Raw genomic sequence first — 54,418 nt, 5'->3', positions numbered from 1 at the left:
CAACCCAAATGCCCATCGACGATAGACTGGATAGGGAAAATGTGGCACATATACACCATGGAATATTATGCAGCCATCAAAAACGATGAGTTTGGGTCCTTTGTGGGGACGTGGATGAACCTGGAAACCATCATTCTCAGCAAACTGACAGAGGAGCAGAAGATCAAACACCGCATGTTCTCACTCATAGGCGGGTGTTGAACGATGAGAGCAGATGGACACAGGGAGGGGAGCACTACACACTGGAGTCAGTTGGGGGGAAATAGGGGAGGGAGGTGGGGGTGGGGAGCTGGGGAGGGATAGCAGGGGGAGAAATGCCAGATGTAGGTGATGGGGAGGAAGGAAGCAAATCACACTGCCACGTGTGTTCCTATGCAACAATTTTGCATGTTCTTCACATGTACCCCAAAACCTAAAATGCAATAAAATAAATAAATGGGAAAAAAAATAAGTGTTTTTATTTTGGATTTCCCTTTAGGCCTTAGTGTTTGTCCAGAATAAGGTGAAACCCTGTCTCTACTAAAAATACAAAAATTAGCCAGGCATGGTGGTAGGTGCCTGTAGTCCCAGGTACTCAGGAGGCTGAGGCAGGAGAATCACTTGAACCTGGGAGGCGGAGATTGCTGTGAGCTGAGATTACGCCACTGCACTCCAGCCTGGGTGACAGGGAGACTCCATCCCCCTGCCCAAAAAATATTATAGAAGAGAGATAACTAGTTTAATTTAAGGAATGAATCTAGGAGCTTACAGTTGGAGGCTTTTCTACATATGACTCTTCAAAAAAAAAAAAAAAAAAAAACTACTGGCACCACCTTTATGGTACATTCCTATAAGACTTAGAGTTTATTGCTCTTCAGTTTAGCTCTCCCACAACGCATGACAATAAACTCTTGGAGGAGGAAAGAAGCTATCATCTCAGTGACGTGATTTAAATAACAAGTCCTTTATTTCAGTACAACCTGCTGACTTGAAGGCCAATCTTAGGGTGAAACTGGGACATGCCTGGAAGAAAATCTCCTCTTTCCAGTCACTTTATCTGTCTTACCTTGGTATTTTAAATCAGTTTTCCTTCACTGTCCAAGAATGAATTAGAATTATCTCCCAGGACTTCCCACGTTGAACTCTTCTGAGAATGAATGATGCTGTTCAATTCTTTGCCATTTCAAATAATTATTTCCTTTAGATCAGTTCTCCTAACTCCACGGCTATTATCAACACTTTCTAGTTCTTGCTTCTTCTTATTGGTACTATAAAATGATTTGGCAATTGACATTTATATGTGATCAATGCTACTCAGAATGATGAGTATTTATAGAATGAGAGTGAAAAATCAACAAGGAAGATTTTACCTCACTCAGCCAGTCTAGTGTTTAATAGACCTCATGGCCAGAGCTTTAACCTACTCATAAAATTTCTTCGATTTGTTTTCATTAAAACTGGAAATTAACTGGTCAGTATTCCACATTCATGATTAGCCCTTCCAAACATCAAGGGCTGCTTACCGTTACACTTGGGCCTTTTCTTCACACAATAATTTGTATTTAGACACACACACACATTTATTCATTCCTTCCAAATTTTACTTTTTTTAGTCATCTTTTTTGATTAAACTTATTATTCCTTCTTCAAAAGGCGATATCTGTAATGCTTGGCTCACCGTTGCAAGGACAACCCCTCCCTCATACACATGGACTTCTGAAGCATCTCCACACATGCAATCATGTTGCCCACCCAGTGCTATCATTCATGGGTCAGAAAATGTAGCTGCAAGAGTCGCGTGTGCTTCAGTGTTTTTCCCTTTGTTTTCATCCTTCTCTTTAGAAACAGAACTGAACTTTGAAAAGGATTCAGTAGGTGACATCTAATGACATTAATATGAAATTTTATTTCTTTGGGTCCCTTGACTTAGGGATAATTTCTCTTTTATATGTTTCTGATGTGGCAGGCTAAGGTATCATTTTGTTCTTTTATTCCATAAACCCAGCAAATTCTAAGACTAGGCCTGAGCAACTGAGTCTTTCTAAATCACACACAAAGTGTGAATGTTGATGTGATTTACTGTAATTTCTTTTCGTGTATGCTGTACTGGTTTATGAGTGGCATTTACCCATACCTCATGACGTAAAACCAGTGGGGAACAAATAAGCACAGATACAGTAAGTATAAATATAAATTTCCATATGATTTATTGTTGTTCCTTGTACATAAGAAACGGTAATATACAACTTACACTGCTTTAGAATGTAAAATGGATAAAAATGTGTACAAAAAAAGCACATTCCTAGAAAAAGGTATTGGCAAATAAAAAAAATGGGGGGGCAAAAAAAAAAAAAAAAAAAAAAAAAAAAAAACAAATCAAAACAAAACAAAAAAAGAAAAAAAACCAACAATTCTTCAATTCAGTGTGCAAACATTATATAAAAATAGAAATACTAACTCTACAGGCAGTATTTCCTGATAAATTATTTAAATAGCGTATCTACACAATCTGAGATATCTATTTCAATGGCAATGAGAAAATAATTTATAAAAATAAAGCAATGGTATACAAGATGATAGGAAAAAAACGTAACTTTCAGAAACTGTATTTAACATTCCAATGCTATTTCCTTACTGGGAATACTTCTCTGCAGAACTTTCATACTATGTACAACATTGACTTTTTAGGTCCTACAGTAGCTTTAAGTTTGTTAGACACTTAAACTCTTTCTTCTTGATCCAAAAATTCTTTACTCAGTCACACAACAAATGAGGTAATATTTGTATGTAAGTTTCACCTTTGTCATTTTTTTTCTCTTTTGGAAAAATGAAAGAAAGAAGTGTATATGCTTTCCTTCTCCCTGGAAATAGGCACATGGGATGGGGTAAAACAGTATCGAAGACCTCATGGCTTGCAATGCAGAACATTTGCAAATGGATAACGAATAATTCCCCTTGAAAAGACAAAACAAAGAAAAAAGAATCCCATAGCATCCACTCTGAGCATAAGGGGAAGAGCAGCTCGTTAGGCTGATTTTCCTTGTGTCTTTCTTGCAAGAGATTTGCTGATAAATCTCAGCTACTTGCTCTCAAACCCTTTCCATATGAAGCCTAAATTCCAGGCAGAACAGAGTTAATAAATAATCTGTATTTACAATCTTACAGTCACGAAGACTCTCAACAAAGATGACATGGATAGTCCTTACGCTTCTTCCTGTTCCATGAATAATCCTTCAGCCAGATCTTCCAGAATAAGTAAAAAATAAATATTTTACATCATTAAAGCATTTGGAAAAAAAAAAAAAATCTACACTCCAAAAGAGAGAATTGGAAAACTCCATGATAATTCAGAAGAGAAAAGGAATGTTTTAGTTAGGTTGATAATAATTTTGTGCCTTTGTAACCATAAAAATATAAGCATGGCTACCCCTCCTTTGGGAGGCAGCTGGTGCTCACTGAGATGGTAGGTTTTCCTATTTTCCTGCTATATCTACACAAGCTACAACCGGAATTAAACCACTAATTTCAATGTGACCAGGCAATGGCAGCCAGCACTGTCTTACACTGGTCTCATTCTCATTTCCTAATTCTGGCCACTGCAGGTGATATGTAAGGGGTGGGGATCAGGGAGGAAGTCCAGAAGCCAGTCTTTCTCTCCCCTTCCTGCTTCTATATAAGTGCCTATTTACATGGGTTAATCAGCTAACACCAGTCAGCATCATGAAATCCAGCAATAGTCTTTCAATCCCCTGAAAATGACTTAGTACCAAATATGTAACAGTTCCTCCATATTTTCTTCATACAATCGTCTTGGGTATGCGCCTTCCCCTTAGTGCTTTGGCCTCTGCTCCCCGTGTTCCTGAAGGAGGATGTCAGGGTGGCTTTGTTTGCTAATTCTAGTGAGTCCTCCCTTCTCTGACATGCCTGAAGATGCTTTTGAGTCCACTGCTCAGAGATGGCCCCACAGTAGCACCCTGCTGTGTGACAAAGGCAAAGTGGAATGGGCACCTTCCCAACTGAAGCAAGCAGATGCTTTTTCAAAGGAAACCAAAACAATTGTTTATATGCTTGGAAGATGTCTTCTCATTCTTTGGAGGCTGAATGCTGAGACTGTTTTTGAAAACTGCATTTTCTTGAGGCAGGTCGCATGTTCTAGGAGTCCACACTGATGCAAGCAGAGAAAAAAGGAAGGCAAGGAGAAGTGATCCTGGGGTTTCTCAAGCCCATGGTTCCAGAAGGTGCAATACCAGCATTGGTTTATGATCAGTCTTTCAATCAACAATTGGATGATTAGGAATCTGTTAAATAAATAAACACATATAAATATACAAATGAAAACTAATTCATAAAGGCATAGACATCTTAGTATCAGTTAATAAATTAAGCACCTAGACTAGCTCTACTCTTCTAATGTCAAAAGCCTAATTTAAGATTGTTCAAACACATTAGCATTTAATTTTATTAGCTGGCACCAATGCCAGGAGACTGACACAGTGTGACCTTCCAGAACGTATATCATGCTTTCCAAGGCTTTCAATGTGAAAAGGTTAGGGAATCTTATTTTAAAAAATCAGACTCAAAAATTATATTAATAATTGAGATATTTTTTGAGTAAAACCAACCATCTTTCTCTACTCTAAGTGATCTTTTAGGTATCTGGCCTTGGCCCAGTAAATGTACATTACGTACTTAATCACTGAATAAAAAAGATTGGAGAAAATAAAGCTAAGTTTAATAGTGAACATTAATTTAACATGCTAATATGAAAGCAACATTCCTCTCCCTTCTTTTTATGCAGGGAAAAGTTGTGAAAGATAACTCATGCTGTGATGGCATGAATAAAACGCTAAGCAGTGTGTAAGATCTATAAATACATAGCTGTAAAGAACAGTATTATTGATGAAGTCCAAATTGTATAGGAGCTTTTCTGCAGCTAACGTCTGCACTGTGTATGGGGAGCGCAGAGATTGCTAAGCAAACTAATATTGTTACTAAGGCCTCAGGAACTCATAAGCCCCAGTGCTTACGCATTATTCCGATTTTGTCCTTGTGTCCTCAAAAGTAAAATAGAAATAACCCTGTCTCCAAAATAGTCTTTAATGTGATCTCCCCCATAATTGTCATCCTTGATATTAGTGTGAATTAGAGATGTTCAGTGTACATTCATGGTAATGTTCCTCCTACCTCTACATTCATATTTCAGGTCGGAGAAGAACACCATTTCTTGAGAGAAGACAAACAACCCTAGTCTACCACCAGCATAGGTTTTATCATAGATGGGTCCCGAGTCAGCCATGATTTTCTTCCCTTCATACATCACCACTCTGCAGGGGAAAAAAAAAAATCTTGTTTAGTGACACTAAACAAGAATTGAATACTTTTTGTCTGTTTGTCCATCAGTATGACTGTAAGTGGAATTTAATTAGTGCGATCTTACCTAATGAAACCCGTCTTTGGCCTGTGGCTGAGACGCCATCTGTAGGCGGTGAAATCTTTCCAGCCTATGTGACGAGGGTCATGCCACAGGGTGCGCACCTGAAGGAAAAGGAAAGGGTGAAACAGTTCCTTCAGGAAAAGATTTCTATTTCATTCTGTAAGAAACAGTGCTTGAAAGGTACCCAGTTGATCTAAATGAGAGGGCTGCAATGTAGAATTTTTCCAAGTCCTCTCGTATTTGTCGTGTGCCACTGAGTGCACACATAAAGCAGACAGAGAGGAGTGAAGCAGTTTTTTGTTTGAAAAGGCTGAAGGCACCTTAGGATTAGAACTTTGACCAAACTCTTGGTCAAGCTCCCTTTTCAACACGGTTATGTTTTCACAAAGCAGAGCTTAATGCTGAACCTGGTGAAGCTGGGAACTCTCGAAGACTCCCTGGTCAGAGTCTTGGTCAAAGCACAGCTTTGCTCGTCAAGCACCCATCAACTCTCCCTCTTTTGCAGGGTGTGGCTTCTTACCTGGCCAGGGGTGTTTCCTGTGTGCCAGAGGGCATTCCGCAGGTGCTCGCCAGGCCCTGTCGTGGAGTTCACAACTTTCACAGAAAGTCCCGAGTATCCCTGAGCCCTCGTGGGGTTGGTGTCCCAGTAGGACTGGGTGACTTGCTTCCACATCACAACATAGAAGCGGCTGCTGGACTGGTAGCCAAAGACAAAACCAGCATAGTCATCATCCCTTTCCGTGTTGATGAAGAAGGTGCCGCTGAAGTCCACAGCATTAAACTCGTCGTAACCTGGAAGATGAGGCCAGAGCCAGGTTAAAACCTGCAGCTTTCAGAAGATTCTCCATCATGTTCCCACACAGCCTCAGCACCCACAGGGATGGGTACAATTGCCAGGTTTTATATTCGTTTTCTTTCCATGTATGCATCAGCCTCTTGACCTAAGAACTCACTACTCACCTATAGCGAGTCCAGGATCACAGTTGACAGTCTGGACGAGTTCTTTACCCTGATGGCGTACAACCCAGTTAGGGTCATTCTGGGATGTTCCTTTGGGATCCAGAGGAATCATCTGGAATCGGCGGAAATCGGTCTCACTGATGTCAACATTCTCAGGACAGATGTCATCGATGTCTGGCACACTGTCATGGTCAAAATCATCTTTGCAAGCATCACCTCGACCATCACCTAAGGTCAAAAAAGCAAGAGCTCAGCAAAATTCTTAAGTGCTGTTATTTTACTGGTGTCAGAAATGTCACTATCTTGTCAAAGTTGGCATTTGGTCCCTTCATCCTCTCAAATGCTTTGAGCCTTGCTTTCACTTCCTCCATCTAGACAGCCATGCCAGCAGTCACTCTCTTGGAAAGTGGCTCCCCTGACTCACCGTCAGAGTCCTTCTGGTCAGGATTGGGCACGAGTCTGCAGTTGTCCCTGTCATCAGGAATGCCATCGTTGTCATCGTCGTGGTCACAGGCATCTCCCTTGCCATCTTTATCGTGGTCAGCCTGGTTGGCATTGGGCACATAGGGACAGTTGTCCAGATTGTTCTGGTGGCCATCTTCATCAATATCCTGATTGTTGTCACAGGTATCTCCAATGCGGTCTGAGTCAGAGTCCAGCTGAAAGACAGAAGTAAATGGAGGGTAAATCACCGTATAAACCATTCATGTTTATACTGTAACTTGTGCCCTCACAACAGGGAAAATTCTCCATTGCTTGATATGGCCAGTGGGGTTTCATGCCTATTTATATACGCCTGTAGAAAAATAGCTATATTAGCAATTACATTTTAAAAGTTTTTTTTCCCCCCTTTATCCTTGTTTTCTTATAAAAATCTGAGAAGGGATAATGTAAAAAATTTTTAAATACAAAACTTTCTAAATAAATAGAGTTATTTAATTGCTAAGGATGAGGTAAGATGTTAACTGTTTACATCTTAATGTTAAATGAAATTTTCCGGATACTTTGCCAGAGGATTTCCTTAGAAGGTTTGAGTTGTAAAACTGTTGACATGTCAACTTGTCAAAGTTGTGAAAAGATGGAAACAGACCACTGCTCTCTGTTGTATAATGTCTAGGTAACATGTATGACAGGGATCGATGATTTTGGCTTTTTCTTTTAGGCATTTGATTTCATATAGCTAATCTATAAGGACTGTCAACTGTAGGTTCAGGTAAAGTTAAATTATAAATTTTTCCAAAACAGTTTTTCTCAGAGTACTTTATTCAGTATGCGTGGGATGCTTAGGGACTGTTTATATACAAACTGGAATTTTTCTTGCCAGTATTTATGGTCCTTGCTTATGCGATTTTTACATCATGCTTGAGTTTTGTTGTAAAATTTATTTAATCTGAGGAACCAAAAACTCATCCAATGAGGTTACATGATATTGAAGTTTAATTTATGGTAAGTTTCGAACTCAAAATGATTCTCAAACCATTTGATCAGCAGAGCTAATCCAGATCATTCAGGCCTTTCCCTGATGGCCCCAGAGCCATTCATCCTATTGATTTTTGCTTGACAAGACTTCACAGGAGCAAATCTTAAGAGGGAGAAGCTGGTTTTCCTCATTTCTTTAATCTTATAAAAATTTACCATTTAAACAAAGCTGGTTTCTAAGCTTCCAGAACAATTCATTTTAGGGGGAAAAAGGCCTTAACTTTTATCCCTAGAAAATGATGGGCAATTACATACAAAAAAGAAATACTTTCAGACAGAGAGCCTGTTCTGGGTAATGCTGATATGTAGCACTCCTTAGCATGGGTAAAGAATGTTGGTAATGGCAGAAACTTCTGAAGAATGACAAAGAAATGGGGTTTCTTCAGGTTTTGGACATATCGTTAGTTTGATGATTTTCTTATAGCTAGATTACATCATTAACCATGAAGATGGTTATTTTGCTTATGCATAATTTATTTTCCCATCTCTTATGGATTAATACTGTTGAACAGTTGTCAGTGACAGAATTCCACTTCGTATAATTTATCATAACAATGGTAGACCATGCTGAGCAAGTCAAGTAGTGCTTCTTGGAGAAGACAAGAATGAAGTTATAAAGATCTGTGAGACTCTGGGCAGGGAGCTCACTTCAGGCAATTTACACGAATATACTGCAGTTGGCTATGAGAACCCAGAGGGCCATGGTAATGAAAGTGTCTGAACTCTATCAAGCTCATTTTTCAAAGTCCATGAAAGGGATATTCCACCTCTTTACTGAAAGACTCTGACAGGAGTCCACCTACCTGATCTGGATTGTGTTCCAAGGGGCAGTTGTCACACTGATCTCCAACCCCATCCATGTCAGTGTCCCTCTGGTCCACATTGTAGACATACTGGCAGTTGTCCCGTTCATTGAGGATGCCTGAAGAGAACAAGGGACAAATAAGAGGTGGGCTCTCCAGCCTTGGATGTTCCTACCCAAATGCGTATTAATGACCAGGACTCGGCAGAAGTCAGAAAGCTGTGCGTGTCCTCGTCTCCCACGGGCCCGCTGATCAGGCAGCTCCTTACCGTCCCCATCAATGTCCGCAGCACAGGCATCTCCTTCCCCGTTGTTGTCTGTGTCTGCCTGATCTGGGTTGTGGTTGTAAGGGCAGTTGTCACAGCGGTCTCCCACGTCATCTCTGTCATAGTCATACTGGGCTGGGTTGTAATGGAATGGACAGTTGTCCTGCAAAGAGAAGAAACGGCACACTTAATAATGTTGGCCTTGAAAACAGCTCAAGCCTCAAGCCATGTGCATAGTATGTCTACAACTGCAAAACTCTGCAATAATTACTTTCTGCTTAGTGGACAGGCTAATTGAGTATTCACTGTAACATGATCACTACAAAAGTTAAAAGGACATAATAAAAAAAATGGATCCCTGTGGGTTAGGAGTTTGTGAGATGTAGAATATAATCCCATCATCTCAGTTCTTAGCATGCCCAAAGTCAATTTTTTACTGTGATTTTGGTATGACATTTGCAATGAATCTAGGGAACAAAGTGTCATTTATTTATGCATTGTAATTCCTGAGGTGCAGAGAAAAAAGGGTCTGATGAAAAACAAAACCCTTGTTTAAAAATTCTCTTGGCAACATCTACAGCCTTAAACTACTGAAATACAAGGAATATTTCTAATTATCCTGTGTATTGATTTGGTATATTTTTTGCTATAGCCGAGTCATTTCCTTGAATCCTAAAGTGTTTCTGGCTGTTGCTGAATTGAAAAGACGAAAGAGGGATGGAAAATTGTTTTTACCCTGTCATCTGGAATTTTATCATTGTCATCGTCATCATCACAGGCATCACCAATTCCATCCTTGTCATAGTCTTCCTGCCCTGAGTTGGGGAGGTTGGGGCAGTTATCCTAGGAAAGAGAAGACGTATGTCAGTGCTGCAGTTGCGTTCCCCTTGCTCAGTTCATGCATGAGGGTGTGTACCTGGAATTCCAAATAGAAGAAGAACAGCATTCGGCTCAGTAACAGCATATGTTTTTTATGGGAGGACAAAAAAATAAAACTTTTCTTGGGAGATACACATACAGAATTTGTGTCAGTGCTCTAGGATTTAGAGATGCTGTGAACACAAGTCATGCTCCGCTGGTATCTGGATAGAGTACTGAACTTGTTTCTGGACAGAAGAGTCTACTGTGGAACACAGCTGCCCAGGGAGCTAGTTCTGTTCATGTTTTTGGCACCAAGTGACTTAATTTTAATAGGAATTAGTGCCCCTCTACCTTTGGGAGATTTAATCTTTAAGTTTCATGTCCAAACGTTAAGTATCTAAAATTCCTTAGCCTGTGTTTCGATAAGGTGATGGGCCGTCTTTCCGGAGGCACACAAGGGACCTGGCTCCTACCTTTTTGCAGTGGTAAGTCGCATTGGCCACGCACACCAGGTTCTCATTGGGCCAGCCGTCCAGGTCTGTGTCCTCCCCACAGATGATGCCATTGCCAGCGTACCCAGGCTTGCACTCGCAGCGGTACATGGGGTCACTATAGTGGCCCAGGTAGTTGCACTTGGCATTCTTGTTGCAGTCATGGGTTCCATCCGTGCAGGGGTTACGAGGCTTGCACACCTGAGGGTACACCATCCTGCTGTTACACAGAGCTTTCGGGAATCCCCAGACCTCATGGAAACAAGAGTCTAGATTCCTGTCATCTCTGAGTAGACAGAGGCTACTATTTGGAAGAGTACGGGTTACCTCTGCCCCTCCCCATTCTCCCTGAGGCTATAAGCAAACTTGCTTGATGTTTACTTTTCTTGAATTTGCTCAGCACCTAGGCATTTAAAAGCCCATCTTCTCAGGGCAGCATTTTTAAATATGGTAGACTATTTTTCCCCAGCAGGATTTACCATGGATTTTCTAGTCACATTTCTAAAACTAGACCGTATATTCCTCTCCTCGCCCTATTATTTGGTGAAGCGTGTGAAATTCTACTCCTCTCTGTCCTGGGTGTTTCAGTCAAGGAGAGCTCTCCTCTCCTCTGGTCTGCCAGTCTAGCTGACTGTACCTGCTTGTTGGCTGTGGCATGTTCGACGCCCTGGCCGAAGGGCTGTGAGCCGGTGAAGCGTGGGGGGCAGGGCAGGCAGTTGTAGCCGGGGTCCGTGTTCTTACACCTGTGCTCCCCATTGTGGTTGAAGCAGGCATCGGGCACTTCTTTGCACTATGGAGGAAATAAGAGCGTGCTTCATGTTTAGAAGTCACCGCCATAAGGAAGTGACTACACAGGTCAGCTGCTTTTCTAGATCCAGAAACTCAGAGCCCCATCAGTTCCTCACCTCATCAACATCTCTGCACTGGATGCCATTTCCACTGTAACCAGGGGGACAAGCACCACATTTCCAGCTGCCATCAGGGTAGCTGGTACACTTCACACCGGCAAAGCAGGGATTGGACAGGCATCCATCTGAGACAAGGAGAGAGGAGACAGGCACAGTGAATGGTTGGTCTAAGCTGCTGTTACTGCCACACTGACCAGTTAACACGGTGTAAGATATTATAGGGTATAGGTGACCGATAACTTTGTTGGGATTATGTTGTCGACCTGCATCTTAGAGCAATCAAACCACTCAGGACTAACTAAAGCTGGGATTTCCTGGAATGCTGACTGCAGCATTCAGTAAAACAGCAAGCTGCTAGGTGATTTCATCCTGGGCTGCGTGGCTCACCAATTGGACAGTCCTGTGTGTTGCAGATCTGGTTTTCGGTCACATCACCAATGCAGTCCTTGCCTCCAAACTGGGGTGTGGGGTTGTTGCAGAGCCGGCTACGTTTCTGTACCCCTCCTCCACAGGTGACAGAACAGATGTCCCATGGTGACCAAGGACCCCAGCCTCCATTGACTGTAAGAAAATGAAGCACAGGCAACGATTAAGATCCACTTTCAAATGCCTCCCCTGTCATAGACTCTCCTAAGCCCGTTCAAGAAACCTCTGCTCCTCTGGCACATGGAAAGAATGCCTGGGAAGAGGTGAGTTTGTTTTTCATTAAAAGAAGTTGCTGAGCATGCAGGACTTTGCTTCTGTTTGTTTCTCTAGTAGGTAACCTTCCCGCTCTATGACCCACTGAGCTGGAGGCTGCAGATGCCAGGTGGCCAGCTGGGGAGAGCTGCTGCCCATGCTCAGCCTCGCAGTGGAGCTCACACTTACTGGGGCAGGCGTCTTTCTTGCAGGCTTTGGTCTCCCGAGCTTCGCCTTCACAGGGCTTCCCGTTCATCTGGGGGCTGGGAGAGTTGCAGAGCCGGATCCTTGTGATCACACCATCACCACATGTCACAGAACACGATGACCATGGGGACCAGTGGCTCCAGCCACCATCCTGTTTAACTAAAGTAGAAAGCTAATGGTCACAAATGGTTTTGGCTTAGAGATAGCCAAACAGAGGCCCTCATCAGGAGCACACAGAAATATTTCCAGGATATGATCAATGGTGACTAAAACCAGTGTACAGTAGAAATTGGCTCCTGGCCACATGCCCAAATGTCAACATGGAACGTTTTCTACCAGAGAATGGATAAGTTAGCTGCTTGTATGGGTTGCTGTTAATATCCTAACGTTTACAGGGTGCTTACCATGAACCAAACTCAATGCTAACTGATCTATAAGCATTTTTTTTACATGCAGTATCTAAATAAAATGCTTAAGACAAACTTATCAAGAACTATTATTATCTCCAAGTTGCAAATGAGGAAAGAGCCTCAGAGAGGGTAAGTTGTGCTCAAGAGTGCACAGCTAAGCAGGTGGGATTGAGATCCAGAGATCCTAGAACCTGTGTTCTTAATGTCCATGCTGTGGTGCTGCCCTGGGTGATGACAAGAGGACAGATCAGTTCCCCATGCCCCTAAGAGCCTAAGATGCTTACATCTCTTGTCACACTCCTGCATGTGGCAGGTCCGTGTCTGGACTGAGGAGCCCTCACATCGGTTGTTGAGGCTATCGCAGGAGCGGCCACGCTGCTGAATTCCATTGCCACAGGTCGTAGAACAGGAGGTCCACTCCGACCATGGAGACCAGCCATCGTCTGCAGAGTCGCTGGCTGCAGGGGAAACAGAGGTTCATTGGGTGCATGATGATTAGGACCAGCTGTTCTTTAGAGGGCTCTGTTTGGGGCCCTCCACTCACCAGAGGGTGAAAAGCAATATATTTCTTTTTTATAGCTTTACTGTGGTATAATTGACAAACAGTAGGTACATTTAAGGTGTATAATATGATATGTGTGTGTGTATATATAAATATATAGTGATCACCATTGTCAAGCTAGTTAACATCTCTATCATCTTACAGTTACTTTTTTTGGGTGATGTCTTAAGATCTATTCTCTTAGCAAGTTTTAAGCATACAATCCAGTGTTATTGACTGTGGTCACCGTGTTGTACATGAGCTCTCTAGAACATAACATGAGAGGGCACAAAGTTTCAGTTATACAGGGTGAAAAGCAGCGTATTTCCTGGGCCAGCGGCCCAGGGGTTTATCCCCGGTCGTGATGTGTGCAGCAGTGGGGTAATCAGATGCTCTGCCTGGCTCAGTACAGCTGAGGCTTCCCACAGTGTTTGCTCTCCTATTCATTGTTTTTCCTTTCTCCTCTCAGCATTGCAAATGAGTTTTTCTTGACTGACTTGAGAGATCTGGGTAGGCATTTCCAGTCTCACATTTCCAAAAATGCGCAAGTATGAGAAGCTTATAGGAGTCATTTCTGTCAGGGCAGCCGCACACCATGTGTTTGACAGATGAGTTTGAAGGCAGCCGAGCTGTTCTTGGCTCTGGCTCCAACTCGGCCATGAGGTTAGTCAGTTTGTTGTTCCTCTCACCCCAGCATTTGGGGCCTTCTCTGCACATACTGTCATCAGAGGACAACATGTTTGTTTACCATCTGCCCAGGCACCACGGCTACAATCCCATCAGCTATATCAGACAGAAGACAAAGAGCTTATTTTCTTTGGTCATTAGTTGTAAGTTTTCTTAGCAGTCCCTGATTCAGGTTCAGAAATCTGCTACCTGCAGCTATCTTTGCTCCTTTTAACCTACATCTCAGGCGAATGTGGAGCAGAAATAGATGTACAAATGATCATTACAGTGCCAGTATCGCTAATGTGATCCCTGGATGGAATGGGTTATTCTGAGCTGTGACAAGGGTGTGTGTGTGTGTGTGGGTGTGTGTGAAGGGCAAGTGCTGTTTTTGTTTTCATCCTTATCTTAGTTGTGATGAATCACTTTTATAATGTGTACTACTACATTAAATACTGTCTCAGCAGAGTCATTAATTTTACTGGTAACAAAAGCCAGGGATAAGGTGCCATGCAACAATATCGTGCCTTATTTCTTTTAGTGCTCTGGAGCTCAAATTACTGTTACTCTCTTAGGCCCTCTTATCCCTATAGATAAAAGGGGCAAAAAATTCCAGGTCCCATCAGGCCAATGTTCACACAATAAGTCTGTCAATATCTCTGGTGAGCAGATTTTTCTTAACTCTGTGCTACTAAGGTCACATTCTAAAAGCAGCCAACTTAGAGCTGTTGCTGCCACATATTCATCTGTTTTCCTCAAAGCAAAAAATCAGAATTAATGAGCCGTACCAAGATGTTCACTGCCGTTACTGCAATCCAGATGGGTAATTACGACGTACCCATAATGGAGTTTTTGGCTCTGTACAGCAGATAAGCTGTCAGTTAACCAGCTGCTGTGGCAAGAACTGAATGAAAGCATGATGGAGATGGGGGTGGGGTTCAGTGTTGTGCATGGCCGTCTAGGATGTACATAGAACTGACCTAGTCAATGAAGAATAGTTAAGCCATTTGAGGAACTTACGCCAACAGCGAGGGCAGCATTCTCCATCAGGAACTGTGGCATTGGAGCAGGGCATGATGGGGCAGGACACCTTTTTGCAGATGGTAACAGAGTTCTGCAGGGCAAGAGAGCGAGAGGGGAACGGGCTGCTGAGCATGTTGCACACAGAAGTCTACATCCTGTAACATTTCCTTTACAAGCCAAAACACGGTCAGGGCTGTAAATGCTCTGGGGGAATTATTTTCGTGGAATGACTGTCTGTTGTATTTGCAGCCACCACTGTCGTAGACAGTTCTAGTGCTAGTTTACGTTCACTCCATTTGTTGGAAAGTTCTTTCTAATTGCTACTTAGTCAAGGGTGGCAGTTATAGTACGAAGAATTTACACAAGGGGAACCAGCAGACATCCTGGGTCCAATCTATGTCTGAAATCAAACTCAGAAAATTTAGCCAGGACTTTTACATTTTTATATTATGCGTTTGAGGGGAGGAAGGAAGATCTATAAGCATTTTTTCTCATCTGTAGATCTATGATCTGTCTTTATGTTATATTGGAAAAGAATGGGAATTTAATGAAGTTGGTTCCCAAAACCAGTCATCTGTGATTTGTATTTAATACATATGCTTTGCTATTAATAGATAAGCCAGGTGAACCCCCAAACTCACTGGCCACTGGCATGGGGGGATGCTAGAGTGAAACACACACAGCTGGCAGTGCCATTTGAGCTAAGTGGACAGTAACATCCTAACGGTGTCAGGCCAAGTGATTTTAAAAACAATTGGTACTTAACCAGAAGAACCTATGCCAAAGCTGAATATAAATCAGGGTTGCAGGAAAAAAAAGGGAATATTCCAATCAGGTTTTATTTACCTGATGTTCAACACTTACTCTTTGAACTAAGGTAGGTAAATTATTCAGATGTCTTAGTAGATTCGTTCTCTTAGATACTTAGCCTGGGGTATAATTAATACTTTGATAAACCATCTGAGAGTTTAAAGAGGAATTTATGGATGCCATAATTACATCTTAAAGAAAAAAAAAAACACTTTGGTATCAGGCCGTGAAACATGAAAAGAATCTCTGTGGTGATTTGGGTACTTCCCTAGAGATGTGGCTGCAAACAAAAGCTGTCAATTCTTCTCTTGGCTTGTGAAGACCCCTTACCTGGCAGCGACACTCTGTGCAGCTATCAACCGTCCATTCCTCGTTATTTCTGTACTGAACTCCGTTGTGATAGCATAGGGGAGGCCGCCTCAGCTCATTGGCCAACTCTTTGTTCTCTTCAGTCTGAATGGGAGAGAATATCATTAGTACCCACCCCCATTTTCAGTCACCTGGGGACCATCTGTGATAAACCTTCAAGGGTTGATGCTAATGGGCTGGGTGCAGATGCCACTGACCACTTTGCGGATGCTGTCCTGCAGTGTGGTCACAATGGTGCGCAGGCCCCTGAGCTCCAGGACCATGCTGGACAGCTCATCACAGGAGATGCCGCAGATGGCCTGCAGGTCCTTTGTCTTGTGGCCAATGTAGTTTGTGCGGATGGCAGGGCTAGAACCATTCACCACGTTGTTGTCAAGGGTGAGGAGGACATTGGTAGCTGCCAAGAAACGAAACGAAAACTTCAGATACTCTTACCCACCAGCCTCTTGAGTTCTTAGTGGTATGAGGCATTTCATTTGGGGTGAAGGATGAAGGTAGAGGGGTTGTATGTGTGCATGTGTGTATGTGTGTGTGCACAGTACCCCTTGAGGTCACTTTTATATGCTTAATGATCTTACTGGGGGTAACTGACGTATAACCACTATTGCTAAGTTCCTCCGCTTGCTTTTAATGGAATTCCCCCAATCTCCCTTTGTGCCCTAACGATAAAGGAATACTCACAGCTGGAGCAGCCTTTGTTCCGGAGGATGTCTTCTGGTGTGGTTCCAAAGACAAACCTCACGTTCTGCAGCACCCCCTGTGGGCAGAGGACACACATTACATGTAGAATATTGAGAACGTGTGGGGATGGGTTTTGGGGGGACTGTGTCTGTGATAGGAAAAGCACACAACAGACGTTCTAAAAGCTTCAAAGAGCTGGTTTAAGATCACTGTGTCAAAATAACACACCAACATAGATTGCCAAACAACTTCAACATCTTAATTGTGACTTCTGCCAAGTCTTGAGTATTTTATAAAGAATTCAGTTATCAGTCTACTTGGGTGCACAGGAAATGGAATCTGATCTTAAGCCCGGAGGATATAATAACACTTTCCAGTGTCAAAGAGTTAAATGTGGGAGTTCAAAGCCACAGTTGCAAAGATCTAGAAGTTCAGGCACGGAAGAAGCTGTAACAGCAACAACTCACTGCTATTTTAACCTTTTGTGTGAGACTGGCTGCATCCCCATGAGAACTCCAAAAGCAAAGTGGTACTGATTCTGCCCATAGAAAGTATCAATTTCAAACAAGATTAAAATTGGGGGAATGCATTTGAAATACGCTATTTTCTTAAGAGCTTAAGGAGTATCTAACGTTTGAACAGGCTGACTGCTAAAGGAAAACCATTTCTTGTTTCCTTGAGTCGTTTTCAAAGTGTGCTTCCCAGACCACCAGCATCAGCATCACCTGGTACTTATAATCGAGTTGCAGTTTTACAGAATGCCAAACTCTGGGGCTGGGGTGCAGCAGTGTGAGCTTTCACAAGCCCTCCAGGTGATGTTCATGCTGCCTAAAATCTGAGAACTGCTGCTTTAGTTTATGTTCAGGATTTCCTGTAGCCCTCCTGGCAGGTCACCTGTCTAGCAGATGATCCCATGTAGCAGGGCTCAGAGAAGAAGTCTCACCTGGAAATTGTCATTGACGCCCCCCTTTGCGATGCGGAGTCTGGCGATGCTGGCCAGGTCTCTGGTGAAGACGCTTTGGATGGGGACGTCCAGCTCAGCGTTCTCCATCTTCTCACAGTCGATGTACAGCTGGGCCCTGTCTTCCTGCACAAACAGGGTGATGCTCTTCCACTGGCCGGTTGCCAGGAGAGCTTCTTCCACAGACACCACATGCTGCTTTCCTTGAACGGTCAGGCTGAGGTCCAGAGTGCCCGCCTTGCCATTGGAGACGACGCTGAAGACCTGGCCAGAGTGGTCTTTCCGCTCCAGGGCCAGCAGTGTGCCCCGGGTTTTCTTCATCTGCCTCAGGGAGGCCAGAAGGAGGAAACCCTTCTCTGCCCGCACAGCGTCCACCAGGTCTTGGAGCTTGTCATCAGGCACAGGGGGGATCAGGTTGGCATCCTCAATGCGGAAAGCTGGGCTGGAAGGGTCAGGGCCCTTCACCAGTCGGCGCCCAGATCCCTTGCGGGCGGCCCCGGTGAGTTCAAAGATGTCAAACACGCTGTTGTCTCCTCCAGACTCTGTTAGACAGGAGAGAACACATAGTGAGCTTTCTGGGCTGGGACCAGCAGTAGGGGGCTGAGTCCTTAGGGGTGGGGAGAAAGGGCTGGGGTGGAAACTCCTGGCAACCACTGAAAGAGCTGAATAAACACCAGGATCAGAGGGAAGCTGCCTCCTGATGTCCAGTCAGGCTCAAGAGAAAAGGAGCTGGGAGAGGACAGCATGTCAGGGGGCACACCTGGGGTAGCCAGCACCTCATCCTCATTCCCGTTCCCCTAAAGGTGCCACACAAACTCACCTGGAATGCGGTTGGTGCCACACACTTGCAACAGGAACAGGAGGCCTAGTCCCCAGGCCAGCCCCATGGTGGAGCTGTTGGTGCCCAGCAGGGATCCTGCAGCAGGAAGCACAAGAGCCCAGGGTCAGAGATCAGCTAGGCAGGGAGGGTGGGCAGAAAAAGAAACCGGGCTGGGCATGGGACCGGGGCCATCCCTCTTTGATCCCGCGTTTGCTGAAATGAAGGACAACAGGATTACTTTCGAGAGAGAGAGAAAGAGAGGTGGAGGAAAGAGATGCTGGTTTTAAAGTATGGGGGGCGCAAGACCAACAATCTGGGGGCTTCTGGGAAGTCGAAGGTGAACCAGATCAGGAGCTGTAGTGGTTGCAGGGAGGGCACGGGAAAGTACAGACTCTTTCCTGGACTGCCGATACAAAGGTTTAAGGAGGACTAGTAAGGAAATCTTGGGGTGTCCTGATGAGGTGGTCTGTGAACCCCAAGGCTGGAGAGGATGGCTCTGGAGCTTCGTCCTGAAAAGTCCCCCAGCGGGTGAGAGGGGCGGGCTGGGGCAGGTGAGCGGAGAAGTGTGGGATCCGGGGTCCACCAGAAGGACCAAAGCCTCAGCGTTCCAGGTAGGTGGCCCGGGCAGCCTTGGTCCTCGGCGGAGGCGACTTACCTGTGTGGACCAGAGCGCGGCGGCCGGGAGCGGGGTCGAGGGCGGCGAGGGCTGCAGAGGCGGGGGGTGGCCGGTGCGTCCGGAGTGGAGGTAGCGCCGGGAGAGCGGCGGAAGAGCGGCAGGAGCCCTGAACTCGCAGGCCGGCTCGGGCGCAGTGGCTGGCAAGGCGGAGGAGCCGCGCGCCTTTAAAGGGGTTCTGGAATTCCTGGGGATTCCTCTGGCCAATGAGCGGCGGCCGGGCAGGAAGCGGGAGGGGGCCAGTCTGGACTCCTCTCCGCCCCCCGCTGCCTGGCGCGCAGCTTTCCAGCTAGAAAGTGAAGGGGGCGGGGGTCGGGGCTTGGGACCACTGGCACTTCTCAGCAAAGTCGGTGCCCGCCCACGCAGCCTTGGCGCGCACGGGCTCGGCGCTCGCGCTCTTGCGCCACGCGGGCCCGGGACGGTCCGCGAGCATCCCGAGCAGGGACGGGGCTGCGGCGACCACCCAGGGCCCGCGGGGTGGGGCGGGGGCTTTCGGGCGAGCCGGTCTCCCAGACTGCCTGGGCGAGGGCTGAGAGGGGTACATGGGACACGGGGCCCGTTTTGTGAAAAGAAAAATGGGCCGACGGGGCGCAGCGGACCCCGAAAGAGCCATTCGTTCACGCAGCGGCCCCTCGGCCCTCGCTGACCCTCCACCGTCCCGGTGGGGTGAGGACCACGCGTCCCCCAGCCCCCGTCCTGGGCTGGCCGCACGCCCGCCCCGACGGGAGGTGAACGCGGCGTCCGCCGGGCGGGCGGGGTGGTGCGCGGCGCTCGCCTTCGCTGCCTTCGGAAGCTTTCCTGCCGCGGCCGCCCGGGGCCCACGGAGGCGCCTCTCCCGCTGCCGCGGCGCTCCCTCGGCCGGCCACCTGGGGGCGGTGTGCGTGTTCTCATCAAGGGGCCCGGGGAGGACAGCGGCTTTTTACTCGAATTTTAAGGAAACTTACTTGTATCCAGTTTCCTCAAGCCAAATTGAAATTGTGTCTTGGAAAACAGTTTTTGTGCCCACTCGTGCTTCTTAACGTGACTCCTGTTTGGAGAATTTGCAGAACCATCTGGCTCCAGAGTCTTGAACTATTTACAGAACAGACCCATAGAGTAAGAAGTTACCCTCTGCTTATTATTGTATTTCCCTTTTTCCTCCCTAAACGTTCCTTTCATTTTTCGGCTCCTGAAATCGAGGTGTGAGTTACATTTCCGTGGGTGCACACATTGCCATGAGTGCCGCTGCCTAGTGCTTCTGTCATTGAAGTCTGGTCTCCCAGCCACTGTCCCAAGCCAGCATGACTCCAGCTGCCTGGAATTCCATTCATCTCTTCGGGATGGGACGTCAGCAGCCTCGCTCCCTCTGCTTTGGTCCAGCGCTATCTGGCTGGCTCCGAGGCCAGGGCATAGGTAGAAGTTTGACCAAATAAGGATCGCTGCACAGGCAGGGGGAAACCCCTGGGGTTCATTTCCCATCTTAGTGCTTAAAGCTGGCAGGATTCCCGACTGCTGCAAACAGCCACGGGTTTACGTTCATCAAACAGCAATTTCGCTTTTCTTGTGTGGGAGTGTTGTATGACAAGGTCGTGTGTGGTGTGTGTGTGTGTGTGTGTGTGTGTGTGTGTGTGTGTGTGTATTACGGAAAGAGCGTTTTCTAGTTACTCAATATGTATATCAAATGCCTCTAAGATATGACCGGTATGTTCCTAAGGCACATGTTTGTTGGATTTCAGATGTTGGGAGGCAGTAAGAAAAATTTCTGTTGGATGATGAGTAAAATCAGATTCTTGTCCCGCAAATCATAGGTAATGATTCATCCAAGCAGTTCTGAAGATTCTGGAGATGGCACCTATCCCTCTCCCTCCCCTTTCTTCTTCCCCAGCATTCACCTTCCTCTTTGAAAAGTGATTGCGTTTTTTGTTTTTCTTCTTTCCTCTTGCTCCATGATACTAGACACTCAGAGACAGTTCTTGGAGGGATGGGCAGCTGATGGCTTTGGGCTCCTCTGGCGCACTTGATCATTCTGTACAGATCGGATGAGGGCTTGAGGGCTGCAGGAGGCCCACAAAAGCAGGATGCATCTTGTATGAAAAGATGATCTCCCTGAGATCATCTAGGCTTAGCTGTGCAGAGAGAGTAGAACCCAGCACTCACCACCCCTTCAGGATTCATGCTGCCATGGCTGAGGGATTGTAGAAATACCTCTGGAGATTTCTTGGAACTTGGCTTCTTTCAACAAAACAAGGAAAAGAATTTCCAAGCTACATCATGCTTTACCAATAAGAAGGTGACCTATATGGTGACAGGAAAGAGCTTTCTTATTACAGAAAGCTGACAGGTATAGGAGCTGTTTGTCTCAAACACAGCCTTTCCTCTTTTCATGCTGATCCAGTTGTTCTGGGTGGAAAGGAAAGGTCATAGGTGTCTGTGCACCTTAACAGGAATTCACCCATATTCTTGCCAGCCAACATGTGCTGCAAATATTCCCCAGAAACCTCATATACCTCTGGGGAGCTTTGAGAGAAGCAGGGATGGGAAAAGGGAAAAGAAAACCTACCCTCTTTATTATGAAGGCAATGGTCTGTTTTGAGTATGTCTCTAAACCTGGAAGCACTGTGATTTTAAGCCAATCAATTAACATGGGCCGAAGTGATGGACCTTTCAGGGAGCTGGTCCAGTTCTCTTTTTTTTGCCAAGTTGTCATCCTTGAGGATTAGTTACTGAAAATTTAAAGCATATGGCAATTCACTGTAGGATTTCCTTTTTCTAAGTTTCTCTAATTGGAGGTGGGATTGACCTAAATACATTGCCAGTAAATACGAGGACAGGACTGTCAGTTACAGCTAGTTTTAAAATTGCATGTAATTAAAGAGAGCAACGTAACTGGGAAAAAATATTTTGTTTATTTAGCAAAGAACAGCAAGGTGGGCTGTGATTTTGTGCAGGAATTTTTTAAATGTTGCAAACTTTCAGCAGTGGAACATTTCTTAGAAGTGTGAAGCAACCAAAAATCATTGTGTTCTAGAACAGTCTAAAATCATAGCATCTTCAAAGTGAAGACATCATAAATTCATTTCTCTCTGAATACGTTCCCTAGATCACGGTTCTAAGTTGCTTTACTTTAACTACATCAGAGGTCAGAGCCAGAGGGAAGTTACCAATGGATTTCTCTTGTCCTTCAATCAAACACCAGTGCAAGCTCTCCCTTCTCCGTGAGGTGTTTTCCAGCTGCTTTCTGCTATGTGGTTTCTTCTTTCTGTAAAGTTTTAAAGAATACATTATCTCTATCATGTGACTTATTACCTTACACTCTTTATTATTTAGTTTTTAAAAATCAGCTTTTATTTTTTTACATATAAAGACCAGACTTTTTTTTCTCTTTTTTTGTGACAGAGTCTTGCTCTGTCTCCCAGGTTGGAGTGCAGTGGTGCAGTCTCAGCTCACTGCAACCTCTGCCTTCTGGGTTCAAGCTATTTTCCTGCCTCAGCCACTCAAGTAGCTGGGATTACAGGCAGGTGCCACCACACCTGGCTGAGTTTTGCATTTTGTAGTAGAGATGGGGTTCTACCATGTTGGCCAGGGTGGTCTCAAACTCCTGACCTCAGGTGATCTACCTGCCTTGGCTTCCCAAATTGCTGGGAGTACAGGCAGGAGCCACTGCACCCAGCCAAGGATCAGAGTTTAAGTGCCCAAAGGTTCGGCTTGGGAAGAGAGAGTTCTTAAGTTTAAATTTCCAAATATCTTTTTGCGCAAGTCAATTATGGCACAGAAAGATTGGACTACTCACCATTTCCCTAACCAGCTCTACCATTTTATTCAGTTATCCCCTAGCTCTTGAGGTAAAAGTGGCGAGTGACTCGCAAACATTGCACCCCTCTCCAGAGAACTGAAGCAATACTTTTAGGGAATTGATCTCAGTGGGCAGGGGTAGGCATATTGGTTAAGGGTAAACACCTCCTCCCCTTCTCTTCACTTCCCTGCCAGTAACTGATTTAGGAATTAGCATGTGATCCAATTTGGGCCAATGAGAGGTTTGCTGAAGGCTTCCAGGAAAAGTCTTTTGTTGCTTTTAAGGAAGAGCCACGTGAAATCAGGCTTTCTCCATCTCTTTTGGCTACCAATAAGAATGCCCTTAAAGTGCTGTTTGGTGCTGTTGACCACTGGGGAGCCAAGTTTAGCGTGAAACCAATATTGGAGGAGGGAGAGCAAAAGCATGGACAGAACTTGTACGTCAGGTCACATTTTTGAGCTGCTAAATTTCCCAACCCTTAAGGCCATCCTGCTCCTAGGTTTCTTTGGTTATGTGCTTATCATTTTTTTTTTTTTTTTGAGTTGGAATCTAGCACTGTTGCCTGGGCTGGAGTGCAGTGGGGCAATCTTGGCTCACAGCAACCTTCACTTCCCAGGTTCAAGCAATTCTCCTGCCTCAGCCTCCCAAGTAGCTGGAATTATGGGTGCCTGCCACCATGCACAGCTAATTTTTTGTATTTTTAGTAGAGATGGGGTTTCACTAGGTTGGCCAGGCTGGTCTTGAACTCGTGACCTCGTGATTTGCCCACTTTGGCCTTCCAAAGTCCTGGGATTACAGACATGAGCCACTGTGTAAGGTCTGTGTCCTTATTATTTAAGCCAAGTTGTTTTTAGTTCTTAGAATCATAGACTTCATAAGGTAACAGCCTTTTTTCCTCTGTTTGGATTGTTTTTTGACTCATACTTTGCCTAAATCTCTTTTTATTTCTTCAGAATAAAAGAAGGACAGGTCAAACGATAAACACACTGTAAAGGCTCTTCACCTATATTACTAAGATGCTTTCCAGAAAAGCTGCACCGTTCACCATCCTGACCACAGTGTGAGGCAGCCCTTCTCCCTGTCTCTTTGCCTGCAGCAACCCTAGTTCCACATACTCTTCACTGCAGGCTGGTGAGGGTGGGTGTTATTTCTAATTTTATTGAGTCTTTGTATCCCTCTTTTGGGGAACTTTGAGGTGTGGTCCTGCAGGTTCACAAAGGAAAGCATAACCAGGATGAACAGATCCTAGTAAAGGGGCAGGGAAATCAACCTGCTAGGAAATCAAGGGTATGGGGAAAGAAGATGGGAAAAGGAGATGGTGAGGTCTCACACTGGGCCTAAGGATGGAAGTGGGGAAGATTAGAAAGGTAGGAAAGTGAGGACCTGGAGAACAGGCTCTTAACATGTAATCATGATAAACCCCCAAAGGCCAGCTTTGGCAAAAGTCTTCTTCATACTCTGGATGTTAGGTGCCGGCTGATGCAGTGTTGCTGATGGGGAGGCCTGTATTCCGGAGCAGCCTCTCTGACTCCCCCAACGTTTGTCCTTCATCATCTTAGTGAAAGACGGCACTTTATAGGGCACCCTCAATATGGTCTGGTTTGGGTTTCAGTGTGGAAACTTTTTTAAGTGTTTGCCATCTTGCAAGAAGGCCACGCACCCAAAGGCAGGCTTCCTGGGGTGGGGAGACTGGAAAGTCAGCTGTGATTGAATTTGATGAGTCCAAACCATACCTCTTGCCTCTCAGTTTCTTCTCTCTCTACCAGTGCTTGAAATTTCTCCAGAAACAAAATCACAGACTGTTTAAGCCAGAGAAAGCCATCTAGTTCAACTGCTCCGTTAATAGATGAGGTTGTTTCACAGAGGTGGAGCGACTGAAAACAGGTCACAGAGACTGTCGGTGGTGGAAGTCCCGAAGGCAGCACAGGTGCACAGACTGCGGCTCACAGTCCTTCCCTTCATGTGGTTCTGCTCCTTGAGACTCGTTTCTAAGGTTTCAAGAATGTTTCAGGATTAAAATCTGTAGAAATGTTTACTAGTTTCCCAATTAAGAGCAGGATATGTGTTTCAGATAGGGAGAAAGGTGAGAGCCTCAGGAGTGAGGTAAGGAGGCGGAAGGAGAGACAGAGGCAGCAGAGACTGGCCACAGCCTGTCAACCAAGGCCAACCCGTGTTATCCCACACCCTGTTCTCCCCCTCACATGCAGCCCCGACCACCCTAGTTCCCCAACTCTCTTTTGAGACTTCTCAAACAGTTGCCGCTGCTCCTGGGGATTGTGCTGTGTTTCTGCTTACAGTTGGGATTGTCAGTTGCTTTAGAATTACACTGTTGCTTTACATTTACCCAACCCAGGACATGGAGTGTCTCTTAATTCTCAAGCAGGTTTTATAGAACTGGGAGTAATCTGGCCTCCCAGGTTTCTAGGCACTGTGAAATAATACTTCATTTGGCTGCCACCAACCAGAGTCAGGTGTTTAGTTGTTCTGCCCACATCAGAGGGCCCCAGAGAGCACATTGTTATGTACAGGGTCTACACAGATCATTAAAGGATTGAAAAAAAGGTATAGACAAGTTAGTTTACAGAAGAGAATGTGGGCTGGGCGCAGTGGCTCACACCTGTAATCCCAGCACTTTGGGAGGCCAAGGTAGGTGGATCACTTGAGATCAGGAGTTTGAGACTAGCTTGGCCAACACGGTGAAACCCTGTCTCTACTAAAAATAAAAACAACTAGCCAGGTGTGGTGGTGGACCCTGTAATCCCAGCTACTGGGGAGGCTGAGCATGAGAATCATTTGAACCCTGAAGGCAGAGGCTGCAGAGAGCTGAGATTGCGCCATTGCACTCCAGCCTGGGTGACAGAGTGGGACTCCATCTAAAAAAAAAAAAAAGGAGACAGACAGAGAATGTTCCTTAATTCTTTTTTCTTTTTGTTCTTTTTTGAGATCATATAGATATTGATCTTGTTATTTTCACAAAGGATGTAGAGCAGTAGCAGTATCTTTGAAAGTAATGAAGGGCTTCCGAAAAGCGAGGATTATAACACATTGGAATGTTACTGAGATCGGTTTTGAAATGTTTCCTGGGTATCTTTACCAATAATATGGACTAGGCAGTTCATCTGGAATTTTGGGCTGGGTGTGGTCTCAGCCAGTAACTTGGAGATTCATTGAGTGACCTCCAGATGTTCCTGACAATAGATAAAGAAGTCTATGAGTTTGCAAATCTGTGAAATAATGGAGTTTCCAGGACTTCCATGACAGAGTCTGCTTCTGGTTCTGATTAAAGGAATTCCTCCTAAAGAATTTAATTTTTCTGAGGTTCAATTGGTACTTCAAGCTACTCATTTGTGAATTATAATTTTTCTACTTTTCTGAATATTCTTAACATGTACAGTATAGATTAAGTGATATTTTCAACTTTTCTGCTATTCTTTTTTTCTTGGAAGAAAATTAGGAGTGTCACTTAAAAGACAAACAAAGAAAGAAAAATTCAAGTGTTGCTGGAAAGTGTTGGAATTGTACAAAAGATTTTGAAGATTGGACATGACATGGAGCTTGGCATGTGACTGAAGTCTGGGTGAAAGGCTCACATGCCGCTGGAAAACATGGACGGCGACCAAATGTCTGGCTCACTGGGCATCTGCTTGAAGTGACAGCCATCCTGCGAGGCTGTTTTTTTCCCTTTTTTAATAGTGAGCTTATGACAACTTGCATTTTGCAGAACTGAGCCAAAAGAAATTGTCACTCTTTCTAATTTAAGAGGATGAGTGTATAGTCTGAAAAAAAGCTTTTAATTTTATTATGACACCAAAGATAAACACTGCTGCTTCCTAGGGAAGAGGAGTTCACAGAATAAACTTTCTCATTTTTCTTTTCCCTCTCTCCATCAGCTTACATTTTCTTCTTTGCTCTTTTCCGTCCCCTTCCGTTTTTCTCTGTCGTTTGGTCGATTTCTCTTCTTTTACTTCTTCCTCTGTGTCTGTTCCTCCCCCTTCTTATTCCTCTCCTCCTGCCCTTCTTCCTCTCGTCCTTCTCTTTTACATTCTTCATCTCCATATTCTCCTTCCTCCTCATCTTTTCTCTCACCTTTCTCCTTCCTCTTTTTCTTTCGTTTCTCTTTCCTTCTCTTCTTTTCCTTGGGGTAGTAGTGAGGATGAGAGCAGGAATCCATGTGAAGCACTTAGCTCATGGTTATTCAGTGAGCTGGTGTCCACTTGCTTGAGTTCAAAGTCCTGACTTTGCTCAGAAGCCTAACTTGTCCTTCCATCCCTCTTTGCCATAAGACTTGAAGGCAAAGGACATCTGTGTGATTTACTCTTCCTGTTTCCTTTCCAGTTTGTCCAGCCTGCTCTAAGGCATGGTGCTCAGTGCCTTGAGCCTCATTGCCTTGCTGGACCCAGAAGCTTGGGGACTGGAGTCTGTGGGAGGATGTGTGGGAGGAAGGCAGAGGTGGGATTACTAAGAAGCTGAGGAAGCTTAGGTATCAGGGTCCCTCACATGCCTGGGTTCCTTCCCAGGCTCTAGAGAAGCCCTAGTAATGTATTCATATGGTCACGTTTGGCGACGTTTGCAGAAGTAGGACATGTTAACCACGACTGCTTACGTCCTCTGACTTTTCCATTTTAACCTGCCTCAGTCACACTTCTCTGCTGGAGAGGTAGAGTGACTACAGGCCATTTTTGGATCTGGCTAAGGGGAAAGTGTGTGAAAATATATCTGTGTGGTTCTCAATCACTTGGTGAAGTAATGGCTAGCCCTCCTTGCATTGGAATGGCTTCCATTCGTCTTCCTGCCATCCACCGGCTGCCCTGACCTGAAGGTGTAGTGCTTGAGGCCATATTGCGCTGGGCATGTCAACCTACAGTGGCTGCCCCTGGATACATGTGGGTCATGGAGGAAAGACAGGGTTTGAAATATATGTGGCATAGTCAGAAGGCAGTCCATGGACTGGTGCTACAGAACTATCTAATACATTGAGTTTTTTTTCCCTTGGGTTTTGTGATATTTGTTATTTTGTTTTTCAGTTCGATGAGACTTCTCATTTTAAATAAATATTTATTTCTACCTAATTTTGAATTAATATATATATTTTTTGAGATGAAGTCTTGCTCTGTCGCTCAGGCTGGAGTGCAGTGGTGTGATCTGGGCTCACTACAACCTCTGCCTCCCGGGTTTAAGCAATTCTGCTTTAGCCACCTGGGTAGCTGTGATTACAAGTGTGTGCCACCACACCTGGCTAATTTTTTGTACTTTTAGTAGAGATGAGGTTTTACCATGTTGGTCAAGCTGTTCTCAAACTCCTGACTTTGTGATCTGCCTGCCTGAGACTCCCAAAGTGCTGGGATTACAAGCGTGAGCCACTGTGCCTGGCCAAATTAATACTTTAATATTATTTTTCGAAAATAAGAAACCCTAAATTGTGTATGTTTCAGGTCCATCCATTGTGAATCCTCTGCTGCAGTTTGGGGAAAAGAGAGACAATGAAGAGGCAGAGAGCCTGGGAGTCCTGGGGGGCACCACTCAGGGCCACAGCAGAGGCAGGGGTGTGAAGAGGCAGGCAAAACAGTGGCACAGGATTTTAATCTTTTGCTGCCTGTGCTTACATGTGTGTGTGGTTGGCATTAATAATCCATGGTGTGGGGAACACACTAGCCACAGACACTTGTACACCTATTAGAGAATAAATTAAGCCAGAGGTGGAGAAGGAAAGTAACTTAGTTGTGCTAATTATTAAAATAACCTACATGAATTGCTTACATCTGATACCTTGTTACTATGTAGCAGAATGATAATTATGTACACTAATTCATTTTTCAGACCAACCTGTCTAAGTTTTATTTGACTGCAATCTCAGATGTTCTCTAAGTGTAATAATCTTGCAAAGTTAGGAGGATGCATTCCAACAACTAAAGCTTTAATGAGTTCAAGGTTTCAGCAGCTCAAATTATGTGCCTTTTCTCTCTCTTGGTGTGTGTGTGTGTGTGTGTGTGTGTGTGTGTGTGTGAACATTCTATTCTGAAATGCTCCTCACTGTTATAAATAAATGGACGTCCCCACCTTTAGTGGGTAGAATTGAGAGTTAACTTTAGGCAAAATACTCTCTTTTAGCAATTTGGAAAATGTATGGTGTTACATATACCCTGTGGGATATATATGTGTTTCTCTTCTAGTACAAGACAGTCTTTTTCTGTTTAAATATGTGAAGTTTCTTTTATGTATGATTATTATTTAAATGTACACCATGGGTATTTTTCTTTTATGTTTTCTTTTAAATTCATATTCTGAAAATTACATAAGCTATGTATTACAGTCCTTCAGAAATCATTTATAAAGTGCCTGCAATGTTCCAGAGACACCCCAAGTGCCCACCAGGCTCATGAGGGATGCTGATAATGAGGCTGGTCCATGAGGGGTAATACCTATGTGTGGAAATGCTAAGGAAGATCTGAGGTCTAGCTGGCATGGTTGTGTATGAGGGGTTGGGGGCAGAGAGGTCATGAAAGCTTCCTTGAAAAGGTAGTGTCTGAGCTGAGCCTTGAAAGGCTCCATTCAGAAAGGCTTAGACTTTTGGATACAGAAGAAAGACCAATTAATGTGTTCACATTCACAACCACCATTTTTGTTCCCACTAAGCCCTCTTAGGATCTGGGCAAGAGGATCTGACCAGTCACAAGGGCCCCAGAGAAGAACATCTGCGTTTTTAATTCTCCCAAGTGTATTTTTGAAGGATGGCTCTTTCAGCCCCTTCTTGTCTTCTCTTGCCTTCTGTGTTAAGATAATACCGCACAGCCAGGAATGCAATGCACCAAAGCCAGTAATTAACTTTCTCTTTGGTTGGGCAGAATGTATTGTGATTTCCTGGCTGATGAAATTTTCTGTGGTTGTTCTGCCTGATGTCTTTTTTGTTGGTCATTCTGCCACATAGATGCCAATTTCCTCAGCTTTAATTAGTCCAAATGTCAGAAGCTCAAATCATGTTACCTTCAATGTGTGTGTTGGTCAACATCCTGCTCGTCAGTGCTCCAGGCTTCTTCCTATATATTTGTTTTAGCACAGTGCCTTGAACCTGATAGATACACAGTCTTTTGTGAATGAATGAAAGAGTATAGGAATGAATGAATGAATGTCCATGATGAGCTTTATTTACATTAGTAAATTACATGAGTAAATAAATTATCAAAGCATGAGAATTGTATAAGAAATAGTTAAATGATTTTCTTTTTTTCTTGAGCTGCTTAATTATGCTAAACTTCCTCTCCTCTACTCCCCCCCCACCAAAAAAAAAAACAAAAAACTCCACTCGAAAACACTGGATTCCAAAGAAAGGGAGCTTAAGAAATAGATCTTAATCTATTTTTAAGCTCACATGGGTTTTAAGACTAATTCTCTGTGAAAATGCATCTAATTGAGAAAACGTGCTTGGTTGAGGGATGAGAACAACATGCATTTTCTTTGAACAGTTTAGGTTTTACCACACACAAAACTCAAAGGAAAACAACAATAACAACAGCAAACCTGCAACCGTAGATATGACGGGTGTCAAACACAGAAGAGTGAATAACCAGGATGAGACCCACCACCAAACAGCTGGGAGATCTTGTTTTCCTCTCCATACCCCAACCAGAGAGGCCTCCCCAGCAACCTAAAAGATGCCGACCAAAAGCCTAGCTGAATTGTGGTCTGAAACAGAGAAGAACGTGCCCAAAGGATCCTGTAGAGCCTCATTGCCGAGCCCGGGTGATAGGTCGCTCTGGGAGCCTACCTGGGCTCCAGTGTGTCTCTACTGAAGACCTGGCTGTGCTGGATTTTCCTCACCCTCTCTCCACCACTTGGGGCTATGAGTTTAAACAGAAATGGAATATTGTTCTCTCTTAAATGACAACCCCAACAACTAGGACCACCTATTACAGTCATCTTCCAGGCTGACATTGATAGATTTAGTGGTTAAACCTAAATAAAAATAATCCCCAGGCTGAGAATTGTTACAGGGATTATTTTCAAACAAACAGACTTTTGGGGGTAGGGATAAAAATGGATGTCACCTGGAGTAATCTTTACTCTCTAGGACTATTTCTTCATCTGTATTAGATGACTGCTACAGTCCCTTCTAGTTCAGAAAGGATAGGATTCTCTAACTCTTCCTGCTGTAGGAATGGAGATGTCTATTTTAGGCAGGTCAGCTGGTCAACCTGTGATTCGCTGGTTTTATGAGAGAGGAGATTACTATACCATAACATACATTGTATATGCTTTTTGAAAATCTAGGGATTGGTAACTGTATCAGATGTCTTGGCTGCAAAGAAATGAATTCTGGCTAGTTTAAGCAGAGAAGGGATTTATTACAATAATTATTTGTGAGGTAACACAGAATCTCCAGAAAACAGAGAACCAGTTGAAATAATGACATATGGCCAAACTCCACCCAAGGCTGCTCCTATGAGGATACTACTCCATTTATAGGTATAAACGGAGCTTTTGTTGAAGTCTCCTGAGTGTAGCTACATAAGCAACCCTCTAGTGTACATTCTCTATTAAGGTAATTGGCTGCCATTGGCATGGAAGCTGGCATACAGATAATATCACACTGTCTATGCTGAAATATGCAAACAAATACAGATACTGCAAAAAAGAGCCCAATGATATATATCCTTTCCTCCCAGGATAAAAGCCAAAAGCATACTTCACCAGCCTCCCTTGCTGTTAGGCTCAATCACTCAGATGCCCTTGCACCTGACAGATTATGGAGCTAGTGATGTAAAGAAGTGAGTGAGACAGTAGCAAAGACATGGAGCCAACCTAGGTGCCCATCAATGGTGGATTGGATAAAGAAAATGTGGTACATATATACCATGGAATACTATGCAGCCATAAAAAAGAACAAAATAAAGTCTTTTGCAGCAACATGAATGCAGCTGGAAACTGTTATTCTAAGTGAATTAATGCAGGAACAGAAAACCAAATACCGAATGTTTGTACTTCTAAGTAAGAGCTAAGCATTTGGTACACATGGACATGAAGATGGCAACAATAGGCATTGGGTATTACTAGAGGGGAAAGAAAAGGAGGGGAGTAAGTGCTGAAAAACTACCTGTTGGGTACTATGCTTTCTATCCCAGTGATGGATTCATTCATACCCCAAACCTCAGTGTCACCCATTATACCCCTGTGACAAACCTACACATGAACCCCCAAATCTAAAATAAAAGTTGAAATTATATTTAAAAGAAGAGAAGTATATGAGACTTTGCTAATTAGCATAGTGAATCTCTGAAAGGAGTTTCCATTGTGCAAACTAATGACATTAATTAGCAAAATGAACTTTAGATATGGGATATCATTTTGATTAAAAATCAATATTTAGGATACCAGTATGGGCTGAATTGTGTCCCTGCTACCAATTCATATGTTTAAGCCCTAAGCCCCAGTACCTCAGAATGTGATATTTAGACATAGGCCTATGTCTAAATATAGGTGATTATGTTAAAATGAGGCCATTAGGATGGCCTTAATCCAGTCTGACTGAAGTCTTTATAAGATGAAGGAATTTGGACACTCAGGGACATCAGGGATATGCATGTACAGAGAAAAGGCCATGTGAGGACACAGTGAGAAGATGACCATCTGCAAAAGAAGAAGAGAGGCCTCAGGAGAAACCAAGCCGGCCAACACCTGGATCTTGGCATTCCAGCCTCCAGCACTCTGGGAAAATAAATTTCTATTGCTTAAGTTACCCAGTCTGTGGTTCCTCACAAACTAATACAGCTACCTTGATTGGCTAAAATATTAGAGAGCTTCCCTGTTTTTAATGAAGAGGGTATAAGGCGCAGCAAAACTGCAGACTTGATCCCTAACTGACCAGTGTCCACCTGCTTAGTTGGAGAATTCCTGATTGCCTGGGATGGCCCGGGAACCTTCTAGAATCTTGCCTCAGGTGTGTTGCCATGTCTGCCTTGAGGCAATGTTTCAGTCAAGGTGGCACTGAGAGCCCCTAGAAGGACAGAAAATGGGGCTTCTCTGAGGTTACCAAACATGTTGTATGAATTGTTAATGAGTAATTGTAAAGTAAATGTCTGTGTGTAGGGCAAAAATTGGTTTAAGGCCTGTTTTCCTTATTTGGTAGTGTGATAACGGTGTGCCTCGCCTCATGTGTGGCCACATTGGTTTGGGTCTGTTCACGGCAGGCGTTCACAGGTGCTGAGCAGCCATTACAATGACAAGTCTTTATCTTAGTGACCACATGGGGACATGAACTCCATGAAAAATCTCAGGCCTTAGTTTTCTGTGACCCAAATAATGGCCTTTATGTCAACTTTTAAATGAGATTGTCTTTTCAACTAAGCACTTATTTATGTTTTTCTTTCCTTTGGAATTGAGATTCTCAAAGTATGTGCCACAAAACAGTCTCAAAAATAGGTTTCTGTGATTAAATAAGTTTGTGAAACAGTTAAACGCCCTCTCTTCTTTCTTAGAGACAGAACTATTAGCATCACAGTATAAAAGACATTGCCTTTCATAATCGCCTACATTTTGAAGAGGTGATTATGTTAATATATGTTAAATATAGGTGATTATAAAAGACATTGCCTTTTATAACATTGAATAATAACAAAATGGCCATATATTCAATAAATACCAAATAATTAGTAAATAATTCAGCCTGGTAAATCATTTTCAATTGTATCAAAAGCCAAAGTTATCATTCAATCTTTCCTCATTTGACGTGTATTACATTTTTTAATATGTGATGGTTAATTTTAAATGTCAAACTGACTGGATTAATGGTTACTCAGATGCCTGGTAAAATAAGATTTCTGAGTACATGGCCATTTTGTTATTATTCAATGTTATGAAAGGCAATGTCTTTTCTAGACCATAGATTACCCAAATTTTGTGAAATGAGTAAGATTTGACAATGAATTTTTGACCTCTGAGGAATCATTTACACTTAAATTATTAGCTATGTAGTATATGATTATAAATCTGGATATGGAATTCAGCCACTAGTAATCATAGTAAAATTTAGTTAATTTATGCTTTCTAAGGGGAAGAGAATAAATAATTAAAAGCTCTTAATAACTCATACATTAAAAAATTTTAAGCTTTGAGTTGACTCTGATCTTTATAAAAGATGAATATTATTGGATTAGAGTCCATTTAACAATCATCTAGTTAATTTGTGCAGTTAGTTTAGATCATTCTGTCCCCTCCAAGAATCTAAGACATATTGAAAACCTATCAGCAACAGTGAAGGAATCTCTTCTGTGCATTTGTGGTGTGTATACGAATGTGTATGCTTTAGAGTGATACGGTAACTTATTAGTTCTGTCCCCCCATATTTCCAAGTTGTTATTTAGGCAAATAGTAGGAATGAGTTTCTACTCCCTTTTGCATCATGTCTAAGTGACTTGATTTGTCCAGCAAAATGTGATTAGAAATGATATGCGTCACTTCTGGATGGAAACTTGTAAAAACCAGTGCAGAATTTTCCAGCTTTCCTTCCTCTAGCTTCAGTGACAGTTAATGACAGCCTTTGATTGTATAAGCTCTGGTGGAATGGGCCTGAATCTAGATGACCAGACCTAACCTTTCCATGACCCACGATCAGCTTGTAGCTTAAGTGATAATTAAGTTTTCATTGTCCCAAGCTTTTGAGATTTTAGGGTTGTTTTACTAAAACAACACAGTTTAGCCCATCCTAACTAACATAAATGATAACAGCAATACCAGATGTGGTACCGCCATCCCCTTTAAAAACTAGAAAAGAGAGATACCAATTATGATTTAAAACCATAAATTATAGTGCTAATTATAAATCCATCACAAAGTAAAATGGTGGCTTATTTAGATGCAATAAAATAACTATAATTATACTATTTGGAAGTAGAAGACAAAATTATCACTATAAATCATAAAAATGGTGTAATTATCCATCTAAAAACCCGGGACAATCAACTTAAAAAATTACTAGTTCAACAAGATGAATGTAGTACAAATAAAGGTTCAGAAACTAACAGTTTTCTTTGATATCAGCTGTAAACAATTAGAAAATTTAATGGAAAAACAGCCTTTTCAAAATGCAATACCATGTACCAACTCCAGAAAGACGAACTAGATAATTGTTTTAAAGTTTGCAAAAGATGCGCTCGAAGGATCAGTAAGACACAAAGTTGGTTCCCTACAGGGGATGGGGACAAATGAGGTGTGGACGGTAGGGGTAGAGGCAAGGCCTGTCGATGTATTTCTATCTATATAGATTTGACCTTTTCATCATGTAAGCGCAAAGGAACTAGTGAAATAGTTTCAGTATTTAAAAACATAGGAAGAAACTAAAAGGGAAAAATCATGTAGATTTGACTGTATAAAGCTTAAAATTTTGTGTGTTAACACCATGAACCAAATCAAAATTGAATGATAAACTATGAAAATATTTACAGTACGTAAATAACCAAGGAGGTATTATTTTATATTCACAACATTTTCAACTCAAGAAAACTATAAGTAGTCTAGCAGAAAAGTAGGTAAAACATGCAAAAGGTAATTAATTATAATTATATATGCATAAAATACAAGTGGCCATTAAATTGGAGAAGAGTAAAGACCAATTTCAACAGTAATCAAATAAATAAAAAATTAAGATGAGATATAATTTTTATTTAATCAATTTGGCAAGGATTAAGAAGAAAGCTAATCTACAATGTTGACAAGACTATGATAAAATAGATAATTTGATAACAGAAAAGTGAAAAAGTAGATTACAAAAATATTTGTAAATTACTTTTCAAGTTAAAAATACATGCATATTTATTTAGAATTAAAAAATCTTGGATAGAAATACATATTAACTTTTAATTTTTAGTTTCATATTTAACTTTATTTTTAATATTTGTATTTAAATTTTTAATGGATCTGCCAAAATTTCCACAAAAACATATAGCATTTTTACAAACAGAGATAATTTTTAAAGAATGTGAGATAAGAATCTAAAGTCCTTGGGAGTCCAGATTTCCTCATACTTTCTACTGAAATCTCCTTTCCATTAAATTCTAATTAAACATTATTTCCCAAGGATGCCATCACTAAGGATAACTGCTCAAAAATATTTTTGAGTTATTTTAAATGTAATTATAATAATGTAGGAGAAATGTTTTTCTTGTTTTCATGGCACATGTGGATAATTTTAGCTATATTATGAATTTGTTAGGTTTAGATTATATATCTGATGAGTATTTACAGCACTGTCCCTTTGGAAAATGTGTTCTGACCTCTAAACTATGAATTTAAAAAGAAACGTTTGGAATACAACCCATTTATACGTATCTTATGCTTCCAGATCTTGTAAGTTGAATTTCTCATCATTGATTGTTCTTTAACATTCTGCAGGGGACTTGACGGGCATCTTATGATCTCAAGTGAGACTGGAAACTGCTCTGGAATGGCAGGAATACACACTGCTAGGCAGATAGGATCATTTCTTCACACTTCCAAGCATACACAGTAGGCACTCAGCAAACACCAGTAGAACAAAATAGAAGAGAGTCTTGGTTTGGAAGAAGGCAGGGCATAAGGTTGCTGCAGAGGGTTGAGCCTGAGGCTGCAGACTGCATCCTGCACAGGGGAGGGCGGGGCATTGCCTTCTTGGTTTCTGTGCCAGGATACAGGGCGCAGATCGCATTTAACGTCATTGGCTTTAGGTTGGGAGCTAAGCTTGCTATTAGTAGTTTCTCCCTAGTCCTATGTTTGCTTTCTTCACTCACATACCTGGTTAGATGTTGCACTCCTTGTCCAGAGAGGGGCTGCTTCCTGAACTCAGAGTTTTGTGTATCTTGGACTTGGGCTTCCAAGAACGAACTCCGCTGGGGATCAGTCAGCTTTCCGATGAATGTCTCTCAACTCTGACGTCCCTTCTCTCTCTTTCTGTTGAAGCACGCAGAAAAATTTCCCTTATTATTTTGTTCCTCCTAAAACCCCACCATTAGAATCAAGCCAGTAATAACATAAAATTATTTTTATGATGATTTGCAGCGTACTAAGCTCTCAGTTTACCCATATTTCATAGTAATGGGGGGATTGACCCTGTCTGCTTTCTAAAACTAAGCAAGAAAAACCTCTATGTTTTCCAGGAATGTTCCCTCCAAGGGCACCTGCTCTTACTTCATGTGACGGAAGTTTTAGTGGGGCATGGACTGTGGTTCAGATAATGCTATTCCCCTTTCTTGCCACTGTCCCCACCAGAATCTTCTCTTTCAAATAAGCCCTTCGTTGATGAGTGGGATTGCCTGTCATCTCCTCCAGAACATATTTGCACATAGGTCTTGGAGGCTGCTGGTATCCATTAGTATTTAAGAGGCTAAAGAGTTCGCCTTGGGGGAAAATGTGGCCAGCATGCTGATCATCTTTGAAGCTCAGGGTAAAGCTACCATTCAGTGGGACTTAGAACAGTTGTTTCTTAAAATGTGAACCACAGGCCACCTGGATCAAAATCATCCCAGGAGCTTGTTAGACAAGCAAATGCCTGGGCCCCACCCCAGAGTTTCAGCTCCTGGAGAGGGAAGCCTTAGGATCTGCATTTTTAATTTTTAATTTTATTTTTTTGAGATGGAGTTTCACTCTTTTTGCCCAAGATGGAGTGCCATGTCGCCATCTCAGGTTACTGCAGGCTTTGCTCATCCCACCCCCACTCCCCCCGGTGTTCAAGTGATTCTCCTGCCTCAGCCTCCTGAGTAGCTGGGATTACAGGCATGCACCACCATGCCCGGCTAATTTTGTGTTTTTAGTAGAGATGGGTTTTCACCATGTTGGCCAGGCTGGTCTCAAACTCCTGACCTCAGGTGATCCACCTGCCTCGGCCTCCCAAAGTGCTGGGATTACAGGCGTGAGCCACCACGTCCGACCAGGATGTGCATTTTTAACAAGCGCCTTGGAAAATTCTTTTACATATTTGTTTAGAGGCTGGATGCCTAGTCTGGGTGTCCTACCATGTGGGTTACCTCTCATCACTGTGTGCCTTTGTAAAATGCATTTTCCCTGTCTTCTTTGGGGTGGACTACAGTGACCCAGCCACTTTACATGCAGACTTTTATTTTTTCATTCTGCAGATTTTGAGTGAGAATCGACTCTGTTTTACATATTGAAAAATCTCAAGAAATCCAAAGATGGAATCCAAAGCTGCCTTTTGGGCCAGTAGCTATAGTAAAATAGTATATACTATCATTTAGTAAGCTTGTCCAACCCGCCTTATTTTGTTGTTCTGTTTTATTTTGCTTTAGGCTTTTAGCAGCCTGAAGCCATAGTTTTTAGTTTCTGTCTCTAGTGATAAGCAGAAAAGAGGGATGAAGAAGGGGCTTTACTGGCCCAACCAGAAACAGAGACTAAGAACCTGTGACTGTATTCTCTTCCTTCGACACCCCTAAGTGTTCCCTGCCTTTGCCATTTCTCATGCTGGAGCCTGCATGTGCCCGGAAACCCTTCCACATGGAACCCACCCACTGAGTAAGCAGGACCCTCATCCAGTTTCCTCCTTGGTGGCAGAACACTGCTCAGGTCCCACCCACCTTGTGTTTTGGCAGCAGCAGCGGTGGCCGCTGGCCTAAGTAGTAGGTGTTCAATGCACGGCGAGATGCGATGGGTAGCGGGTCCAGCAGGCTTGTTTGGGCTTGTTTTTCTGCTTGGGTTCAGGCATTCGGTGTTTAGATTTAAGTTTTCAACATCTAACAGCTTCTCAGTTTGCCCTGAGGTCTGAATCATAGAAGTCTTATCTAAAGTAAGCAAGAAACATCTGCTATTGCTGGAAATGTTCATATCGAATGCTCTGGAATCCAATTTTATGCTCATTTCTCCTCCTTCCCTGCCCCATAACTCCTTACCTTTTTTTTTTTTCTCCAAAGAAATCCATTGCTTTCAGCCACCCAACTTTAGCGCATGTTTTGCTTGTTTGTTATCCCTCATCTACTTAGGGGAAATGGTTGTAAGAACAGCTTCAGAGGTATATTAGTGTACACAAGACAAGAGAAACAAGGAATAGTCCCTGGAGAAGTGAACAAGGGAGGTTAAGTATATGAAAGGTCTTCATCTAGGGATGTTGAAAGTGCTCCCGAGGCCTCTGGAATCTTTGTCTCTGCTCCGTTTTTGTTTCTCTAGCATCCATTGAGCATTACTAAGTGCTTTACCTTGTTGCTTCTTACAACCTATTTTGCTGATAGGAAAATGAAGGCTGAGAGAGGTTAGGCAGGTTGCCCAAGTGCACGTAGAACAGGCTGAGGCCAGGATTTACACCCTCACACTGTGGCTCCAGCAGGCACACTCCTCGCTGCTTTGCTCTCTGCCCTTCTCAAGCGCTCCTGCATTTTTCTCCATGGCCTTTTAAATGGCTGTTGACCGGGGACAGGTTTGGCTGGCTGTAATCCCAGCACTTTGGGAGGCCGAGGCTGGCGGATCACCTGAGGTTGGGAGTTCGGGACCAGCCTGGCCAATATGGAGAAACCCCAGCTCTACTAAAAATACAAAGTTAGCCAGGCATGGTGGTGCATGCCTGTAATCCCAGCTACTCAGGATGTGGAGGCAGGAGAATCGCTTGAACCCAGGAGGTGGAGGTTGTGGTGAGCCAAGATTGTGCCATTGTGCTCCAGCCTGGGCAACAAGAACAAAACTCTGTCTAAAAAAAAAAAAAAAAAAAAAAAAAAGCCTACTGACCGCAGAGCACCTTTTCAATCCCTTCTACCTGATTCTTAATCCAGTGGGCCAGAGGTTGAGTCACCCCAGCTGTTAGAAACCACAGAATTCTATGTGAAGTATTTCCAAGGAGTAAGATCACTCCCAGAAGAAGGGGATCTTTGCCCACCCTGACTCCACAGGGAGCTAGAGAGAGGGAGCTAAACTGCCACAAACATTTTTGTGTAAAAGAAAAGCTCACTTATTGGCTGGGCTCCAGTGAAAGGGTCTCTGCTGGGTCTGTCAGATGGTACTCTTAAGGCTGTAGAGGCACAGAGGGAGAACAGAGGGCAGTGGGGAGCTGGGGAGAAAACCCTCTTAAACAGGGTGTGACCGAGCAACATAGAAAAAGAGCTTAGATTGAGCAGTCCCAGGGACACAAGTTCAAATCCAGATAATTGCATTTGCTAGATGTGTATGGAAGTTGCTCAACGTCTTCAAGTCATAAGTCTAACAATTGCCTCACAACTCTGCCATTGCAGTTAAAGTGAGCAATATGAATGATGTGTCTTATGTAGGTCTGACCCATACCAGACACTCAGCTCATGGTGGCTGTTATTATCCCAGGGGCAGATGCGGGGGAATGAAAATTCCTTTCTCTCCTTGACCACCAACCCCACCTCCCTTTTTCTTCTTAGATTAGGTGGTTGTAGAGGTATGGATGTATTACTGGTTTTGGCTGCTTGCACATGTGATTAAATTGTGACAGTAGTGTGAACTTAACCTGAAATTAGAAAGAGAAGCCAAATTATAACAGCCGTTGGGCAAAAAGATCTCCAAATGGATTATTTGGTTAATAGACATCTTTGTAGCGTTTCAGTATTTTTCTAGAGAGAAACTCTCGTTAGTGATTAATCAGTATTCTCAATGTGCTTTGCCTTGGCAATGCCCCTGCCGATCCTGATCTGGAGGGTTTGCTGCCTCCTGTACAGCCCTACCTCCTCTCCAGGGTGCTGGCCATTCTTATCCATGTTGTTAGTTGAGACATTTTTGTGGTCTGTGTCCTTTTGTTTCTAAAATGTAAAGGGTTCTAGTGAATTTTCCTCCAATGAACTAGTTTGCCTTTTTATAAGTAGTCTCAGCTATCTGCTGTTTCCACCTATAGACTAAGCCTTGTGAGCTCACTTTTCTCATTTTGCTCTTCTCTCTTGGAGTTGCCAACATCCTCCTGTGCAAGTCTTCTTCTGATATCTTTCAGGGCTCTTTTGTTCTCGCTTCCACTTTGCTAATTAGAATGCAGAATACAATCTAGACTGAGCAAGCACTGACCCCGGGGCACCTTGCTAAGCACTTCTCCTTGCTGGAGATGTGCCACAGAGCCTCACCTTTCCATCATAATCTTTTGTTAGTGTTCAGCCCATATGACTCGCTCTCCCTGCCAATTTGAACCTTTAAATGTTAGCAATTAAAATTTCATGAGCTGTTGTATGAAATGCTGCAACTCAAGCCCAAAACACAGCATCTGCTGTGTTTCTTTTGTCTTCTCTTATGGTTACCCTTTCCAAAGCAAGATGTCGTGTGGTTTTGCATTTTTCTGTCCTTAAGAAAGCCTTTTTGCTTATTGCTTGAGACATTCTACTGTCCTTGATATATTTACAAACTACATTTTTAGCCACAACTATCCTTACTTTGCTAATTACAGATCCACAGGTGTTGGTTAGTTTCAGAGCAAATGTCCAGACATTTTCAGTTTCCACTCCCCTCCACCCATCTGCTCCCCAGTAAATTGTGAGAAATAATGAAACTTTCACTGGTTTCTTACTCAGATCTTTGAACACCCCAAACTACTTATAACCTGGACTCTTTGATTTGTAAATGTTCAGGTTGTCCAACTACTACTTTTTATATTATTTTCCATCAGCTCTATTTATAGAGTCTTTGAAGTCATGCCATAGTATCCAGTTTCCTTTTTATAGAAGAGTTCCTATCTGTGAGCCGTGGGTTTTAGCTAAGGTCGCACATTAGAATCCAGGGTAGAGTCTTTAAAAAATTCAGATGCCAAGTTACCTCTCTTATCCACTAAGGAATATTGATTTAGAAGATTCAGGGTGGGGATATGGGCATTTATATGTTTCTAAAAGGTCCTGAGTTAATTTGAAGGGGGCCCTGGTTGACAGCCACATTATGGACCGAGTCCCAAGTCTATGGTGTCCAGACCACCATCCTGACTGGCCCCAGCAGGCCCCAGGGCCTGGTCTATGGACCCTGATCCTGGATTCTAGTTTCTATGGCCTCTCCCTGATGAAGAGGGTCCATTTCTGCAGGGTCTTGGCTATGTGGAGAAGGTTGATGGGGAAACATGAAAGGAGGGCTTGGTAGGGGGAGAGAAAAGCAGGATGAAGCAGAAGACTGTTGGCAGTTCAGGGAAGACAGGGCTGAGTTACAACTTAGCCTAGAATGTCTGAGAGAGAGTGGTGGGAGTCCAGGTTGGATGTGGGTCAGGGCCTTGAACAACAGACTTTACATGTACTTAGTGTAGGAAGCAGTGGTGGAGGCCAGCCCTAAGGTATTGCCAGGTAATAACAGATGGTGGATCCCTGTAACATCACCTCTGTAAATAAAGCCAAGTTTTGTCTTTCTTCTCTTTACTATTTGCAGGACAGATTATTTAGAACCCAGAGCTCTTTGAAATAAGAATGCACTTTGCTTTTCAGGCTCTTTCTTAGGGGGATTATAAAACTGACGGCTTGTTCCACACGTTTTGCCCAGAGGCCTGGGTCTTGCCCAGGCAATCCCCTGGATTTTTTCACATTGCACCAGGAACTGCCTCACATCTCCCAGCCAAGGCAATCAACTGCAGCAGACTACCGAAGGTACTCCCTATTCGTGATGGGGTTTCTGCCAATGCCTGTAAAGAAATAACTTAAATGTCTTTATTGTATTTTTGCTGAGCTTTATAGGTTCTCCTTACGAGATGAGGAAGGATAGGTTAAGAAATGAAGAACTTGTTTGTATTTAATCTTCCCGAAATATATTTGGGCAGGCACTATTATCTGCATTTTGTGGCCAAGAACATTGAGGCTTAATCAAGGTTAAGTAACTTGCCTGTGGTCACAAAATAGTAAGCAGTGGAACTGGGGTGGAAAACCAGGTCTTTCTGGCCCCAAACCCGTGCTTGCTCCATTACACCACTTCTTTCTGTCTGGGTGGAAGGTCTGCCAGGGGATGTTGAGGCATCCCTGGTAAGGTTAAACCTCATTTACATTTAAAACCAGACAGCGGTCTAGAGACATGTCTAGGCTGATTGAAGGATTTGGGGCAGATTTAAGGTAAGCTATGTGCATGTGATGTCTGGGAGATTGATAATGAGGCTAAAGTTGGGATGATTGCAAGACCAACTTTGCCTGCTTCGCAGTTTTGCCCAGAACTGTAGTCGCACCCAGGGAGTTGGTGCTAACGCTGAGATAGTAGCACCTCTTTGGGGTTATTAACATCTCTGTTCTCCCATTCAATGTTGTTCTCCTGCTTAGCAGAGGAAGAGAAGTAAACAGATGCATCTGGGCAGATTTTCTTGGGTTGTTTCAGGTAATCTCTTCACAGGATGTTTCTGGCTGGTATTTCCCTTTCTTAGCACTCCTAGACACACTTAAGGGATGGATAAGCTCATGGCACTACTGTGGCTGACACTGTTGTGTAGTCTACCCAGTGCTGTGGGACAATCTTCTGATAAATCTGAGCTGCTGGAATATAATTTCCATGAGGGCAGTGTCTAGGTTTACGTATCTTTAGCATCTAGTACAGTGCCTGATACATAGCAAGTGCTTTAAAAATAGTCATTGGATAAATACAAGTGTTTTGGTTTCACATGGGCTTTTCTTCAATCAGTAGATCTACATCAAGATTTTCCCAGTGCCCTAGACAACATGGAGAAGAACTAGGTTCATTATAATGACTTTACTTTTTCACTGTTGAGTTTTTCTTTTAACTATGAAGTCATTTTAGGGGTCCCTTTGTTTGTTTTTCAGTTCTCTAGTCAACTCCTCTTGGGCTAGCACTGCATCTTAATCATGTAACAGAGAAAAATGAGGTGAAAAGGAAAGATAAAGCTATCAGCACACCTTGATGACCTCATGAGAACACAAAATCATGAGCTCCAATTGCTCTGAGGAACTCCACGTCCACGGCCAGGCTAGGACCTCCTTGGTTAGAAGGGGCAGGGTGGGGACAGAATGGGACTGACACTCTTCACTGAAGGAAAAGCCACAAAGAAGGCAAAGACAGGGCTCTTCTCTGCATGGAGCTGAAATGTCATCTCCCCTGTCTATAGCATAGGCCAAGTTTCCATGTGAGTGTGAAGCGGTGGTTGGGCACGGAGTGTCTTTTTTTAATTTCCCTCCTTTGAGCCTTCAAATAATCTATTTCGGGTGTTTGGAGTATCTTGGGTGGGAGTATGAAACTGGGAAAACTGAGTGTTTGGTTTCCATTCAGGTCTAGAAAATGTTAGGCTTGGTGGTGGAAAGGAGTCAGATTCTTTGACCTGTTTTGGTATGGTTGGGCTCTGATGAAATTCAGAAAATGTGCACCTGGGATTATTTAAACATGAGACATTACAGCATCACAATTAGCTTGTCTCAATATCCAATCTGATTTTCTAAGAGCTCTCCTCTTCCCTTAATAGTGGGTCTGGGTTACTCCTTTCTATTGCCTAGAGATACTTGGTGGTATCATCTTACATGAGTTTCTTTGAATTATTTTCCTCTGTGCTTGTGATAAAGGTCTAAAGGTTGTAGGGTTTTGAGGTGGGGATGATCAAACAAATTCCTTCTCACGGAATTGTAAAAGTTAGCCAAAGAAGTCAGATGTCTTCAAGAGTTAAGCTGTTAACTAAGAAAAATCAACCAAGCAAGCTGAGGAAGAGCAGAGGCAAGCTGACCAAAACCACACTGTGTATTTCTAAGATACACACTGTGGAGTCAAATTCCAGAGGGCAAAATGGTGCCTGAAACATTTTAAGTTCATGCTTACTTCCACTCTACAGTAAGCTAAGTGTCATTTATGCTCTTCTTCAAATATCCAGTGCTAGAGAATTTACTATCTTTATTTTACCTAAAAATAGACCTGGCTGTGAGATCAAATTTTACTCAATTAAACAAAATTTGACGTATCCTTAATTTTTTCCTCATATATTTACCACTGGGGTCATTGAATTTCTCTTAAATGTGATAGTTTTTTAAGTAATATGTTTGCAAACCATTTATACTTTTATAGTTCTGTATCCTGTTGTCTCCACTTAAAATTATATTGTGAACATTTTCCTATATCACTGTATTTCTCAAAAATTTGAATTTTAATGGCTGTAAAGAATTCTATTATTTTAGGTATTTCTTTCTTTTTGAACATTTATGTTTTTTATAGTTTCAAAAAATTATGTTACAATAGCAAACTGAAAATTATGACTTAATCTCTCATTTCATTAGACCATCTTAGATGTTAGGCTACTGGGTTAAAGTGGATGAATATTTTCAAAGATTTTGATGTATATTATGTTTTAGATCATGTTCCAAGAAAATATACTCAGAGACAAAGTCTCTGTGTGTAGGAATTTTTTAAAGGAGTGCCCTCAATACCCTTGAGAGAGTGAGCAAAAGCACTGGGCAAAGGAAAAAGATAAACTATGATGTATTGCAACAATGGCCTCAGCTGATCCTGAGGAGCTCCGGAGTTTGGAGGTTTCCCATGAATTGTCCCAAGCTGAGGCAAGGGGGCTGAGCTTTTGTGCACTTGCAATGACCTCTCATTGGATGCAGGTTGTCTCCAGGGAGAGGTCATGACCTTGGGTGAGGCATCTCCATTTGGCCAAGGGCAATTCCAGAAGAAGGACTCAACAACTAGCTGTCAGCAGATAACACATCTGGCAGCTAGGGGAATGAGTCCTCAGAACTGAAGCGGGGAAGCTTGTGGTGCATCAAAGCATCAAAGCATCTGTTACAGTCACCCCTTGCAACTCTTGGACCACATATTTCTTATTTAAAAAAATCACCCTATCTGGGAAGCGCTCCTCTAGAACTCTGGTTTGCTTCTTTTCCTAGGGAAATGTACAAGAGGAAGCTTAATGGGACAAACTGCAACTCTCAACAATGCAACTATTCTCAGGGACACAACTGACATTCATCAAATCCCTTTTTTACAACCCAGTGTGGAGTTCTCTCCCCCTTGGCTGAAAGCTCTGCTCTAGGTGGCTTACCTGGTGGTGACCTGAAACTTCATCCATGAAGGATCTGAGCCTGTAGTTGCCATGCCCTTCTCAAGCCATGACTACTACTTTCATTCATGTACCATTACAGTTGGTTAGGGCATTACCAAGAGATGCCGAAGAGGTCCTCCTGGGAGCCAAATAGTCTTTTCTGTCACCCTTGTGTAATAATAGCTCAACCTTTTCCTCATCAATTACCAATGCCAAAATGGTGGTACCTTTTTTGGCCTGTTGACCTCTTGGCACAAAAAACATAAAATGCCTGGACAACAGCTATAGCTTAAAGTTTAATTGGATTCTCATAGTGTCCCTGGTATAAGTGTTTCTGTTTTTGGAACCAGAATCTCTAGAGCTACAAAGCCCAGAGTTGTGGTGATGGAAGGGATGAATTCCCTGGGTAGGTTATTGAGTGAGATAGTAAGAGGGACTAGCCCTATTTCCATCCTGAACCATGTAATCTATATAGAGAAGGCAGTACCATATAATAGTCACATATTATTAAGCGTGGACACTGCATCCTGGAGGATGCAGGATGCTTAAGCACTCCATCTTTAAGTATTATCTTCAATGTGTTGTTTCAGCAGTACTTTCAAAGGGTGTCCTTTATCATATGAAGTCAGCAGCTTCTGGAAGGTACAGAAAGTGACAGATCAGTGGATCCCATGGTCCTGTGCTCATTGTTGTGCCTCTTTTATTCTAAAGTGAGTTTCTGAGTACAACAGGATGTTCTGTGGGTTCCTGTGTTAGTTAATAAAACATGAAGCAAGTCCTCAGATAATGGTGCCAGCTGAGGGTCTATGGCCAGGAAGGGCAAACCTGTATCCCAAGTATGTGTTGATTTCCTTCAAGATGAATTGCTGACCCTTCCATGGAGAAAGAGGTTTAATGTAATTGTTGGGCCACCACATGGCTGCTTGGACTCTGAAGAATTGTTCTTTGTCAGGGGCTTGTCAGTAATCTCTGTTCCTGATAGTCTGGACATTCAGCAGCAGCAGACACTAGATCAGCTATTTTGTAAGCTGCCTTGCACAGCCTCCATGCCTGCCACCATGGTTACTCTGTTCATATACCTGCTGTGCCAGCACTGGGATAATTAATGAGAAAGGCTGTCTGACATCACCTGGCCAAGTCATTCTGTCTGTTTGACTAGAAAGTGCCTCTTCCACGGTGGGCGTTAACATGATATACAAAGATCTTCATGAAGCTCTTTGTACTTCATGTTCGCTTCCATATTCCTCTTCTCCAGACCTCCTTATTCCTTATCTTTCTTTCTCCTTCCAGGCCACTAAGCAACCAGCAAGCCCATTTACAATTGCCCATGAGTTTAGATATATTTACCTTGAGCCACTTTCCACAAAAAGTGGGTGGCCAGGTGTATCACCTAAAGTCTATTGGGAGGATGTCCCCTCACTGCTGTCTTTCAGGGTTACTCCTGAGTGGTACTGAGAACACTAATGACCTTTTCTGGTTTGTATTTCTACATCAAACTGGCCTATCTGTTTTGAACAAAGCTTGGCTTTTCCCCTCCTCTATCAGCGGAACATAAGTGGTCCACATATAGACATACCTGGTGCAACAGTGGTGAATGATATGAGGACTTGTGTCATTAGGTCATACACTGTCTTTGTTTTTTTTTCCTCCCACTTGTATTGAGGTATAATTGACAAATAAAATTGCATATATTTAAAATGTACAACATGATTATTTGATATATGTATATATTGTGAATGAAGGATTATCACAATTACGTTGGTTAACACATCCCTCACCTCAGATGGTCATCATTTTTGTTTTTGTGGTGAGAACACAAGATCTACTCTCAGCAAATTTCAAATACACAATAGAGTATTATTAAGTATAGCCACCACGCTGTACATTAGATTCTCAGAGTTTATTCAACTTATATTCGAAAGTTTGTATCCTTTGACCAACATACTCTTATTTCCCCTAACCTCCAGCCCCTGGCAACCATCATTCAACTTTCTGTTTCAGTGAGTGTGACTTTTTTAGATTCCATATGTATTTTTTAGATTCTATATGTAAGATGGTACAGTATTTGTCTTCATTTTTCTGGCTTATTTCAGTTGGCACAATGCCCTCCAGTTTCATCCATGTTGCCACAAAAAGCAAGATGTTCTCCAGTTTTATGGCTGAATAATATTCTACTACATGTATGCCACATTTTCTTTTTTCATTTGTTGACAGGCAGTTAAGTTGTTTACACGTCTTACCTATTGTGAATAATGCTGCAATGAACACAGTGCAGATATCTCTTTGAGAGGCTGATATTATTTCCTTTGAATATATAGACACAGAAGTGGGATTGCTGGGTCATATGGTAGTTCTTTTTAAAATTTTTTTGAGGAAACACCATACTGTTTTCCATAATGACTGTGCCAATTTACATTCTACCAAGAGTGCAGAAGTTTTCTCTTTTCTCTACATCCTCACCAACACTTATTTCTTGTCTTACTGACAATAGCCATCCTAACAGGTATATGGTGATACCTTACTGTAGTTTTGATTTGCATTTGCCTGATTGTTAGTGATGTTGAGCACCTGTCCATGAACATGTTGGACATTTTTATGCATTTAGAAAAGTGTCTATTCAGGTCTTTTGACCATTTTAATTGGGTGATTAATTTAATAAATAAAAATTATTGGATTACTAATTTAATAAATCGAAAAATAATTTAATTTAAATTAAATTATTATTTGCTATTGAGCTGTATGAGTTCCTTATATATTTTGGAAATGAACCCCTTAACAGATACATGGTTTGCCAATATTTTCTACCATTCTATATGTTACTTTTCATTTTGCTGATTCTTTTGTCATGCAGAAGCTTCTTAGCTTGATGTAGTCCTATTTATTTATTTTTGCTTTTGTTTACTGCATTTTTTGTGTCATATTAAAAGAGTAATTGTGAAGGCAATGTTAAGGAAGTTTTTTCCATTTTTTTTGTAGGAGTTTTATGGTTTCTGATCTTATATTTATGTTTTTAGTTGATTTTGAGGGTTTTTTTTTGAGTGCTATAAAACAGAGGTCCAGTTTCATTCTTTTGCATGTGTATACCCAGTTTTTCCAACATCATATGTGAAAATGATTATTCTTTCCTCATTGTCCATTTTTGGTATCCATGTCAAATGTTAATTTACCCTATATGTGTGGATTTATTTCTAGGCTCTTTATCCTGTTTCACTGATCTATGTGTCTGTTTTAATGCCAGTACTGTACTGTTTTGATAACTATAGCTTGTAATATTATTAGAAATCAGGACATGTAATGCCTCCAGCTTCATTCTTTTTCAAGAATGCTTTGGCTTTTTAGGGTTGTTTGTGGTTTCATACAAATTTTAGGATTGTTTTTCCTATTTCTTTGAAGAATGCCCTAATAATTTGGGTAGGAATGGCATTGAATCTATAGATTATTTGCAGTAGTATGGACATTTTAATAATATTAATTTTAAAAAGTCCATGAACATGGGATACCTTTCTGTTTATTTATGTCTTCTTCAGTTTGTTTCATCAATTTCTTATAGTTTAGGTGCAGTGTACAGACCTTTTATCTCTCCTTGATTAAATTCCTAAATACTTCATTGTTTTTGATTCTATTGTAAATAAAATTATTTCTTTATTTTTCTGATATTTTGTTGTTGCTGTATAGAAACACACTGATTTTTGTGTGCTGACTTTGTTTTCTGCAATTTTACTGAATTTGCTTATTAGTTCTAATGTTTTTCTGGCTGAATATTTAGGGTTTTCCATGTATAAGATTGCATGATCTGCAAACAGAGTCAATTCTACTTCTTCCTTTCCAATTTAGATGACTTTTATTTCTTTTTCTTGCCTAATTGCTCTGGCTCCAAGTGTCAATAATATTGGTAGTGGTGGGAGTGGGTGCCCTTATCTTGCTCCTGATTATTCATCATTGAGTATAATGTTAACTGTGGGCTTGATATACATAGTTTTATTATCTTGTGGTATATTTCTTCTATACCGAACTTGTTGAAAGTTTTTATTATAAAACAACGTTGAGTTTTGTTAGATGCTTTATTTTTTACATCTATTGAGATGATCATATGATTTTTAATTAATTAATTAATTAATATTTTTATTGCATTTTAGGTTTTGGGGTACATGTGAAGAACATGCAAGATTGTTGCATAGGTACACACGTGGCAGTGTGATTTGCTGCTTTCCTCCTCATCACCTATATCTGGCATTTCTCCCTATGCTATCTCTTCCCACCTCCCCACCCCCCACTGTCCCTCTGCTATTTCCCCCCGATAGACCCCAGTGTGTGATGCTCTCCTCCCTGTGTCCATGTGTTCTCATTGTTCAATATCCACCTATGAGTGAGAACGTGCGGTGTTTGATTTTCTGTTCTTGTGTCCGTTTGCTGAGAATGATGGTTTCTAGGTTCATCCATGTCCCTACAAAGGACACGAACTCATCGTTTTTTATGGCTGCATAATATGCCTTGGTGTATATATGCCACATTTTCCCTGTCCAGTCTATCATCGATGGGCATTTGGGTCGGTTCCAGGTCTTTGCTATTGTAAACAGTGCTGCAATGAACATTCATGTGCATGTGTCCTTATAGTGGAATGATTTATAATCCTTTGGATATATACCCAGTAATGGGATTGCTAGGTCAAATGAAATTTCTATTTCTAGGTCCTCAAGGAATCGCCACACTGTCTTCCACAATGGTTGAACTAATTTACACTCCCACCAACAGTGTAAAAGTGTTCCTATTTCGCCACATCCTCTCCAGCATCTGTTGTCTCCAGATTTTTTTGATGATCGCCATTCTAACTCATGTGAGATGATATCTCAATGTAGTTTTGATTTGCATTTCTCTAATGACCTGTGATGATGAGCATTTTTTCATATGTTTGTTGGCCCCATATATGTCTTCTTTTGTAAAGTGTTTGTTCATATACTTTGCTCACTTTTGAATGGGCTTATTTATTTTTTTCTTTTAAATCTGTTGTAGTTCTTTGTAGATTCTGGATATCAGCCCTTTGTCAGATGGGTAGATTGCAAAAATTTTCTCCCATTCTGTTGGTTGCCAAGTTACTCTAATGATGGTTTCTTTTGCTGTGCAGAAGCTGTGGAGTTTGATTAGGTCCCATTTGTCTATTTTGGCTTTTGTTGCCAACGCTTTTGGTGTTTTGGTCATGAAGTCCTTGCCTATGCCTATGTCCTGAATGGTTTTGCCTAGGTTTTCTTCTAAGGTTTTTATTAGGTATTATATTTAAGTCTTTAATCCATCTGGAGTTAAGTTTAGTGTAAGGCGTCAGGAAGGGGTCCAGTTTCTGCTTTCTGCACATGGCTAGCCAGTTTTCCCAACACCATTTATTAAACAGGGACTCCTTTCCCCATTGCTTGTTTTTGTCAGTTTGTCAAAGATCAGATGGTTGTAGATGTGTGGTGTTGCCTCTGAGGCCTTTGTTCTGTTCCAGATATCCAGAACCTACGAAGAACTAAAACAGATTTACAAGAAAAAAAACAAGCCCATTCAAAAGTGGGCAAAGGATATGAACAGACACTTTACAAAAGAAGACATATATGAGGCCAACAAACATATGAAAAAATGCTCATCATCACTGGTCATTAGAGAAATGCAAATCAAAACTATCTCTCTGTTTTGGTACCAGTACCATGCTGTTTGATTACTGTAGCCTTGTAGTATACTTTGAAGTCTGGTAGTGTGATGCCTCCAGCTTTGTTCTTTTTGCTTAGAATTGACTTGGCTATGTGGGCTCTCTTTTGGTTCCATATGAAGTTTAAGGTGTATTTTTCCAGTTCTGTGAAGAAGGTCATTGGTAGCTTGATGGGGATAGCATTGAATCTGTAAATTACTTTGGGCAGTGTGGCCATTTTCATGATATTGATTCGTCCTAACCATGAACATGGAATGTTTCTCCATCTGTTTGTGTCCTCTCTTATTTTGTTGAGCAGTGGTTTGTAGTTCTCCTTGAATAGGACCTTTATGTTCCTCGTTAGTTGTATTTCTAGGTATTTTATTCTCTTTGTAGCAATTGTGAATGGCAGTTTGTTCTTGATTTGGCTCTCTTTAAATCTGTTATTGGTGTATAGGAAAGCTTGTGATTTTTGCACACTGATTTTGTATCCTGAGACTTTGCTGAAGTTGCTTATCAGTTTCAGGAGATTTTGGGGTGAGACAATGGGGTCTTCTAGATATACAATCATGTCGTCTGCAAATAGAGACAATTTGACTTCCTCCTTTCCTATTTGAATACCCTTTATTTCTTTTTCTTGCCTGATTGCTCTGGCTAGAACTTCCAATACTATATTGAAAAGGAGTGGTGAGAGAGGGCATCCTTGTCTAGTGCCAGATTTCAAAGGGAATGCTTCCAGTTTTTGCCCATTCAGTATGATATTGGCTGTTGGTTTGTCATAAATAGCTTTTATTATTTTGAGATACATTTCATCAATACCTAGTTTATTGAGGGTTTTTAGCATAAAGGGCTACTGAATTTTGTCAAAGGCCTTTTCTGCATCAATTGAGATAATCAAGTGGTTTTTGTCTTTGGTTCTGTTTATGTGGTGAATTACATTTATAGACTTGCGTATGTTGAACCAGCCTTGCATCCCTGGGATGAAGCCTACTTGACCATGGTGGATAAGCTTTTTGATGTGCTGTTGCAATTGGTTTGCCAGTATTTTAGTGAAGATGTTTGCATCTATGTTCATCATGGATATCGGCCTGAAGTTTTCTTTTCTTGTTGAGTCTCTGTTGGGTTTTGGTTATCAGAATGATGTTGGTCTCATAAAATGATTTGGGAAGGATTCCGTCTTTTTGGATTGTCTGGAATAGTTTCAAAAGGAATGGTACCAGCTTCTCTTTGTGTGTCTGGTAGAATTCGGCTGTGAACCCATCTGGACCTGGGCTTTTTTTGGGTGGTAGGCTCTTAATTGCTGCCTCAACTTCAGCCCTTGTTATTGGTCTATTCAGGGTTTCGACTTCTTCCTGGTTTAGTCTTGGGAGAAGGCAAGTGTCCAGGAATTTATCCATTTCTTCCAGGTTTACTAGTTCATGTGCATAGAGTTGTTTGTAATAATCTCTGATGATGGTTTGTATTTCTGTGGAGTTTGTGGTGATATCCCCTTTATTGTTTTTATTGCATCTATTTGATTATTCTCTCTTTTCTTTTTTATTAATCTGGCTAGTGGTCTGTCTATTTTGTTGATCTTTTCAAAAAACCAGCTCCTGGATTTATTGATTTTTTGAAGCATTTTTTTGTGTCTCTATCTCTTTCAGTTCTGCTCTGATCTTAGTTATTTCTTGTCTTCTGCTAGGTTTTGAGTTTTTTTGATCTTGCTCCTCTAGCTATTTCAATTTTGACCATAGGGTGTAGATTTTAGATCTTTCCTTGCTTCTCATGTGGGCATTTATTGCTATATATTTTCCTCTAGACACTGCTTTAAATGTGTCCCAGAGATTCTGGTACATTATGTCTTTTTTCTCGTTGGTTTCGAAAAACATCTTTATTTCTGCCTTCATTTCATTGTTTATCCAGTCAATATTCAAAAGCCAGTTGTTCAGTTTCCATGAAGCTATGCAGTTCTGAGTTAGTTTCTGAATTCTGAGTTCTAACTTGATTGCACTGTGGTGTGAGAGACTGTTTGTTATGATTTCTGTTCTTTTGCATTTGCTGAGGAGTGATTTACTTCCAATGATGTGGTCAATTTAAGAGTAGGCGTGATGTGGTGCTGAGAAGAATGTATATTCTGTGGATTTGGGGTGAAGAGTTCTGTAAATGTGTATTAGGTTTGCTTGGTCCAGGTCTGAGTTCAAGTCCTGGATATCCTTGTTAATTTTCTGTCTCATTGATCTGTCTAATATTGACAATGGGGTGTTAAAGTCTCCCACTATTATTGTGTGGGCGTCTAAGTCTCTTTGTAAGCCAATAAGAACTTGCTTTATGTATCTGGGTGCTCCTGTATTGGGTGAGTATATATTTAAGATCACTACCTCTTTTTGTTTCATTGATCCTTTTACCATTGTGTAGTGTCCTTTTTTGTGTCTTTTGAACTTTGTTGGTTTAAAGTCTATTTTATCACAGACAAGAATTGCAACTCCTGTTTTTTTTTACTCTCCATTTGCTTGGTAAATCCTCCTCCATCCCTTTATTTTGAGCCTTTGTATATCCTTGCATGTGAGATGGGTTTCCTGGATACAGCACACTGATGGGTTTTGACTTTTTATCCAATTTGCCAGTCTGTCTTTTGATTGGGGTATTTAGCCCATTTACATTTAGGGTTAATATTGTTATGTGTGAATTTGATCCTGCCATTTTGATGCCAGCTGGCTGTGTTGCCTGTTAGTTGATGCCGTTTCTTCATTGTGTCGAAGCTTTTTACCATTTGTTATTTTTTTGGATTGGCTGGTACTGGTTGTTCCTTTCTATGTTTAGTGCTTCTTTCAGGAGCTCTTGTAAAGCTGGCCTGGTGGTCATGAAATCTCTGAGTACTTGCATGTTCACAAAGGATTTTATTTTTCCTTCACTTATGAAGCTTAGATTGGCTGGATATGAAATTCTGGGTTGAAAGTTCTTTTCTTTAAGGATGTTGAATATTGGCCTCCACTCTCTTCTGGCTTGTAGGGTTTCTGCTGAGAGAGCTGCTGTGAGTCTGATGGGCTTCCCTTTGTGAGTAACCCGACCTTTCTCTCTGACTGCCCTTAGCATTTTCT

The 54,418-nt window shown here is 42.2% G+C and overlaps 1 protein-coding gene across 1 annotated transcript; it reads right to left on the bottom strand.

The window, feature by feature from the left end:
- Positions 1-2,161: 2,161 nt before the first annotated feature.
- On the bottom strand, positions 2,162-19,154 carry THBS1 (thrombospondin 1). The gene is made up of 22 exons (XM_017530914.2): positions 18,994-19,154; positions 18,347-18,454; positions 17,509-18,068; positions 16,566-16,641; positions 16,082-16,281; positions 15,846-15,968; positions 14,703-14,796; positions 12,760-12,933; positions 12,048-12,224; positions 11,568-11,741; positions 11,178-11,305; positions 10,910-11,062; positions 10,255-10,473; positions 9,656-9,763; positions 8,924-9,083; positions 8,656-8,774; positions 6,798-7,032; positions 6,374-6,601; positions 5,934-6,205; positions 5,417-5,514; positions 5,164-5,303; positions 2,162-4,277 (listed from the first exon to the last, which is right to left on the bottom strand). The coding sequence occupies exons 2-22, from the start codon at positions 18,411-18,413 to the stop codon at positions 4,270-4,272; spliced, it is 3,513 nt and encodes a 1,170-aa protein (XP_017386403.1). The 5' UTR covers positions 18,414-18,454; positions 18,994-19,154; the 3' UTR covers positions 2,162-4,269.
- Between the last annotated feature and the right edge of the window lie 35,264 nt (positions 19,155-54,418).

This window comes from Cebus imitator, unplaced genomic scaffold, assembly GCF_001604975.1.
Source record: "Cebus imitator isolate Cc_AM_T3 unplaced genomic scaffold, Cebus_imitator-1.0 Scaffold70, whole genome shotgun sequence".
Classification (NCBI taxonomy): Eukaryota; Metazoa; Chordata; class Mammalia; order Primates; family Cebidae; genus Cebus; species Cebus imitator.
Note: the sequence above shows the minus strand (reverse complement) of the source record. Positions and strands in the feature narration are given on the sequence as shown.

Excerpts from the sequence above, each read along its gene's own strand:
- THBS1 (XM_017530914.2), bottom strand. The coding sequence starts at position 18,413 with ATGGGGCTGGCCTGGGGACTAGGCCTCCTGTTCCTGTTGCAAGTGTGT. Across the intron at positions 11,063-11,177 it reads AGTGCAGAGATGTTGATGAG|TGCAAAGAAGTGCCCGATGC; the intron begins GTGAGGAACTGA and ends TTTCCTCCATAG. Across the intron at positions 7,033-8,655 it reads TGGAACACAATCCAGATCAG|CTGGACTCTGACTCAGACCG; the intron begins GTAGGTGGACTC and ends TCTGTCTTTCAG.